Here is a 71,179-nt window from a genome sequence, read left to right on the forward strand (position 1 = left end):
GGTTAATTGGTGATTCTAAATTTTAGTTGTGAATGTGAACGTGAATAGTTGTCTGCCTGTGTTTGCCCTGCGACAGACTGGAAACCTGTCTAGGATGTACCCCAGCTGAGATAGGCTCCAGACCAACTCCCACCCTGAATTGGAAAAGTGGATAAAAATGTGTGGATATCTGCACTGAGTATGTAGAGTCAGCCGTCAGAGGTACCAGCGTTTTCGTTTCTCTTTATAGTCTGGGTTTGAATGACCAGTCATTTTAGTAGGATAACCTGAACACCATCCCAACCCTGTACTTTGGAGAAAGGTAAAAATGAATGGTTTTTTGGGGTTTTTTTTAATGTAAATTGTTTTTGATGTGTGATAGTTAGAAATTTTCTTTGTTCCTTAATTGTCAAAGCTTCCACTCACCCATCTATCCTTTTTTTCTGCTTATCCAATTCAGGGTTACAGAGCAGAGGCAACATAGACTTTGGACAGATCTCCAATGTGCCCTGGAGCTGACACAAAAAGACAGACCACCATTCACACTCACATTAGCACCTACAGTTATCAATTAACCCAACCCAATGCATGCTTTTGTACTGTGGAAGGCTGCTGGAGCACTTGGAAAAACCCACACAGGAACTGGGAGAGCATGTAAACTCTGCACAGAAAGGCCCCAAACTGCATTCAAACCCTGCACCTTCTTGATGTGAAACATTTGAGCATTTGGTGAATGATTAAAAAGAATTTAAAAAAAATGTTTCAATTAGGTTTTGATATGTTTGAGTTTGGGTCCTCACCAGTGATACTTAGATTTAAACAGTATGTGTTGAGAGCAACTGAGTCATTGCATTTGTCTGAAAGATATCACCCACAAAATTTAGCTCTAACTAAAATGGTTCCTGGATTGTTATAAGATAAACTTTGATAACTTTGATAAACGTTTTCTTTGTGGATTTTGGGGTTGTTGAACAAAGGTGCAGGGGCACAGGTGAAAATACTATCAGCACAGCAATGAAAAGCATTCACCAGTTTCCATGTATCATAAGGATTCTGCAGGTGGGTTTGAGTTTTTAGTACTGCTGTAAGTAATTCATGATCCTATTTCTAGAAAGCAGCTTTAGTGATTAGTGCTTTGGAGTGTTTTTTTTTCTTTCCTTTTTAGCCACTGGAAATGGTATTGGGAAAAATGCTTTGTATTGTAGCTTGCAAGTGAAAATGCATTCATTTGACACATTTTTCCATTTCTTGTGTTTCTAATTTTTGAAGCGGCTACACTGAGAATGTGAAAATACCCAACTGTGACACACTCAGGTCACACCCAAGCAGTATTATTATTAATGGAAAACATCAGTGCAAACTGTGATTAAGAAGCTTCTGAGACAAAATCTTACATGATTGCTCGTTACCATCATAATCACACAGTCTCTGTTCAGGGTGGAAGTCAGATTTTTTCAAAGGAGGGTGCAAGATTATACAATACAGTCCTGTCTGCAAAGGACCAGTTTTTATATATATATGTATATATATATATAAAAAGTCATATATATATATATATGTCATATATATATATATGACATATATATATATATATATATATATATATATATATATATATATATATATATATATATATATATATACACACATATATACACCTGCACCTTTGTTCAACATACACACACACATGTATGTACTGTATATGTGTGTGTATATACATAAAACAACCAACCAACTAACCAAACACAAAAACAGACTGAAATAAAAACATCTGATTATTTCCTTTTCCTACTTATGAAATATGACAAATTCTGTAAAAAATATCAGTTGCATTTTTATTTACTACATTTAAATATCAGAATATAAGTGACAGGAAAAGGAACTGTGCTTTAAAGACTAGCATAGTTAATGACACAGACTCAATCTCTCCTAATATAAGAATAATTTACCCCCCACCAAAAAAAACAAAAAACAAAATAAAAAAAACCCCAAAACAAAACATAAAACTGCCAAGAAAATATCACCTGATAATAATGCCCTATCAAGTAATACATATATTACATATATATACGGTATATATATTTTCTCCATGTCAACTTTGTTTGTGTGATTGAGTCTTCTCTTTTTCTGTAAACACATGAACTCACACAAGCTGCAGCAGGACATATACAGTGTACAATGGGTCATAAAAACAGGGGAAAAGACCCAGACATTTCTTCTAAAAGAAGAAAGAAGAAATGTTTAGATAGTAAGAAGAGTCCACATCCTCATTTGGGAACATTAGATCTCAGCTGTTATGCAGTATATACATCATTCTGCTCAGTAAAGTGTTCACACTTTGTTTGCAATGGTGACTTGATTGCATTGTGCTCTTAAAGAAACCCATTCTGCCTGTCGAAGGACATAGTTCTTTTTTTTAAATTGCTGATCCAACTATTACCAAACAGACTGTAGAAATTAAAAATACATCCCAAAAAAGCGCTCAGGTTTCAGGAAGTTTACATGTAAGTTCTGTGCCGTCTGCTGTGAGTTTATATTTCGGCTGCTTTCTGCTTCCCAGAGGTCAAAAATGACTTAACTTTCAGAACTTTCAAAACAAGGTATTCATAGAGCAAACGCAGGAGAAGCCTCATTATAGCCACGAACTGGAGATTACATTCAGATTAACTTCTGCTTTAATTTTGCTGTTGTTCCTATGGCGGCAGCGTTCTTCTGAGTAGCGCTCCCCTCGATGGACGTCCAAATAGGGATGCCATTCCTCAGATGGCGAGCACAGTGACTTCAGACGCTGCAGAATATAAGAAGCGTAAATTTTAGTACTGTGTATTTATTTTAATACTCACAAATCATTTGTGTGACTGACTGAAAAAAAAGATCCAAGCAGTTCAACAACTACTACAATCTTTCAAATGTAGAAAAAGACAAGAATAATCCACAGTCAATCCACTGCACAAGTACACACCTTCCAGGGGTTTCCTTTTGCCTTTATCAGCTTATACCCAGCAGCAACAGGGATCCACATCAGGACAAATGCAATCATGCACCAGCCTAAATTCATGCCCCAGTCTGGGTAGGGGATACCTCCATAGTTAGGGGGTTCAAAGTAAACCAGAGACGAGATCAAGAGGAACTAGACAAAAGTCACAAAAAAAACATAAAGTTCACTACTGGTAGAGACAAACAACTACAAGATATTTGTGTACACCTATGCACGTTAATAAAAGTCGATACTTTTAATTAACACAATGCTTTTGCCTTTTAAATTCTCTTGTACAGCAAACAAGGCAGCACTGTGTACTCACCACTACGATGCAGGGGGTGATAAAGAACCAACATGCTCTCCACCACAGCCAAAATGTGGAAGTCTTCATTCCAATCATCATCTCAATGTCTTTAATAAAACGGTTTCCCCCTGCAAGGTGGAAGAAGAATATAAGTATCCTGGAATTTAAGACCATCAGTCACCTTTCATATGCACAAACTTAGATTGTTGTACTTACCGTAAATGTAGCAGATGGCAATAATCTCCAAAAGCACCAAAAATAGCAGCACCCAGCTGGCAATAAACTGGTCAATTAGGGTTACCCAGTATATACCTGCCTATGATACACACATGCATGAAAAACACACAAAACCATTATACATTATACATTTACACAGAGAGACTGAGCAAGTTAACTATTTTATAACAGCCACAGAAAGTTGTGCTAAGACAGACTTACCCTTGTGACACATGGTAAACCCAGGAGGTAGAGGACAGAACATAACGTTACAGTTAATAAGACATGTTTGGATTTGAAGACTGTGGGGAAAGCGTCAAGCAGGCAGGTCGTTATCACCTCTAATGACAAGAAGAGAGATTTTAGTTTGTGTAGATCAAACAGCAGTGGGCTGAATGTTCTGCAAACATCACACTGAACTGAAGCTTCAGATCGAACCTATTCCTGCAAACTGGGAGTCCAAACCAACAGTCAAAAGCATGAAGAAGAACAAAATGGACCACAGCGGGGAGATGGGGAGCTTAGACAGAGCATCTGGATAGGCTATGAAAGCCAGACCAAACCCTGCATAAAGACAAATAAAAGGGGAAAAATCATCTGGTAGCATCATCTGGAACCAACATGGTTTATCCAGCTTATTCTGCCAATATTCAGCAATGAGATGAGTCTTGCACTCTTTGTAAAGGATCCCATGAATTTCTGAAACCTAGTCGCACTCTTTGTTTAAACAGGCAAAACTGAAAGCACAAAGCTGACAGAATGGCAGTATTTAACACCAAATGATGAGAGTGTGTTGGTGTTGTATGTCTGACCTTCCTTTACCACTTTTGAAACTGGCGTTTTGTAGACGTGAGCCATATGTCCCAAAAATGAAAATATGGCAAAGCCTGCAAGCACACTGGTCCCTGGAAAGAGATCAAATCAGAAAATGTATAAAAGGAAATGCAAAAACAATTTCATTCTTTCTAGAATTTAGTTAGAGAGGGCCCTACCTGCATTAGTAAGGGTGACAACAAACGAGTCCTTGAACACGTTGTTGTGAAAGTTGTTATAGGAAGCGAGAGCAATGAGTCCACCCCAGCCAATAGAGAGAGAGTAGAAGGTCTGAGTTGCTGCATCTTTCCACACCTAAAACACAGAGTTGTACTGTAGCTCATTAAGAGGTTTTTTTTCTCAGATAACAAATGACTTTATTGGATTGCACATGAACAGTGACAGTTTGCACATGAACAGTGAGAGTTTCTACCTGAACTTCAGTCAGTTTGGTCAGATTGGACTGAGAACCAATGTAGAACTCGATCCCATCTTTGGCTCCCTCTAGAGTCACACCTCTGATCAGCAGGATCACAATCACCACGTAAGGGAAGGTAGCAGTGAAATACACAACCTGGAGATACAAAGACTTGTTACTTTGCAGGAAAAGCAAAAGACTGCATTTTGTTACATTTGTTAAGCCTAAATTCTAAAATCTGTCAGGCCTTCTGCATTTCAGTACTGACAGTTTAGCATCGCATACGAAAAGTGCAATCTGTCATTTTGTTGTTCTTGGTTTACTAATTTTTACAATACTTTAACACTTTAATACTTTAATAGTTGCTTCGAGTTAGATGAGATGATGAATATCAGTCCTGTTTCAGTACATTCAGCTAATAATGAAACTAAGGGAATAGTTTGTTAGATTACTATAAAATCGTTCAAAACTAAAAAAGGACACCAGCACTATAGACTGTTGATAAAAGGTTTCAAAACCATCCTGAGTTTTTTTTAAACTGGATAACAGAAACAAGGTGTGGAGCTGCCTGAGGCGTGGCTGCACAATAGAAAATATAAAGCATGTGGTGTCTTTTTATTATTTATTTTTTGTTTTTTTAAATGGGAAAAAACATTTGGAGCAGCATGGCGGTGCAGTAATTAGCACCTTTGAATCCACGTGTGGAGTTCGCTTGTTGTCTTGATGCCTATGTAGTTTCTCTTGGGGTTCTCCTATATATATATACATTTAGGGCACCTTTTGTCCTATGACACCTGAGTTGGTGAAGTCGAAGAAAATAGTGGGATGGGACCATAATTTAAAAAATTACGTTATGAACATAATTTAAATCTAGCAATTGAGTCCTTGAGAATGTGTATGATATATATGAGGTCATCAGCAGGGGGAGTCACACCCTGCTGATATAAGAAAAAACACCACAGTGACTTCACTTATCATATGCTTATTAGACTTTTTAGTTAGTTTGTGAAACTAAACAGCTAATATCACAAACTAAATTATTCTAAATAGATGTGTGGATTTGTATGTTGGACAAACGAACAGGAGTCCATCTACACGGAGGATTTTGACGTACTTTGCCTGATGATTTGATGCCTTTGATGAGCGCAGCAGTAACAATTATGGAGGTCAGCAGCAGACAGAGAGCCAAGTGCCAAACTACTGGCCCCGTTTCATCAAGACCACTGGACCTCTGCAGAGCCACATTACTGCAAAGAAGAAGACGTGCATTTGTACAAACAGTGTGACAAGTGCTTTTATTTATGCCTGTGTGCACGAGTGTTTGAGTCTTACTCCCAGTACAGCTCACTCGAAGTCTGTATCGAAGAGCAGCTGCTGTTTTCCTGAGTCCAGTTGGTAACCAAAACACTGCTTACATTACAGGACACTAAAAAAAGAGAGAGGACTTGTGAGTGTCCAAAATATAAATCTTATATCAGTATTTACCACAACACAAGTACCTGTGATTGGATCTCTAGTGGGTGCTTTAATTTCTCCAGAATATTTACATTTTAGGTTACTGAGATTTAAAACCACATCAAAATACTTTATAATCTTTATGACTGATATCAATTTATGTTAAATCAGTGTATGTGGTGATGCAGATACCACAGAGCAGAAGACTTAATGAGCTGCTCTTTACAAGAATACAAGAATATAATGTACGCACCTTCAGGCGTGGTGCTGCAGTTACTGCCATCGCAGCTGGAACAGCCGGACCACGGCAGAGGACACTGCATGGAGGCGAACATGTAGTACAGGCTGTAGGCGATGATGACGTTGTAATAAATAGACACTATTACAGACACCACAACCATGGCAACACCAATACCTGAAGGGATAGATAGGGCATAAAAGACACTATTAAATTAAAAAAATATTATCGGAAACTTCACCAGACAAAAGCTGTTTTTTGATTGAACTAATCATAATAAGTGTGTCTAAGTTTACTGATCATACATAAAAGCATGCTGTTTTTGTTTTTTGCTGTAGTAATTTAAAAATGTCCTCTCGCTTATTACAGTTTCTTTAATTACACTGCAGCGTTCTTCTTTTTGTTTGAAGAACATAAAACAATTTGGTAATCCTCATTAAAGCTGCCATTAAAAAAAACAAAATTGGGTTTGGGGTCAGTTTTGGTCACACAGTTGACCATTAACCAAAAACCTTATTAAGGAGAGTTTAGGGCTGATTTATGGTGACACAGCTCTGCATTGGCCACAAGCCTCATTAAATGTACTGTTCATAATTCATGTGACCTGCAAGCAGCTCTTAAGAAAAGCCAATAATAATCCAGAGAACCTAGTGATTAAAAAATGCACATTTATATTTATTGGAATGTTGATTAATTCATAACATTTTCTTTTATTTAAAAAAAGAAAAACCTCTTAAAATTACCCTGTATTAATGGCACTGCACTCCATACATTAACTGGACCTTGGCTGCAGAATTGACCCAAGGCACTTTCCAAGAAGAAAAGAGGAATTCCAACCACCACCAACATCACGAAATATGGGATAAGAAAGGCACCTGCTCAAAATGAAGGATTTGGTGGTAAAGAGGAAAACAAATCTTATAAAAACATAGTTGCTTTGAAATAGAATCTTGGATAATGGATTAGAAAATAAATGCTGATTTACCCCCTCCATTCTTGTATGCCAAATACGGAAATCTCCAGATATTTCCCAGACCAACAGCATATCCGATCATAGAGAGAATGTACTCCTTCTTACTGGTCCAGTTACCACGCTCAGTATTCTCATCCCCATCGTCCACACGTGGATCCTGCTCATTTAAAAAGTTCAAAACTTTTGTAAACTTGTAAAACTTGTGACGTATGTAAGCAATTATTGGATGCACCAGGACTTTCAGAAAAAATAAAGATGTTAGAAAGAAGAGTCTGTTGTAGAACAATGGTATGGTACATAATTTAAATATTAATTAATCAACACCAGGACACAAGATATCAGTCATTATAATAGTTATTAGTTATTAGTAATTATATACGGTACTAGAAAGGTGGTTTAATTTATCAGCTGAATTATTTTTTTCTAAATATGTGACAGTTACATCAAAAACAAAATACAGATCTTTAAATACAGGCAAGTGTCTTCTTCCTCAGTCTATTTCTGCAGACTATTATGCTGTAAGTTATCCAGTGAAAGTCTGGTCAGTCAGTTATGCAGTCCTACCTGGTCGACAACAGCAGGATTTCTGAAGATGAAACCCTTGAAACTTTGCCACCCGTATTCCCTCATGTTCGTTCGCCTGCTTGTTAGGACAGAATAAGAAATTTGAAGTTAACTACATCTGTTTTAAAGTCTCCTCTCTAAAGGCGAGCTAGTGATGTGTTCCAATCATCTGCCTCAGCCCTCCCCCTGAGATAGTTGTATGCAATTACCTCAACTCCCACTCTAAACTTAAAAAAGTGGTTATAAAGATGAGTGATGAACGTTTTCCTCTTTTTAAGATTAATGACACAACTGCTGACACTCAGTCTGATAACGTCAGGGTCACTTTACGCAATTATGTGGAGCTGTTATTAGATGGTAGTCATGTTCACTGTATAATATCATGGTGCTAAAATACAGTATGTATGACTTCTTTCTGTAGAGAGGAGTGATAGCATGCTTACACTGATAAATAAAAAAAGAGTGGAGCTCCCACTGTTTACGAGCGTCCAGGTTGTGGGTGACTCAGCGTTGCGACGCTAAGCCTGCATCTCTATCTTCAGCACTCCACCCTAATGCCACTGCTGTAATGTACCGTGGATGGGACTCATTTCGGTCAGTGACACATAATGTCACACATAATGACTGCACGGATGACCCGCGTGTGTCTGTGTCACTTGTCATAACAGATGGCGTGCCCGCATGATGGTGACTGGTGACAAAAGGAGATGAATGAAAAATGGCTCAGATTATTCAACATGCAACACAGTCCAAAACACAGATGTTAAACTGATTTCATTCACATAAGCTAATAGTATAAGCACATATGTAACGCCGACTTTGGTCATAATTTGGTAAGCTGTAACTTTACCAACTAGTGCTCTGTGGACACAAAGTAACCAGATCACAGGGAGACTTTCTTAACAACACAGAACAACTATGAATAACTATGACGTTGGTTGCAAGGTTTATATTGTTGGATTGTCATTTATGCTTAGAAATATATACTCATATATGCTTAGAGTTTTATAATCGATTGCATAATGATAGAGGTTTGATCCTTAGCAGTCTGTAAAGACTCTGTGCGCCTTCCAAAGTGTTCTGGCTTACACACCTCTTGGGGTCATGAGAGAGGCCGTACCTTCTGCTACTGATTTATACTGTGGGAGGACAACTAGTCTGTATCTGGTTAAGTGTGGCAGGATGAATATTATGTCTTGGTTCAACCCACTTTCAGTCAGGCGCATTAAGGGGCGCTAGTATAAATAGTGGCCATCTGAGCATCCCCGAATCGCGTACCTGTTATCTCCTTTCGGTCACCTGACTTCCCCCGGTGCTGCAGGTAGGAGCTGTGTACATGTCGTTGTTGCCTCAGCCTGAATTGGCAGTACTTGTGTTGATTGTGGTGTTCATGTTACAGAGATGACCCGCGGATTACCTTCCTGAATCCTCCATGGTGGCTGGTATGTGTTTACTCAGTGCAGTGCATACATTATTTCACTCGGTGGTAAACCAATGTTGTTTATAGGTCGTAGCTGTAGAAGCCTTCTATGAGCCACTCTGTTCATGATTCGTGACGTTGTTTACTTGGTACTCAGTTTGACTCAGTTTTGTTACAATCTCTGCCTTTTATTGCTCTTTTATAGTAAGCACTCATGCTTTGCAGGAAGTGTGGGCTTTAGTGGGCGACCAGTAGCTTTACAGCAAGGTCGCTACGGCTTTTCTACGCTACCCTTGTCATGATCCTGGGCCATGTTGGCCCAGCATTCTTAGTTTCATGTATTTTTGTATTTTGTTCCTTATTTGACTTCCCCTTGTGACTTTTACCCCCTGTGTGCCCCTCTGTGTATCTGTGAGCCCTCGTTTCCCCTCGTGTTTTATTCCATGTTTTCCCCAGCCCGTTATGTCTGTGCTCTCCCCGTGCTCCCTCTCTCCTCCTGTCTGCGCCTCTGTGTACTTCCTGTTTTACTTTGACAGTCTCCCGTCAGTATGCGTCATGTTGTGTTGCTCCTGCCCTGTCTCGTTACAATTATCTGTGTCAGCTGTGTTCCCCGTGTGCTCCCACCTCCCTCGTTAAACCTCTGTGTATTTATGTCTGCGTCTCCCTCTGTTCAGTGTCGCATTCTCCCTCATTCATGGCCGTGTGTTTCTCTGTGTGCTAGTGTGTTGCTTCCCAGTGTAGTTTCTTATCAGCTTGTTTCGCTGTTTCCCTCCAGCAATAAAGCTGTGTTTTGAGTTCATTCCTGCCTCTGTGAGCTTGCGTTTGGGTCCACTTCCTGCCTGCCACACAGCCGAATCATGACAACCCTACGCTAACAGAAGTGCTGCTGCTTTGCCTTTTACCATCTATTTCCGTTTGCGAGGGTTCTTTTTCCCTGCTGCTGCCAGCCTCTTAAGAGTGGACGTCGGCGTGGACAGCGGATAATTACACGTCAATTGACTGAATTGTTAAAATAAAGTAGTCGGGCCGACGGCAATTTGGAGTAATACAGCGACTCCGTCTGCTCCAGATTTAAGGTTTTATTTAGTTGGTATGTCTGTCTCTCTGTTTTGATTTGTAGTTTGGGTTTTTGTTACACCACTGGTAGGAGGCCCTTTTTCTAGCAGCGGATCACCAGTGGGTTCCTGCAGTTGGGCTAACCCCAGCGTTTGCATATTAGTTTTTCTTGGAATATATTATAATTTTCTTTCTTTTATTCAGATGCGGAGGGCCTGACGTGGAGGAGACTGGGGTGCCTTGGTGGTGGGATCCTTTGAGTGTTACACACCTGCATTTTTAGTTTATTAGTATGAGCGTGTGATAGTGTGCTGCACTTGTGTATTGTTGAGTTTTCTTTTCTTTTTTCTTTTTTTTTTTTTGTGTCCCGTTTGGATCTTTAGCCATCAGAATTGTTGTCTTAAGGCCAAGAAAGATGCCAAGCGGATTTATTTTACCAAGTGGATCATCATGGCCTTGCTATATTGGTCCATTTGATTGACCTTTATTATAATTATGAATTTATTTTATTTTCGGTTGCTACAAACGGGACAGACATGACTGGGGGATAGGACAGGGAGAAAAAATGAAAGAAAGAGAGGGAGAGAAAGAAAACCAAAGGGGAGAAGAGATGGTGAGAAGGGGGGGAAGAGAGAAAAAAACAAACAAAACACCTGGATCACCTGTATGGAGAAAAAAACCCAAGAGAAAGCAAACAAAAAAAGAGCAACATAATAAAAAAAACAGCACCATCACAATAAAGCTAGTGTGGTGAACACAAATGTGCTACCACATTTTGGTAAATTTTATTATTTTTAAGAAAAACATATGTCAGCAATTAAGACAATTATTATTTTACATTCATTACGTGTAGTCCATAACAATTGAGGAGAGTAAAAGTGAGAAATAATAAGCGGAACTGTTGATACTGTAGTCGTTCGCCCGCGGTTGCCTAGAGCGGACCAACTTCCTGTCCTCTCAGATGCAATTCGGGAAAAGACACGAGTGCTCCTGTGATTCTTTCTCTGAGACTCTACCTTTATTTTTACAGGTCAGTATCGTCTTAAAAATACAGTGTATGAGGGTTTTGTGCCTTGTTCTACTTCGGTGTTTACTGAGAGTTATGTTGACACCGCTGATGTAACCTTAAGTGGGGTTTAGTTGAAAATTACTGAAGCACGGCACCGCAGCGGTGGTAAAGCCGAGCCGCGCAGCCCCAGGTCTCGCGAGAGTTACCGCGAGTTATCGCGAGAGTTACCGCGAGAGCTCGCCAGCCCGCGGGATGTATTTAAACTTGGTAAACTCCATTTAACAAGCAAATATGTGTGTGTGGTGCTCCAATTTAACTGTAAAGGCCCTGACATCAGATTATTCGAGATTAAAATATCTTATATACACTTTATGGTTCAAGTGATGTGGAAATGTTAAGAATAAGCTGAGAATGAATGTACATTTATGTTGTTACATTGCAAAGTAATACATCCAGGTGTGTTTTGTCTAATCTAGTAAGATTTATGCACTTACAGTGGGGCAAAAAAGTATTTAGTCAGCCACCGATTGTGCGAGTTCCCCCACTTAAAATGATGACAGAGGTCAGTAATTTGCACCAGAGGTACACTTCAACTGTGAGAGACAGAATGTGAAAAAAAAAAATCCATGAATTCACATGGTAGGATTTGTAAAGAATTTATTCATAAATCAGGGTGGAAAATAAGTATTTGGTCACCTCAAACAAGGAAAATCTCTGGCTCTCACAGACCTGTAACGTCTTCTGTAAGAAGCTTTTCTGTCCCCCACTCGTTACCTGTATGAATGGCACCTGTTTGAACTCATCATCTGTATAAAAGACACCTGTCCACAGCCTCAAACAGTCAGACTCCAAACTCCGCCATGGCCAAGACCAAAGAGCTTTCGAAGGACACCAGGAAAAGTATTGTACCCCTGCACCAGACTGGGAAGAGTGAATCTACAATAGGCAAGCAGCTTGGTGTGAAAAAATCAACTGTGGGAGCAATCATGAGAAAATGGAAGACATACAAGACCACTGATAATCTCCCTCGATCTGGGGCTCCACGCAAGATCTCATCCCGTGGGGTCAAAATGATCATGAGAACGGTGAGCAAAGATCCCAGAACCACACGGGGGGACCTGGTGAATGACCTGCAGAGAGCTGGGACCAAAGTAACAAAGGTCACCATCAGTAACACACTACAACGGCAGGGAATCAAATCCCGCAGTGCCAGACGTGTTCTGCTGCTGAAGCCAGTGCATGTCCAGGCCCGTCTGAGGTTTGCCAGAGAGCACATGGATGATACAGCAGAGGATTGGGAGAATGTCATGTGGTCAGATGAAACCAAAGTAGAACTTTTTGGTATAAACTCAACTCGTCGTGTTTGGAGGACGACGAATACTGAGTTGCATCCCAAGAACACCATACCTACTGTGAAGCATGGGGGTGGAAACATCATGCTATGGAGCTGTTTTTCTGCCAAGGGGACAGGACGACTGATCCGTGTTAAGGACAGAATGAATGGGGCCATGTATCGTGAGATTTTGAGCCAAAACCTCCTTCCATCAGTGAGAACTTTGAAGATGAAACGAGGCTGGGTCTTCCAACATGACAATGATCCAAAACACACCGCCCGGGCAACAAAGGAGTGGCTCCGTAAGAAGCATTTGAAAGTCCTGGAGTGGCCTAGCCAGTCTCCAGACCTCAACCCCATAGAAAATCTGTGGCGGGAGTTGAAAGTCCGTGTTGCTCGGCGACAGCCCCAAAACATCACTGCTCTCGAGAAGATCTGCATGGAGGAATGGGCCAAAATACCAGCTACTGTGTGTGCAAACCTGGTAAAGACCTATAGTAAACGTTTGACCTCTGTTATTGCCAGCAAAGGTTATGTTACAAAGTATTGAGTTGTATTTTTGTTATTGACCAAATACTTATTTTCCACCCTGATTTACGAATAAATTCTTTACAAATCCTACCATGTGGATTCATGGATTTTTTTTTTTTTTCACATTCTGTCTCTCACAGTTGAAGTGTACCTCTGGTGCAAATTACTGACCTCTGTCATCATTTTAGGTGGGGGAACTTGCACAATCGGTGGCTGACTAAATACTTTTTTGCCCCACTGTATATCGGATTTGTGGATAAGCTATTTTGAGTTTGCCCTATATGTGAGAGAGCAATAAGACAGTTAAGGCATTATATGGTATCTGCACTGCTGATGTAAATGAGTGAAGGAATAGTGTGGTTAACAGTGTAAACTGGAGAAATGTAATGACCATAGATGCATATATTTGCCAAATGCCTTTTATTTACCTTTTACAGTTATTGAGCATATCTGACAAGTGAAAGCACTGGATGTAAATTATATTTGTTGATCTGAAATAAGAGATGCAATTCGGGAAAAGACACGAGTGCTCCTGTGATTCTTGGACGAGGAGTTGCAGGTTTAAACAGAAAGCGATCCTTTATTTGGATGATAGCACGAGTTAAACATGGAACCCTAAGCAAACTAAAAAACACTAAGAAACAAATACTATGAAGTTCTATGACTATAACAATGACTAAGACAATGGTGGAGATAACAGACGACCTGACAACAACATTCAGAAAACAGAGGACTTAAATACACACATGAGGTGATCAGGGGAAGTGGAGACACATGAGAACACAGCTGACTCGAATGAAACATAATGACAATACAGGGGAGAGTAACACTAACTACAATGAACAAAGAACACCAGACTCTTACAAAATAAACCAGGAAACACGGAGGCATAGACATGGAGATAAAACATGACATGAACTTAACATAACCACATAGACATGAAACATAGACGCAGGAACCAGGGAGACCGGGTACAAGGGGAGATGACAGAAATAACTAAGAAATAAGGTCTGAACAGCAACGTAGAAATGAACTAGATTGAAAATGAATACAAAAATACATAAAACTCAAACACTGGGTCACACGACCCAGTACCGTGACAAGCCCTTTGTTTAGGTGGACCGCTGCGCTCCTAGCACCAGCTGTGGGAAATCTTCACAAGGTCACTTTTGGGCCACACACACAGACAAGGTATTCTTTGTTCACATATATGTCTGTGTAACACGCCATAATGAATTTATGCATATTCATGTACCTTAATAAAGAGCAGTGTTACGAGGAAGCAGACGAGAGCAACTGGGGTCAAGCGAAGGAACGGCGCTGTCACTGTTCTCTCTCTCTCGTGCACGAGATCAAAGAGCTCTGGTTGGTGTCCAATGCTTTTTGCTGTTGTAGTAGGATTGTCTCGTTCCAGCGAGACAGAACCATCATTGGTCATCAAATATAACATTTTCAGAAGATAAATGAAGTGTTTTGTAATGTTCCTGTGAACGGGCCCTGGTTTTGACGTTACATCATTTGAAACATACAGCAGACATACGAGACCAATAAAATACATTATTACTACCAGTCAGATGTTGTTTGTAGGGTTCTGACCCACATGCATGGAAATGGTTTGGCCTCATGTATTATTGTTCAATAATACTAATGGTTTTGCTAATGCTAAGTGCAAAAATAATAAAGCTTACTACTTAATTGTCATACATCTAATTGGGGATATTAGTTATTTTGTTTCACTAACACTTTCGCCTAACACAGTCAATGGTTCATTTCCTGCCAGGGACACATATTCCCTTTGGGGTTGTGTCAGGAGGGTCAAATCAAACACGTGGAGCTGCCCACTGTGGCGACCCCTTCTGAAAGTAGTTGTCGCTCTCTCCTTCTTGCTGTGCGCCTTCCTAACATCAAACCAGTTTGAACATGTTGGTGTTCATATTGTGCATGTTGAAAAACATGGAGATGAAAGAGAAAAAACAAAACATATGCAAGGACCATGAGCGCAAAGCATGAAGATGAAGATTTTGGCCATTCGTTTTCACCAGAATCTTTATTAACACAAGTATCTGCACTTCTGAGCGAACAACTTGTGTATGTTTGTCTTCTGAGGTTATTATTATAACTATTGTTTTAAGTTGCCTGTACTTCCAGGTTACCTCGTTTCTTGTCCATTTTCACTCAACTATCAACTAAACACTTAGCTCAGTATGGGTACACCTAAAACCTTATTCCACTTGCCAGATTGTCTCTGTGTCTGCAGTTATTCTGCATTACAACCTTTTTGGTGTTGTTTATTCTTTAAGAACATTAAAAATGTAAAACCTTTTTGTTCGCCCCTCATTTTTGCCTTTTTTTCCTGCTCCCTGTCTGCTCTCATCACCTTGCTGGCTTGCTGCCTGTGACCCCTGCTTTGTGTATGCTGGATTATGGAGTTTGACAGAGATGCCAGAATAACAGTGGAACTTTGTGTCATATCCAAAGGTCAAATGTAATTATCAAGCCAACAAGTTCTATACATTCTGTTCATTCTTTAGACTTAGACAAGCTTCTTTCCACAGGTTTTATGAGTCAAAGGAGTTAAACAAGTGGAGATGGTTAATGAATTATTTGTGTTTGCCAGGGCAACAGATTTTACTCAGATAATCCAGTCTTTACTATATAGTTTGCTACAAAAGAAAGAGATTATGAACAAATGCGCATTATCTCTATGTATCTTACTTTTGGGAGCATTCACATGCTTCAGGTTCAGGTAGTCAAGCTGAACATGAGGTGCTAACACTCTTACCTCTTGTTCACTTTGAATGGTGTGACATTGTGCTTTACAAGACCAAATTATGGATCCTTTTCTTGCATGCAGTGAAATGTTCAGCTTTTTAAATAGTAAGGCAGTTGCCAGTCAGTCAAATCATGGTTATTCAAATATTCCAAAGGTGCTGTGAGCCAATTAAATCACTACAGAGAACGATTCTGATGGAGTGAGGTCATTGCTTGTGCAGCCTGTTATTTGGCATCAAAATGCAGCCGTTAAAAGTTGATCATTATGGTGAGTAATCGCCCTATTTTATAAGGACAAAGTTAGGTTACTGGCTTGGCTAATGCTAATTTCTAATCAGAGATCTGTTAACTTGCTTTGTGAGTGACTGCTTGTTGTCAGTGGCCATGCTAGTACCCCAAATGTCTTTTTTGCAAACTGTCAAATTGTGGAAGAACTGTAAATCCTCCTATAGTGATTTATAGCTGTGCATGGGTACAGTAGCAGTAGCAACATCTCTGCTTCAAATTCAACATTTGTCTTCTGTTTCTGCTTCTCTCTCTTCTCATGTTTTCTACAGGGAGTGCAGAATTATTAGGCAAATGAGTATTTTGTCCACTTCATCCTCTTCATGCATGTTGTCTTACTCCAAGCTGTATAGGCTCGAAAGCCTACTACCAACTAAGCATATTAGGTGATGTGCATCGCTGTAATGAGAAGGGGTGTGGTCTAATGACATCAACACCCTATATCAGGTGTGCATAATTATTAGGCAACGTCCTTTCCTTTGGAAAAATGGGTCAAAAGAAGGACTTGACAGGCTCAGAAAAGTCAAAAATAGTGAGATATCTTGCAGAGGGATGCAGCAGTCTCAAAATTGCAAAGCTTCTGAAGCGTGATCATCGAACAATCAAGCGTTTCATTCAAAATAGTCAACAGGGTTGCAAGAAGCGTGTGGTTTTGAATGTCAGAAATGTATATTTGTGAATGTGGAGATGTTATATTGGTTTCACTGGTAAAAATAAATAATTGAAATGGGTATATATTTGTTTTTTGTTAAGTAGCCTAATAATTATGCACAGTAATAGTCACCTGCACACACAGATATCCCCCTAAAATAGCTAAAACTAAAAACAAACTAAAAACTACTTCCAAAAACATTCAGCTTTGATATTAATGAGTTTTTTGGGTTCATTGAGAACATGGTTGTTGTTCAATAATAAAATTATTCCTCAAAAATACAACTTGCCTAATAATTCTGCACTCCCTGTAATTCTGCACTCCCTGTATGACGTAAAGGCATAAAGTTCCCAACAATTCCTATGAAATGTCCTCGAAATTACTCAGTACTCAGGAAGAAACAGGAAGTGAGCCACATGTTGTCATTACTACTCTCCACCATAACTATACACAAATCCTTCTTTTATTGAAAGCAGAGCTTGTGAGTTTAAAGCTGTGAGCAAACAGTATTATTGCCCAGTGGCAGTTACTCAGACAGTGTGAGACCTTTAGTTGTTCTCTTTTCTCATTGTACCTGTTTGCAATGGTCTGTACCTGAGTTCTCTGCTATTTTGGTCACTGACCCTTAGCCACAAGTTAACCACAGAAGTCATTTGATATACATTTTACTGTGATGATGATCCTGTGGTGTTTGTCCACAGACTACAGTGGAAAAACATCCTAAATTTAGACATTATGTGTCCTCTGACCATCCCACATCTGGTGAGCTGACGCTTAGAGGGTTAGGCCCTGATGCAACAGCACGTCATCGTTAACATTATCAGCATTACAAGTCCATCCCAGAAAAATATTCATTTGTAACATAGCAGACATAATAAATGTAAAAAGAAAAACATACACTTAAATTGCAATGGAAGGCTATTAAGATAGAGCTAAAAGGAACTAAAGAGAAACGTGAGAAGAAAGAAGAGTCTTAGTTTCCCTCTCGAGTAAAGCCAACCAGCCTGATAAATATCTCTATAGCCATGAGAAAATCGCCTTAGCTGTTTAGAGGAGCAATTAGTCTCAAGAATTCGGGTTAATGAGGTACAATTAAAAAAATATAAATATTTTAAGGAATCCAATGACTCTTCTTTGTGCCAGTATCCCCTTAAGAGCTTTCCTCAGTGTTATATTGGGCAGCTTCAGAGTTTTGACTCCTTGTGGTTTCTCAAGGAAACTGGTTTCTGTGGGCACCTTGGGTTAAAAGTGTAAATAAGCTATAAATGAAACACCTCTTTATCCTGTCTATTACTATGTAGAAACCTTGCATCAGGCCCTAAAAACCCTCACTGGTGACTGATACTCGCTTCATGCTCATGTCTGTTATTAAACCTTTGAAATAAGTATGAATTTAACATTGAGAGATAAGATCAACATAAACTTTAATTCAAAGACTTCAAAGACACTTTTCAGCCACGTTTGAAATTGCAGGAGGAAATGCGAGAGAGACCTTGAAGTGGCTCGACCCCAGCGTCCCGGATCTAACTTAAGTGCTAGGTAAATTATTTTAATCCCCCAAAGTTCCTGCTCCGTGTAGTAATTTTCAAAGAGCACAAACTTTGCAGGTGGAGCTTGCAGGAATAAAGCTTCTTTGATTGGTTGAGTGTCTATTTACTGTGTTCCTCTCTATTCAATTACTGAGGAAGTTTGTTATAGCAATATGTGACAACTCAGCAGCCTGTTATCTCAAATAAAATGTATCCTGTAAATGAAACACTATTTAAAAACAACACTTAAAGCACCGTGAAACAGTGAAGTGAATATAACTGATCAAGTCTGGGAAACCTTGAGTTTTTATTATTTAAGTTGTTATAAGGAACCATTTGAGGAATAGCTACAAAAACTTTCTCCTCGGATCCCAGATCAAAGAGAGACAGTTCATACTTTTGACTGATCACCTCAGTATTGCATTTCATCACTGGCTGATCAATATAGGACAAAAATGACACAGATCTTTATTAACTTTATTTATTCTGCAATGGGTTCATGAACAAAAACCCTTTGTCAGGATAATAATTAATCCATGCAATGTTTACATAGATCCTAATTCACAGACCACGAGCCCCACGCATGTCTGATTTACTACAGTACGATATCCATATTATTTTTTTCTCATGGAACAGAGACATTTTCTGTTTCTCTAAGAAAATTTCACTGTGCAAAAAGACGATCTTAAACAGAATCAAGCTGTCACAGCATTTTTCTCTCAGAAAGATAAACTAATATAACCAAGTGCAATAACATATTCTCATGCAGTAGACACCATAATAATGTTTTAGTATTCTACATATGATCTATATTTGAAATTATATATTTCACAGTATACAAACCGTTATTTAGCACCTTATTATACAAAGCAATAAAACACATGGAGGAAGTCCCGAAAAGTTGATTCTATTCATCTGGACGTAGCGTCCCCAACCTTATAAACAGGTTGGTGACGCTACGTCCAGATGAGACTGAAGAAGTCACTTGAATGAGTGACAAAATGTTTCTCCCACTAAAAATGCTACGTCCACATGAACAAAATCAACTTTTTGAGATTTCCCTACATGGATGATTGCGCATGCATTAAGACACGTGGAGGAAGAATCATTACAGCACAGTATGCTGTAAATAGGATGAAGGTCAGAGAACCATTCCTGAATTTCATTCAGGTTCTGTTGTTTTTTTGTGATTAAAGGCTCATTTATGGTGTTTTATCCTTGTAAATCTGAAATTTCAATACACGAGAAAAAACAGGCTTTCATTCTTTCTTTCTTTCTTTCTTAACTGGAGGAATTTCTAGTAAAGCTCACAGTGATGCTCTCTGCAATCACTAATAACTAACTCACTACCTGCTGTAGATATCAACTTATATCTGCTGTAACCTGTTTTTTTTTAAAAAATAGTCCTGCTGTAGGTGCATGTGGTGAACTGAGCCACAGACTGCGTTGTGCACATGCTTAGATCTCAATGTCGAGAACCTGGCGCAGACAATGGCTCACGTCGGTGGGGATGTCCACAAGACTGAGCTCGTTTCCATCCAGTCGCACCATTAAGAGTCTGGAGAAATTTGTCACGTCCACAACACTGCAGAAGCTACCCACAGTAAACTCTACAGGCAAGAGAAAGAGTGGAGACAGCGATGAGTTCACTTTCATGCAAAACTGTAAAATGGCAGTATAACTGTATAAATCACCCCAGGAAAAGACATGTCCAACATCTCATTTCTCAAAATCCAGCAAACAACTTTTTGTTCTCGTTTAATCTAAGTGGCAGTACATATACGATCATGAACTTTCTTATTACGAAATCAACAAAACTGGCTTAAAGGTAGAAAACTGCATGGTAATGTAGAGCATGACGATTAAAAAAATGATTTCTTCAAAGAAACTCTCACCTTTGATCTGATTGGCTTGCAGGTAAAGGTATTGCAGCGTGGTGCTAACTGAAGGAATTCTCTCCAGTTTGTTGAAGCTCAGGTCCAGCTCCACCAGCCCAGACACGTTAAACGTGTTAGCGGGGATGCCTTTATTTGTTAGCAGGTTATGCGACATCCTAAAATACTGTAGCTGAGAGAAGAGGCTCAGGAATCCCTCAGGTATAGAGTCGATGGCATTGTACTCCAGGTAGAGCTGATGCAGGTATGCAGGGAGCGGAGCTGGGACCTGGGACAGTGACACAACATCTCTGAACGAGATTACCTTGGTTGCTTAATAATGCATTTAGAAAAAAAACAGATAAACAATTACCTTTGTCAACTTGTTGCTACTGAGGTCAAGCAGTGTGAGGGAGTTCAGCCCCTTCAGTGATGAGCCCACCTCTGAGAGAGCATTATCATGAAGGTACAGGATAGTGAGGTTATCCATTCCCTCTAGGTCTGCAGGTGACACCTAGGTAAAAGTGGCAATAGCCGTAAAGCATATCGTAATGTCTCAACTGATGTTGGACTAAAACAGGAGGGCTGTGAATGTGAATTTTTGAAGATTTACCTTCTCAATCATGTTGTTATCCATTCTCAGGTCTCTCAGGCAGAGGGGAAGGTTTGAAGGAATGCTGGTCAAATTATTGTATTGTAGATATAAACGCTCAAGTTCCCCCAGCTTCACAAATGCCTGCAAAGTGATCAAGATGAGCAGGTATAAAACCCAAAAAGAAAAATCATCCTAAATTATGTGGTGGTTTTACAATAAAAATGATGAAAGGGGCCTTTTCAGAGCACAGATGCATTATTGTCGGTTGTGATATTGAAATGATATTACACTACATCTTTTTATGTGTTTGCAAACGACCGGCTAAGTTTCAACTAGCATTCAAACTGATGGTTACAGTGCGTGAATGTGCGTGATGTGTTTTTCAGTGTGTTTCACTGGAGAAAGAGACTTTATGCTGAGGGTTGTAGACCACAAGGTTTGTGGCTCTGATGTAGCTAGCTGCTGTCTGGTTTAGTGTGAGCATGTGCTCTGCTGATCACACTGCTTTACCCATACATGTTTCAAATTATAACAAGTTTATTATATGATGACAGAAAACTAACCACAATATTTATTCATGTTTTTTCCCCCTTTTGGTTTCTTCTTTTCTTTAAAAAAACAGGTAACACAGGAAATTAACTTGAGGATTAAGAACAGACAGCAATAAAAGAAAACCGACTCGGGCTGTTAGACACCTGTCAGCCATTGTACCGCTATTTATAGTGATGTGTGTCTGGATGTGCCTATGACTACGTGTTTACCTTCTTGCCAATTGATTCAGATGTCAGCTGGTTGAAATGCAACATAAGCCACACCAGATTGGTTGCATTGCTTAGAGCCGAGTCAGGCAAAGATGTGATGGCATTGTGTTGAAGATACAAGTATTTGATATGGGAGGGAATCGGTGGCACGGTGGTAAGGCCTCGCCCATTACAGTACATAGCAACGGGGAAGGAAGAGGGGCAGTCACACTCGTCAGGACACGCCGACACACTGTATGCTCTGTCTGCATACTGGGAGCCATAAAAGTATCCTTGGCTCTGCCAGTAATTTGTCCAGGAGTTCCATCCATGGCAGAGAACGAGGGGAATCAGGGCAGACAAAAGGAAAATCACCTGACGCATGATGGAAGGAAGTCACTCAAATCTTAACTGTAATGTAACACAGGGAGAACAGAGGGACATGCAGTGGTATTAAAAAGGCCAAAAAATAGAAAAAGTTATTCACAATCACCAAAATGTTCGAGATTTATAATCTTACAGATGTTTTAGAACGTTTTGAAATGCTCAAACATGTGAAATTTGACATTTAAAAGAACAAAAAACTGCCAACTTTAACTAAATCTGTTATTCTTCTGTCCTACTTAGGTTTAAGGTGCAGTGCAGGCATGGACTTCATTTGGAAATATTGCTGCCTGCAGGCAGTCACATTCTTACTGGTCTTAGTCCACAGGGAAACTCAGAAAAGCCTTTCCTGGCTTTCTTAAACCTTCCATGAATGCCAGTTTTGTAATATTCACTCTGTTACCTTAAAAATTAAGGTAAAACATTCAGTGATTATTTTTCCAAAATTATTCTACCCTTACTTCTCATTTAGCCTTGTATAAATCTCAATTTAAAAGAAAACAAAAAGATTTCACACACTTGCATGCACACACAAACACACACACCTACCCGATCAAAGGCACTGGCCCTCTTGTCCCCCGCTCTCTCTCTGAGTGAGTGTGCTCAGGACTGCAGGGTGCTCTGACACACACTGTATGAAAAGTATTTTCTCCCCTCCCTGCTCTCCGTTCCGTCATGCTAGCCCCCTCCACACCCGTCTGTCTGTTCTTGTGCTTTTGATTACTTCCACCCCCTTGTCCAGTTGCCCGCACCCCATTGCATTTGGTCGGGAATGGCCCACAGCCCACTCTGAAGCCTTTTTTCTCCCCCTCCAGTGTGAATGATGTGAGACGCAGTGGCTTTGAGGGATTGTTCCCATCTGCGAGCAGCACATTCAATCCCTCCGTTTCCTCATTTCGAGTGACCCCCTCTCTTTCTTCACAATAAAGGGTAGAAAAATAAAAGTCATACATAAGTGGCAATGATAAAATGATCCAACTTTGGTTCATATGGTGCAAATGCAAATACCTGTGAAAGACTAAAATGAGTAAGAACTTGATATTACATATACTTTAGCTGTAGCACTGCAAAGAAAGTGGAAGTTTTGTTATCGTAGTTTATTGCAGCTACAAACATAAAATCGCAGGTGTGCTGTTAGCAGGTGAGACACTCACCAGCCAACTGTGTAATTTGGAATAATGAAAAGCTGGATAATTGGTTGTGTTTTTTTCTTCTTGCTGCTTTTTTTAGGAGGTCATCATTACAGCTGGAATAACTCAAAGCAAGCATACCTTCATCAGCACACACCTGCGGGGTTTTTTATTGTGATCTGTGTGGGGAAACGATGCAGAGAAAGAAGTACAGCACAGGTCAGTTTTGTTGTAACAGTACACGGTAAAAACCTTGTTACGCCTTGCATGTGATTGTTTTGTTCTTTCGTAGTTGCTTCAGTGTGCTGACAAGTGTTTTTCCTGTGTTGTGTTGTAACGTGTAAGGCGTTGGTTTAAACATTATTAAACATAATAAGATAACCTTAAGACAGAACCTAGATGCCCTTCGACCTACATAAGTTTTGTTTCATTTTTTTTTTACATGGGTGGACCCAACTCTTTCTCGTCTACAACAAGCTTACATCTTGTAAAGGGTTAAATGAAACCATGTGTGACAGTCTCTTTATGTTGTCTGTCTGGTTTCAATGTGGGCCTCTTCCTGCTTCTCTATGTTCTCCAACTCAGCGTCCATAAGAACCAGTGTTTCTACTCATTTTCTGCCCTCTCGACATCTTTTCAATCATTGGTTATTCTGAACTTCTATCTCTTCTTTCTATCCCGCTTTTTCTCTCCTCCTTTGATGTAAGCTTGGAAGATCTATAATTTTTCACTAAAATATTATATTTACACATGGTGATGAAATCTCTGAGCTTTAACTATATGAAGGGAAAGATTTTTTGGAAACACATGAAAATATAAACAGTTAGGTCCAATATTTGTTGGGAGAAAGACAAAATATCTGTAGTTTTGCCTCTGCTCACCACCACACTGGATCGCACAGTCAACGTGCTTTCAGTTTTACTTTGGAGGGTTTTTCAGATGATTTGCATGAAGTTTTTTCTTGCAGCTTGCTTCAGGTCATTATCCATTTGCACTGTGGAGCTCTGTCCAATCAGTTTTGCAGAATTTGACGCAATCTGAGTTGAGAGTATAGCATTGTATACTTCAAAATTATTCTGCTGCTTATATTAGCAGTCACATGAGCAATAAAAACTAGTGACCCAGTTCCACTGGTAGCTATATCGACGTTATAACGCTGCCTCCGCCATGTTTGACATATAATGTGGTATGATTTGGGTGATGAGCTATTATTTCCTTCTTCAGATTTTTCTCCTTCCATCATTCTGATAATGATCTTAATCATAGTCTCATCTGTCCATAGATTTGTTTGCAGAGCTATCCGGTTGTTCAGTCTGACGTCACTAGCCGTGTCTGGACCTAAACTCCGCTGCAGGTCCATATATCAAACGATCACTATGGCATTACTGAGAGTTGAAACTGTCTAAAGTCTTTCATCTTGAATAAAATGATCAGCGTTCTGCTCTACCAGGTGTAACAATTGAGTTTAACATCCGGGCATCCATGAAAACGAAATTTATGACATTTAACGGAGTTAGAAGTTAGCAGGGAGTTAGCTCGCTAGCTTCTATCTAAATACAATATAGCATGTCCTGACTGCGGGGTTTTGGAAACAAATTAAAAAGTACAGCTCTGTTATCACTTCCAGCATAAATGAAGACAGAAAACTAAAAAGCAGTGACGTTTGTAGGGTCACTGAAGTTGGGCTAGCTGGTATATAATGATGTGCTACGTGACCGCTAGCGACACAGCTATGTTAGCATAATATAAACGAGCTAACTTTTTTTCCCCACTCGATAAAAGTTAACGTGAGTGTTCTCGGTGGTCAGGAACAAATGTAATCGCATGGCAGGATGCTGTAAAAGGACCAAACTTCAGCCAGGAGAACAACTGAGATAATCCATCCATAATACAAGGTTAGTCATTCATATACTGCTGCATGGGCTGGGCTGTAGTTACATCCTAAGGTTTTAAAAACTGAGCTTAAATAAATGATTAGCAGTAATAAAAGCCGAGGGAGGTCAACAGTGATCACTGACTGTTTTAGGAGGTTTTTGAGATCAAATAGAAGAAAATACATAACATTAAACATGTTAACAACACAAAAGCCATATTAAACGCAGACTACTTTAGGCCCGGAAGTAGGATTCGTCGTGTCATCACTGAACAACCGGATTGGTTGTCCTAAAAGTCGCTAGAAGTCGCTAAATGACGTCATCGCCTAATTTGCATAATTGGTCATGCTAATGTACCTGTAACCTATGTTGTTGGAGAGAGAAATAACCTCGTGGAAGAGACATAAAGTGAGTAAAAAACGTCCTAAATGCATTTAGAGTTTATTTAGAACTACAAATTAAATTTCTTTTAGCAATTATTGTTTTTTTTAATGTCACAATTCCAACCCTGCTCCTTTACCTGGGCTTGGACCGGCAAAAGTGACCCGAAATAGGCACTCTGGTGGAGTTACTTTGTGTGTGTGTTTATAAGTAGTTCTAAACCTTGTGATCCACAAAACAGCATAAGAGTAGAAGAAGAACTGACTGCGTTACAGCACCCGCTGCTTGTTGAGAGTAAAAGCGATACGCGCTTTCACATCTTTTTTTAGCGACTTTTTTTTAGAGAAAAAGTCGCTAAGGGGTCTGAAAACTCGCTAAATATAGCGACAAAGTCGCTAAGTTGGCAACACTGTGGTGCATGGGCTGGGCTGTAGTTACATCCTAAGGTTTTAAAAACTGAGCTTAAATAAATGATTAGCGGTAATAAAAGCCGAGGGAGGTCAACAGTGATCACTGACTGTTTTAGGAGCTTTTTAACATTAAATAGAAGAAAATACATAACATTAAACATGTTAACAACACAAAAGCCATATTAAACGCAGACTACTTTAGGCCCGGAAGTAGGATTCGTCACGTCATCACTTAACAATCAGATGCCGACTCATTTAGATGTTTTCTAGCAACATATAATCTGGCCTCCGTGTTCATGAGTGGAACCAGTGATTTGTTGTAACGACAGACGTAAATTGACTAAGCAGGCTGTCATGAGAGCGAGCAACCTCCATAAATGCAACAAGTCAAGGAATAAGCTTTGTTTTGTATCACATCTAACATAGCAACTATTGAACAATCTGTACATGTTGTCACATTCAGTCTGACTCTTTTTAAGTCAACATATTTCCCAAAATGATAATTTTGCAATCCATTTATGTAGCTTTTAGAGACTCATCCAGAGTCTGTTGGCTGTTCTTCCTGTAGCCATTGCATCCGACATCTGACAGTAAAAAGCTTTATGAATCAAAAAAAGGGAAGAAAAGGGTGACCAGATGTCCACATTGCATTACATCTAATCCAAAAGTTTCTTCCCTCTTTCTTTTTTGTCTGCAGGCATCCACAGACAGATGTAGCATTGGCAAAATGTTTAAGCAGTCATATTTGTTCCTGTAAAATGTTTTAGTATTTATTTGATTTTAAATATTTCTCTTAAAACATCTGAGGAGTTGTGTTCAACACCTGTGAAGTGAACCAAGAGACCGATAATTAACAGTCAAACCCTAACATGAGGTTATAAGGTTAATAACTCTTGAAATACTGAAATCTGCTTTTATGAGATTGTTAGGCAGATAAAGTTGTGTGACTTTTGTGTGCATGCATGAGACAAAGATAACCTTTCTGTGCCACGGTGTGACACATTCTCAAGGTTACCAGCAGCTACCCTTGAAAGTGAGGGAAATGACTCAAGGTCTTCAAAGTAAAAGGGTAATCTGGACTTTGAGGAGCAACATGTCCAACCCCCACCCATGTCCCCCCGTCCCCAAACTGGGTCATGAGCGGCACTGAGCTAGAACTTAACCCTTCTAGCGCAGACTGTGAATGCCTGCTAATTTCTTCTTGTGCAAAAAACCAAAGAAATACCAAGAAACCAAAACACTGACAAAGAGATATCAGACAAGCCAAACGCCAGGCAGAAGTAACTGCAAAAATACACACGGACAACACACTAACTTCTTTTATCTCCAGCATGAAGTCAAACAGGAAAAACGCAGTTTGTTTGCAGCACGTTGCTTAAAATGAGCCAAAGTGCTCCGTTACATATGTATGACAGTCAGATGTTCTCCCTGCTGGCTGAGGTAGAGATTCATGCGGCCCTCATAAATTTGCACTAATTTAAAAAAATCCTGTGTTTAATTGATAAGTAAGACGTGATGTTAGGGTTCCTGAAAAAGAAAGTATGGAAGAAGATAATAAAACAGTAGAGACGATAAAAGATTCACTACAGAATTCACTGCTACTTGTGATGCATTTTTTTCTTAAACTGCATAGTTTGCACATCTCTGTGTTTCTCATTTCCTGGACGCTAACCTTAACTTTTACATGCTTCACCTCATCCCTAATGATACACACACTCACACGAGCAGCATTAATAGCTCTTCTCAAGCATCCCTGATCTCCTCACTCCCTGCACTCCACTCCAAATATAGCTGCTTCTAACTTGTCCTCCACACAGTTCCAAATGCTGCATAAAATAATAACTGAAGGAAATTTACACTTAATAAAAATACTCTCAATTTCAAGGTGTTATGGTCTACTTGGACAAAGGGACTCCTTAAGGTAACTTGAACCATGGCACCCTAGGGCACAGGGGCAGCAAAACCATGCAATAGAAAGCAGATGTATACACACACATACACACATATAGATACATGCATGCACACACACTTCCACATAAACCATAAATCACAAACAGATGTTTAAATTTACACCATGTCGGGATCCTCAGCCTTTTCTCATATGGATAAAACGCACAGCTCTTTAAGGAAGTATGTTATAATTACGGGCTTGAGCAAAAATAGAAGAAAAAAAAAAGAAAAAGAACCAACAAAAAACATTTAACTTCTTAACATCTTGGCATAATTTTTTTTCAACCAGTGTTAAATCTTTTTGAGTTACACTGAGAACAGAGGCGTTGAATCTGCACTGAACGGTGTCCTGGTGACTCAGCATAGCTGCCTGCATCTTGGACTCCAGCTGCAACATCTGGAGTCCAACACTGTGCTTTGGCCCATAAACCTGCGGGGAAATTGTAACACTAAAAGAAAGAATATGTCTCCAAAAGAAAGTTACATGTCTTATAAGAACAACCAGGAGTTTTTGCCACATCATAATTCATCTGAAGTCTTTGAGTTGGTTATTTTTTTCACATTGCTAATAAATCACATCTTTCAAATAGGCCTATATTTGATTTAGTGGAATTAATGCGGTATGTGTGCTTTTGATATGTGAGGAAAGAGAGCCCTCTAGTGTAAGTGATAGGAAATTTAAGGATGTGTTCAGGAAGCTGTTGAAGACAATCCAAGAGAAAGGTGAGAAAGAGGAAAGCAGAATCACAACTTCCAGCTCAAACTATGCTCTGGTCAGCTGATAACACTTTTAAAATAAACATGTAAAGCAGACAGTGTTAAACAATTGCACAACCTAGGTTAAAAAACATTACGAGTTTAGAATGAAGAAAATGAAAACGTTCAAAAAACATCAGTCACAGTGTTGTATTGTACATTCAGTCCCCTTGAGACTTACGCAGACATGGTAACGTACATTTACTCACAAACAGGACAGTAGCTGGCAGGGACAAAAGACAATGACTCATTAATGAGGAAATTGAACAAGAGACTCCCAGTGAGTCACACTTCTACGATGACATTATACCTTTTGTCAGTGGTTTCATAAATAATCGTGTAATGATCCTACTGTAAACAACAGACAACTGTTGATCTGACTGTCTCATTGCATCACATCATAAAAAACTGTGATACAGTCTGAATAATAGTGATAGTAACAATAATAATAATCTAGGATTATGATGAATAATGTGTGACATTATTTGTATCTAGTTTAAGAGCACTTCATTAAGCAAGGTGAAATTTCAAAACACTTACTATTTAATCTTATTAAAGCCATTGTCAGTACTTAAAAATACTCACATGAATCCTTAAAATATAATGAGTGTAAATGGAAATGTGAGCATTTCTACTCTTCTAAAAGAAAGGAGATTTAAAAAATATGCTGAACTTGTGTTTTTTTTGGGGGGGGGGGGGGGGGGGATGTTTGCACTGTGATTACACAGTGTTATTGTCACAGTTTGGAAGGCAGGAAGTGGACCCCAGTGTAGGACTTAGAAGATAAGACTTCGAACTCAGCTTTACTTTACAGCAAAACTCTAGGAGAAAAACACAGGGAGCACGGTGCAAGGAAACACATACCATGTGGAGAAGACACAACAACAAACAGACAGGACTCAGACAATAAATACACACCAGGTAATTAGGAAGATGGGAAACACCAGGGAACACCGCTGGAACTCATTGGGGAAGCAAGACAAGGGAAGCAAAATTACACACATGGCACAAGAGACGGGAGACTAACAAAATAAAACAGGAAATAAATAAACACAGATTCACAGATTCAAAGACTTGACAAGAAGGCACGGGGGACGCTGGACAAGCATGAAAACTGAAACAAGAGATAGAATACAAACGCAAACACAAAGACACAGAGGAAATGAAAAAATGAAACAGCAAGGGAGACATAGCTGAACGGGGAGACAAAACTGCTTCGACACAGGAAAACAGAAGGACCAGATAGGGCAATATGGGAAGACAAAAGACAAATGCTGATGTCATTGGGACACCAAGGAACACAGAAGGGAACTAACTAGAACCAACCTGCATGTCAAAAGTAACAAAAATGACAAGAACAGAAATCCGAGGAATATACTGAGTCCATAAAGAGCTGCAAACAAGATTTTTAAACTTTAAAACACAGTGAATAAAATTAAAGCCACCACTCAATAGTAAATAAATATCAACATTAACAGGGACAAATAGTGAAACACTAATGACTAGCTAAATATAAAAACAAATTAAAGGCAATAAAGAATAAAGGTGAATATAGGTAGGTGAACATCTGTAATCCACAAAATGTGATCGAAACATTAACAGCAGAAAACTTAGAACCCAGGGTTTTATAATAACGCATTCAAAATCACCTCCTTGTGCACCATTTTCAGCAGGGTTTCTCCTCTGAGGTGTGTCAAAATGTAATCCTTCATCTTGAGTGGAAGTCGTAAGGAGGCAAAACTGATCGTGCTTGTGTGGCTGTGGTCTTTTCAGAGCAGCTGCGTGGCAAACACTTCCGATCATAGATAGTTTCTGCTGAGTGCAGAGTGAACGTGGACGGTCGTATTCCTACCTAGCGTCGTTTCCACTGGTCTTGTCGCTAATTGTAATTTATACTTAATAAAAGCTTACAATGGTGTGACCGGAATGAACACTTAAAATCTGTTACACTTGTCCACACAGTCAAAATAAAGTTTGGATGAGATGTTTTTGGTTAAAGAACATGTTCTTGTAATTCTCCATGGTTAAAGTGAAATGATCCATCCCCTCTAATACATTTTGAAGCCCACATGAAGGATTGTGATTCTCCCTGGTTTATCCTAGAGGGAGCTCTTTGCATGATGTGATCAGGAGATCATTTTGCCTGCTTCTTCCCCACTGCCTCTTCTTTCTCAGCACAGCAGTAATATATTGCTGGAAAGGAATGTGGGATCGTTTTCTTCTCTTTTGGTCAGCTGTTTTCAAGAAGCTCTTTCCTTCAAACACACACACACACACACATTTACACACACACGCGCATAGGCACACACAGAATGGTCTCTTTGGCTCCCCAGGTACTTTGTAGCTTAATTGCCTCTAGACCGATCACATACTGTACCCCCACCACCACACACACACACACACACACACACGCACACACACACAAACACTCTCTTTCGAGGAACAATAACATATACAATTTGCATGCTGATCAATTCAAATCCAGTTTCCTCTCATTTCCCCCCTCTTTGTGCTTCTTTAGCGTACCTTCTCAGATCTTTTTGTGCGTCTCTGCAGGCAAACACGTTTCCACTAAATGTACCGTTGTTACTGCGGGCTAATACAAGAGGAATGGAAGAAGTGAGTGTGGGAAGTTTATGAAGGAGGTCTGGTAGCGTTTGAAGCAGAGGAATGTGTCAGACGGGGCATATGCCGCCGGTAGCCTGAAAACATATACACATGCACACATCCCGACACACACTCATTCAAAGATCCCAAGGGTTTCATCACTGAGGATTTAGGACAACCCGTCTCCGTTTGTATCTCCTAAACAAACAGGTAAGTTTGTGGTTAGTTTCTAGTTTACCCCATTTCCTCTTTCTGCATTGAAGGCAAAACTGGAAATGATGAAAATCAGACTGTGTGTTTGTTTAGTTACAGTAAATCTCTTGGCAATGCTGCACTGTAAGACTCTAAGGGTGGAATGCAAATGCAACATTGCAACCATGCAGATCAAGTCAAACTTCCTGATGTTGCAAACATTTCTTACAAATTGCTATCTTATACGGTAACTTGATGTGTAATTGCGCATGCATGTGTAGGTGTGTCTGCATATGTGTGTGTGTGTGTGTTTGTCCTCTTGTGCACTTTATATGAAGGTAGGAAAATTTGTTCTTCTGTCTCAGATTTAATCAGTTTAAATTCGAAGAAATGTGCAAGCAAAAGCAACAATCTGCACACGTGGTGACTGAAAACCGTGTCACATACTTTTTCATTCATTTTATTCTATTTTAGTTTATTTCATCCTGCAAGAAAAATATTCACACAGACGATTTCAAACAGAAATTTATGTTTAACTTTTGAAGCTTCAGTTGGATAAAAGTAATTCATTTTCACATTGAACATTACTAAACAGTAATCAGAGATTGAAGTGAAGCACATGCTTCACTTGAGTACAAGTACAGATGCATGCATTAAAAAATAATTTTACTCCAGCAGAAGCACTGATTGAGCTTCTTTACTCAAGTAAAATTGAAAAAGTACTGGCTTTGAAATATAATCAAAGTACATGAAAATAGTTGAGGTTGACGATATTTCTGCCAGCTAATTTTTGCGAAGGAAACTGAAGCTTCTGCTGTATAAGGATAATAATAAAATGATATTATTAAATAGGAATTTAAACTTTATTTCAACCTAACTTTTAATTCTAATGAATGTGCTTAAACACTAGCTCTGTTTGCTCTTGCCTTCATTGTAGATGGGTGACTTTGCCTTCATGTGTAAACAGAAAAATGAGTAAAGTCAAGAGTTAAAGTGGGATTCAGTGGGTGTGGGAACCCTAAGCTAAGTTGCAGTGGTGGAACCTGAGAAAACAATCATTTAGAAACAAATCACAATAATTCATGTTGTGATCTCCAGTAGAATTTCTTTGTGTGCAGACTGTGATTAGCTTAGTGTTGCTGCTACTTTTGTGGATTTACACAACCGAGTTCATCAAGATATCAGCAGATGTTTCACAAACTATTGAGGCTGATTTCCAACCCTAGATGCTACAAAACTGATGTAAAGGTGAAAATTAGTGAGTTAATTTCATCAGTTCAATTTACTGTTTACTACCCTTGTTATACCTTAACACTGACCATGAACACCATGGCTGCTCTGCAACACAATGCATCACTAACCAGCGTAGCCTGCACTAAACTGCCCAGTGTGTTCATGCAACTTTTAAATAACACAAAATATAGATCAAATTTGCTGATGTTTGTTGAGTTGATAGAAAAATTACGTTTCAAAATAACTGCCATGTTACTCCATTTATGCTCCTTGATCTTAAGTGAGGCTCATGATACTGAGGTACTGTGATCACAGCATATAAATATCAACACCAGATATGCTGTCTAGATCATTCCGACCCACATTATCCCCCGAATACAGTGCTGTAAAAGATGCATAAATTATGTTGTTTTTTTGTTTTTGTTTTTGTTTTTTTCCCCCATTTCTTCATATGCAATAAGCACCCGTGAAGGATACCAACAGTAGAGATATTTCTGTTACAAACGAAATAAAAGTAAAAAGGTGTCAGAAAAACAAATATTCCAGTAAAACACAGATACCTAAATTCTTAAGTACGTGAACAAGTATTGGTATTTCATTCATTCCATGTCCAAGTCTTTTTAAAGAAACACTCAGGAGGTTTACACTCACACACTTCTATTAATTTGGTGAATTTAAGAGAGACAGATAGAACAAGATTAAACATGAACTGTCACACCAGTGGCTCCTTGAGGCTCTTCATAAAAACAGTGCAGTTTAGGAAGTAACGTTCACATCACATCCCGATTTGACCTTGCAATAGTTGGAGAACTTCCAAAAATCTCAAGAGCTACATGTCAGACTTAGTATGTGAAATGCTAAAGTTCATGACTGCAAAATTAAAAAACAAAAAAAACACTGAACAAGGTTTCTTTGGAAGGGATTTATGCAACAATGTCATTTTGGCAGACAGCACCAACGTGTAGATGTTTAGCCATAAAGTCCACCACTGCATTCAGCAAAAACCAGACACAAAATATCAGCACAAACACCTCATGAAGGGTTTATGATGTGGACTTGTTTTGCAACCACAGGGATTGGGCACCTAGCAAACATGAGACCATCTGTCCGACAGCTAAGGCCTGGCCCAAATTGGGTCATTTAACAGGATGATGATCCAAAGCACACCAGCAAATCTACAACAGAACACCCAAAATAGAAAAGAACCAAAGTGTTGCAATGGTGCAGTAAAAGTCCAGACCTCAGCTTGAAATGCTGCGGCAGGACCTCACAAGAGCTCCGCATAAATTAATGCATGCAAATCTTAGTGAACTGAAGCAACACTGTAAACAACACTGTGAGAGACTCATGAGGTCATACAGAAAATGCTACTGATTCATGGAGTGTGCTCAGTTTTTCAGATTACTGCATAGAGTCCTTTGAAAACTTTCTTTTTCACATGATTGTGAAAAAAAAGATGCTTTGGAGCTTATATAGTTGAAGCTCCTCCTCCTATAATCTATGATGGAGCTCTTATGCCTGGCAGACCATTCAAAATTAACACTTACAGGTTTGGCTTATGGACATATTGTTCCTTTCTAAGCAGTCGTACAGATCATGACTTGTAAAACTACTTGTCAAATCTATGATGGTGTTCAGGTTTTTCTTAATGTTTCATTTACAGCATCACACATCCCCCCAGCCATGTCCATGGCTCTTTTGTGCTCTGGCCTCCTGTTTCTGTTGAGTGGTTTTCAGTCTGCTTCAGGCACATTTGTAGCTGATATGGACTATGGAGGCGTTCCTCTGTGGATTAACCGCCTGCTAGGTGAGCCCAGTGTGCTGAGTCTGCAGGGGCGAATGGATCCAGCCTGGTTCCGGGCTAATAATCCGCAGCTCTGCCCTGAAGAGTGTGACTGCCCCATCCAGTGGCCCACAGCACTCTATTGTGACCAGAGAGCTTTAGCACACATCCCTGACAGCCTGCCCGACAGAACTCAATACCTGTTTCTACAGGTAGGACAAACACTGTTTGCATGTGTTATCTTAAAGTGGTCTAGTGGAAACCAACTGAGGTTTCTCCTCAGTTTCCACTACAATATATTCTATATGCTTTTCATCAGTATTAAATGACAAAATTCCTCAGGTAGTGAATTGCATTCTTATCAGGGCAACAACATCTCAACCCTGTCCTCTTCCGTGCTGGCCAACGTTACTGGGCTTCGATGGCTCATTCTGGACAACAACCAACTGGAGAGCGACAACCTGACGCAGGACTCTTTGCAGAGCCAGACCCAGCTGTGGTACTTCTTTGCTAACCACAACCACCTGAGTTCAGTGCCCAGCGCTTTACCAGCTGGACTCAAACAGCTGCGACTGGCCTACAACCAAATCAGCAGCATCAACCCAGAAGCTTTCCAGAACTTGCATAGCCTAACACTGCTGCTGCTGCAGGGAAACAGACTGAATACCATCACAGAGGGAGACCTCAGAGGTAGCGTAATGTGTCATTTCCTTTTGTTTGTTCATGCACACTTTACTTTAAACACGTATGGCTGGAAAATAAGAGAGAGCTCAGCCTGATACTGCTGACAAAAAAACAAACAGAAAAACAACTCGGTAATTAAAAGAAATTGTATTGTACCTAAACACTGCCAGGAAAGATAAGAATATTTTTACGTGTTCATCTCACTAGGAAATGTTTTGTCCTAAAATCTATTTTAGCATCGGTGTTATGTTTTGCATGTTTGTGTGTGTGTGTGCATCACTTCTGTCATGTAGGTCTGGTCAGTCTGAACCTGTTGGACCTCAGCGGGAATTCATTTTCAACCATTCCCAGGCACTTACCTTCCTCCGTTGAGCAGCTCTATCTGTCAAACAACTCTCTCACTGGACTGGATGTGGACAGTTTTGAGGGATTTCTCAACCTTAAGTATCTACGCCTAAGTCACTGTGGCCTGCAGAACCGTGAGGTCCACTCGCAGGTCTTTAACCACTCCAGCTTGGTGGAGCTGGACCTTTCATATAACAAACTCACTGCTATTCCCACAGTCCCCACCACCCTCCAGTACCTCTACCTGGAGGCCAATAAAATACAAGGTGAGGACTATACGTTCAGCAAAGCATGCACAGACATTGTAGAGGTGTTACTGACTTCACGTCTCCTAATATTTCATACATGTTACCATTCAACAACACAAAGCCCTGCTGTAATAGAGAAGAAATGTGGAAAGCTTTCACAGCCCATCCCGTTTAAAAATGGGCGGCTCTCCTTGCTGTATGCAGACATGGGAGGGGCTGGGTTTGGATGGTGAGGCAAGTATGAAGGCAGAGGGACAGAAGGAGAGACAAGGAAAGAAAAGGAGAGAAAGGAGGGTGGAGGTAAGAATAGACGAGGGGATATTAATTGGTTAGACGTGTGGAAAGTGGAGCTAGTGAAAAACAAGTGAAGGGAGTGCTATGGCAACATCTGTGATGGATTCGAAGGTAAGAGTGCCAGATGAGCCAGAAGCACATGCTGTTCCCCTCTTCAGTCTCCGCTTTCCTCTCTCTCCGTCTGCTCCCAGTCAGTTTGATTTTTTTGACTTTTCAGCCAAAACCTGACTCACATGACCATTTAGCGGCAGAGAACTGGCACGCAGTTTTGGTTTAGCCGTTCAAGTTTGCTCTCATTTCTGAATGTGTGATGCAGCAGACAGTGGGGCTGTGTACCAGCGAGACAGACAGACAGCAAAATACTTCCACAATAACATACACCTCATCGTCTAGCAAGCAGCCTGACTGCTACTGCAGTCTTTGGCTGCCAAAGCGCACGCTCTGGCCTGAAAGACTTTTTACTACTGAAATGGCTCAGAGAAATATGAAGAGGGTGTTGTGGTTTCCTCTGTCTACATCTTTACTGCAGCACCTGTAAGATGGTAAATGCAGACTCTATGGGAAGAGGACGGATTTCTGCAGATTGCACAGTTCAACTTTGATCTCTGAACGTGACAAACACGTGGCACATGATGTGAAACTAGAGCTCTCCAGACTGGCTTGGTACCTATAATGTCTTGGCAAGACAGCATTAATCACATGGTTGTGACTCTGGTGAATAGAGATTATGAAAATAAAAATACCTTTCTGTCTGTTCACCACAGAGTTCAATGTGACCAGTTTCTGCAGAGAGGTGGGACCTCAGTCTTACTCCAAGATGAAGTTTCTACGATTGGATGGAAACAAAATATCCTACCATCAGCTGCCTCCTGACTGGGTGTTCTGCCTGCGAGTGCTTCAACGCATTTACGTCTGACTCTACTTTTTGAACACAAAACCAACACAGGGGTGCTCTATGTAACTGTCAACCCATCAAACCTCCAACCACGACTCAGCATTTCAATATCCATAATGTGAACTCTAACAGCCCAGCTTTAAAACTTAAAACCAGAGAAGAGTCTGATTATGTGTTCAAATATGTAGATACGCAGCCAGGTGGTGGTGGTTAGAGGAAAACTGAGCTTCAAAAGATAGCAAAGCTTGAACTTAACCCTAAACCAGTGTTATTTATTGGTAATGACAGAGGTTCTGATCAAACCCTTTCTTATACTGCCACTGCAGCCTCGTGGCTTTCTCTCTTTTCCAAGTTCTGAATCATCAGGTTTTAAACATCTGTTTGTTATTAGTGAATAGGAACAGTGACAACCCATCTCATTTTTGAGTTTCCTGAACGATGTGCTCTGGTTAAACTGAGCTGCCCTTGGGCAAAGGAAGCACGTATGAATGGCAAAATTCAGTAGCTTTCCCAGGAGCGGATCTGACTCAGCTAGCTGCACCCTGTTTAACAGCCACACCACACCATGTGGAGCTGGGTGGAAAATGAACATGAAGCATGCTTTGACTTTGTAAACCTCTTTATTGTTAGATTCTTTAAATCTTAAGTCAACAACTGATTTCCATGATAAATAAAATAAAAAAATATATACATATACATATACATCACATGCGTACCTGTCTTTTTTTCAAATATACAAGCAAAAAATAAAAACTCAGTATGTATAAAATTTGTGATTTAATTTTTATGCAGCTACATCATGTCAGCAATGTAATAACTACAAACTGTCTATTTAAACTTTTCAATCTCCCCACAGTGATGTCAGACCTAATAAAGCCTAATGAGGAAAACACAGAATACAAATGCAGTGAAGACCACAGTCCTTGGGCTGTTTCTCGATACCTCGAAAGTACTTATTGCAATTAGACTGCCACTTGTGCACAACATTTCTGCACTCTGTTGTCATTTCCCTGTTTATTATGCGTCTAATCAGCTGATCAGAGCTGGTGGTGGTGAATAACCTTGACTGGCATAGATTTCAGTGAGGCGAAAGAAAAGATGTAAAGATGCCGATAGGTGTAAAACTAGTGTCTCGAGGCAGCTGGTGTTCTATTTGCACTGACAAAGTGGGTGCAATAATACTTTTCATTTTCTAGTTCTGTCACAGACTGCAGTGAATACTGAGAACTGTGTGGGAGTTACATTTGTAAAGATAAACACAAGGCCATCGACTCAAATCAGCACTGAATGTATGTATAATTGCGATTTTGGTATTTCCCCAGTGAATTATATACTGCTGACTATTATCAAATATTAATACAACTATTACTAATAATCTAAGATAAAGGAAAAGTATTTTCTGATAAGAGTCAGGTAGAACTCTCATAATCGTAATTTCCCTCATTTTCCAATCATTGTGACACAGATCATTTCTGAGATAGGTGCGTCATCAGTTTAAGAAAATTCAATTTAATTCAGTAAAATAAGCGGGAAAGATTCGCTTAGCATAAGCAAAGATTTGAAAACCTGAACTAGATTTGACCAAAAAACAAAAACAGCACACGACATGATTTCTTTAAGCGAATAAAATGAACATTTAATCATTATTAAAGTTTATAATACTTAAATACAGATACTCAGAACTTTAAAAACAGTACTTGGGTTTTTCTTTTTCTCACTAAATCCACTACCATATTTTCCCAGTGATGCAATTTCTTCCAAACGCTGCATGTTTTTGATGGTCTGAACATACTTGTCCAATGTCTGGACCCACTTTTACCAGAGTCAGGAGTCACTCACACAGACTTCCTTTGAGGGATGAGCATCAACCATAAAAGAGTGTACAAATTTGTTCCAGTGACAACCAGCCGGCAGTCTGCTGGCTACGTATGAAGTCATGGTGGAAGGAGACAAAGTGAAGCAAAAAGCTTGCTGGTTCTGTGTTGCTGTTGAGGGACTGTAAACACAATACAAAACCACATCATGCTGTCTTAAAGTAACAGTTTAACATTTTCAGAAACGTGCTTGATCACCTCCTTATTTTGAGTAACAGTCTTTTCAGAGCTGTGCTAATAGTCTCCACTTGTTTCCCTTGTTTTTGCTTCGTAGTTCATCAACATATTTAAAGGGACATCAGTCCTCTCATCGTTCTGTTATAAAAAATCAAAGCTTTATTTCCCCAAATTTCCACATATATACTGTTAACATAGGAGGAGGTCAAATAATCTTATCTTCTGTGAAACTTTAAAGATGTCAGCAGTTCTACAATCAGCAGAAAATATATTGATCTTTTTACCTCTTTTTGTTGTCACAAAAGTTGGGTTTAAACATGTAGGACTTGCTATGGCCATACCTGACCCATCCATCTAGCCCAATCTCCTCCCTGTGTAAACATGGTGGCTCTGTGATAAGATAACCTTAGATTCACCTTTGGAAATAAAGCATTATAATTATATGAATAATACAGTTCACTGTATTTACAGGTCTTAACTTGAAAGGCAGTCAGAGAGAGCACACCATCACTGAACCCAATAATCGACTGTTTTCTGACATATTCCTTCATACCGCAAAAATGGTGGGTGATATAAAGAGTTTTTAAGATGTGGTTCTGAGTCTGTGTATCAAAGCTGATTTTGATAGAGATCTTGGTGACGTATCACCTAACTTCATATCTGGCAGCTATGATTAGCTATGACGAATTTGCTAATGTGCTAATAATAAAGAGTGGAAAATCAGTGTATTGTTAAATATCTTTTTTATGCAATCACTGTGCGTGATTAGAGTGCCTAATGCACTGACAACAGGAATTAAAGGCTTCCTCTTTTGCCCACGCTCCACCTCTCCCTTAACTTCTTGCTTGTAACCTGACAAAATGGTATTGTACATACTGCAACCTCCTTGGCAGATGTAATAACATGGTTGCACTAATGACCTATGGAGAGCGACTACGGTAATAATCTTTACTTTTTTTAGCTTATTTTTTCTGTAAATCACTCGCCCTCCCACACTTAAACCAGACCTCTAATGTATTCCTCATTTTCCGAACCATGAAGCATGATGATCATAAATAAGCCACGTATTTATTGGAAGAAACTGCAATTTAAGGGGAACCACATTTAAAATATGGTGCATATTTTGTTAGAGTGAGCCATTAATAGTGTCTCTAAACCAACACCTGCACCTTCTTAGATGCAGGTGTTGGTTTGTGAGATTGCCAGATACAGAAGAGCTCACTGTGGAGCCAGATGACACGAGTTAACGCCCTAAAGGCTGCTTGAAACACCACTGAGAGAAGAATCAGCGACTGAAGGTGCTGTTGTTGGTGCACTGACTGCAAGTCACTGACGTGGCAAATGTCCTTCACTGCAAAATAATGTGTAATTTTTGCCTTTTCTACTTCCAGACTCACAGATTTGCTCAAAAGATGACCTAAACAAAGTGGAAAGATTGCATAATGGATCTGGAAAAATACAAAAGCAGCTCTGTGTATTCATTTTTTTCGGTTTCATGTTTGAATAAGTATTAAATTTTGTAAAGAGACTGAAAGCTCATGTTTGTTTAGACTTTATTCATAGTCAGGAGTATTATCTTTACAGCAGAACAAAACTCTGGCTGGTGAAATCGTTAAGGCTCTCACCATTCCTCTCCTCTGAACTAAACTGTGCCTTGGAAACCACCAGTCAAAACAATCTGCTATGAAGTTCCCTGTGGTGTCATAACAGCAACATAAAGAACTGCAGAGCTCAGGACGCTTCACATATCACATCCCCCTGCCCGCAAAACTGTCCCGTCAGGTGTTGGAAAAACTCGCCTCTTTGAATCGCCGATTTAATTCACTGCCGTCAATGATCTGTTTTACCATCGCAAATATTTCTGGATGGTTCCCAGCTGCTTCCTGATCTGTTCTCCTTCTTGATTTTGAGCTGCTAAGAAAAATATGTTAATGTAGGAACAGACTCCGAAGCCTTGGAGCAAGATTTCTCAAAGTGCTACAGAGTTTTATGACATTGTTTGTGTTGATTTTATAGTCACAGATTTTTCTGTATTAGTTCATTGTCACTGGCTCTAACCCATATTACACCACGTTCTCAGTGCCAAACAACAGAGAGACAGATGACAACTGAACACCGGAAATAGTTGAGAAATTAGCACCAAAAACGCACACTTCTCCCTCCCGTATTTGGCCGAGGAGAGTGAATATTGAACTTGAGTCATCGGACTCCACAGTCAAAAACTCAAATAAATGACAGCGTTGCATCAAGTGTGCAGGAAGTGTAATAACGGGGCTTTTTGCTAATGTGTGAACAATGTGGAAACTAATGTTATCTCTTATTGTTAATTGTTGTTGCGGTGAAACTGTGGGTAGAAATGGCAATGCATTAGCGCAGGATGTTGTCTTGCTTCTTCAGATAATATTTAAACACTTGCTGTGTTGTAGCTGACAGCTCAGACCACAGTTCATTGCACGCGATTGCTATTATGGTTAACTGAAACTAAACTAAAAATAAGATTAGATAGATAGATATGAAATACCATTTTAGCTAAATTTTGAAAATGCAAAACGCTTAAACTACTTAAACAAATCAATAAAAATGTCTCACTGATGAAGGTTTCATGGACGTCTCTTGCAAACAGAGTCATCTGCTTTTGAAAAAGTTCAGTGTTTTTATTGTAATACCTGTACTGAGTTTCAAAAATATTGCCTCTGGCATATGCCCTCCATACAATAATAAATAAAAAGACTAAAACTAATGCTGATAGTAATAAAAAAAATTAACTAAAACTAAACATTTTACAACAATAAAAATGAAAGTAAAAGAAGAAAATCCATTCTGGAATCTGAAACTAAACTGAATTAAAAAAAAAAAAAGAAATAAAAATATAAACTAATTAGAAAGTACCTCTGTTGAAGTTATACTTTTTTTTGTCAAACTGATGAAAATGAGGTAAAAGCTCCTCCTGTGGCTGTGTCCACATCTACAAGAGAATGAGGAAAGAAGAGAAGCTATGGGTTATTTAAATGCCAGTTTAACATAGCTGACTAAGTTATAGTGCCATGCCACGGTGCATTCAGAAAGCAGCACATCAGTAAGGTTAAATACTCACTGGGCCATTAGTTCTGGCTTATGAATGACTTTCCAGTTCATCTGAAAGATCTTGGGGTAAGTTACAAATCCTGTCACATGTTCTTCTACTTGTTTCACAGCTCTTCCCTGTTTGTCTTGTCTTAACAGTGAGGGGATGCTTTGGAGAAGTGAATTAACCCCATATTTAATCAGAAAAAGCCAGAGATTGGTGGCAATGAATTAACCGGATTGTTGCCAAAATATCAGCATCTCTGTCTTTATTTATCTTCAAGGTAAAAGACTGGCTGACTTGTGTGTCCATAGCTGCGCTGCAGGTTGTGTGTGAAGTACTTGCAGGATAGTGAATTGGGTAATTGTGTCTCTGCCCACAATTCCCCCATAAAGCCACTTTTCCTTAAATCTGTATTAAACAGTTAAGGAAAAATTATGAATGTGCTCATGTGTTAGCCCCCTATAGTGACTAATAGAGTAATTATATATAAAGCTGATGGGAACCGCCCAGCTGTGTGAAGAGTCTGTTGCTAGGCACAGATGGTAGCTTGGAATCCAGTGCAGACTTGCATGGGTCTGGTGGTTTTGGCGAGATGACTGAGGAAGCCGTTAGTTACATTTACAGGCCTGTTTACAAGCAGGACTAAGACCTCCAGCCCTCTCATTACACACAGACACACACACATAAAACTGCACACAGATGCTGATTGTGCTGTCTTGTCCTTCCTTAAAGGGTCCCTCCTATTGCATGTAGCGCAGTAAGAATTTCTTCTGTTACTTATGGCAGCAATTACTTTTTACTGAGACACTTTCACAAATAGGAATGGCCATAAGCTTACAGTAATGAGCCTCAGCAAAATGGAGGGAAATGCATAATGTTCATAAAGTTTCTGTTAGTGAGCCTGGAAGCTTCAGCCAAAGAAATGAGTAATAGCACATTGCTCGAACAAATGCCAAATTTGCATTTTAGTCTCAGCGTATTTTATTTATTTATTTTGTTTTTAAGATGCTTCAGAAAAATGTGTGCTCTAATGGATTTATTGCATTTATACTGATCAGAGTCCTCAAAGTTGTCATATTACTGAAAGGTATTGTTTATAACTCGGGGTCCTGAGGTTTTCTCACAATCCCTACGCCTGTCTGAGACCCATGTTTGGGCAACTAGTAATGCAGTACAACTCAGATTAAACTTAGCAATTGTGGTTTTCCTGTTTATTTACCTAAATGATACTTTCATTATCATCTTGACTAAACATTACGGGAGACAGTAGGTGGAATGGGGGTTGAGGTTGCTTTGTCTGAGTGGGTAAAGGTGTTAAATGTGAGGTTTAGGGTCCAGGTTGAATATGATATACGTGTGTTATGTGTGAGCAGAGTTTGAACTCTTATGGGAAGTGTATCAGACATTCCTCATTTAACCTACGCAGCCTCACATGTGAAACACGTGCAACGTACCCAACACAGTAAGGCCATGTGCAAACATGCAGATAGCTCTAGCACCGGTATCACGCTTACACTTCATAAACACTTTTTTAATCTAAATGAATCCATCTGTGATTCAAAATTGGTGTCAAATGCAGACGTTAAGCATGTTCATGCCAGCCCACAAGTTCAAGCAGAGCAAGCGTCCAAGCAATGACAGCTGTGTCAAGCTTTAGATTTCTTAGCATGTTGAGACAGTGTGCATAATGTTAGTCAGTGTGAAGGCTACCGATGCACAATGTCAGGATCGGCTTTCACAGTGTTGTTGCTTTAACGCACGCCAGCTAGAAAGACATAAGCGACACTAACAGCAGCTTGATTAGCTGTCATTTCAGCCTGCTTAGAAATGCTCATTAGTCAGAATATGAGAAACCTGCTTCCATCTATCTCTGTCTCATAAGACAGGCAATTCTTAGTAAGCCTCCACAGTTTACAATCTAAACTGCACGTGTAGGAATGAAAAGCTCTTACTAGAAAGTAGAGTTTTAGTGCTTTAGAGGAAATAAAGTGCTATTAAAATACGCAGTATATGATAGACACTGACATTTAATTATTCGCTAGGTACTTTGTTTCTGTCAAAAAGTGCTGCGATCAATTATGGAGCACTGAAAAAAATTCACATAAAACCAAAACTAAGTGAAAAAGCAGAGATAAGACTGAATAACATGCTTGAACCGCAGCTATGGAACAGTGCTGCTTGTTTTTATGAAAGCTGTCACTGGTTTAGCTGAGGAATTTAAACACCCTCAGCTGTGAATTACACCTGATCAGACCCATGCGTCACAGGGCTAGTACTGTATAGCCACCCTGGCATCACCCACTGGTTTTGTGGAGAATCATTTTGAAACCTCCAATTCAGCAGATCAACCACTACCATCTATACTGTTTGTGTGTGTGTGTGTGTGTGTGTGTGTGTGTGTGTGTGTGTGTGTGTGTGTGTGTGTGTGCTTAAACTGTACACGGTAAATGGAATTGTTCTTATATAGAGCTTTTCTGCTCCACATGAGCACTCAAAGCCTCAGGTCCTGCATACCTCCTTCACACATTTATACATGCACTTTTTTCTATGCTCGATTACACGAGGACACTGCATGTTCACGCTGTAGCCACTTGTCAAGGCAGACGATAAACATTTTGTAGATATTAACAGAGTTAATAGATTAATCAAGACTTCTATATAACCCCGCTTCTCCTTCTACCACAGCCCAAGGGCAAATTTCTGGTATCGAAGTCTCCAAAGATACATCGTATTTTAGAGTAATGCTCAAATATTCAAAGAAGCGACACAAACAAAATATTTTAGTCACATTTAAAGGAAAATATCGCTAACACATGACTTACTGATTCAGAATGGGAGTGAACACTGTGAGTTGAAGTCTGACTATGTTTGATTGAGTGCAACGTGATCTTTGATTTGGAAATCTTAACTGCGCAGGAGGATCCTTTATTTAACGTCATACTTGTGAACCGCTTTTTCTATTAATGTATTATGTACTATGATTCATAGGATAACATAAACCAGATCTGACCTCAATTTTGGGAAATTACTGTGTGACAGCAGCCAAAACATGTCATTTCATGATTTCATATACATTTTGAGATCATGAAATGCTTCATCGGGTGCTTTTGGAACCCAGACTGATGGTGCTCAGAGTGTTTTATTTCACTTTTATCGTGACCATGCAGAATTTGTCCTAACTAGCAATAAAAGACTGAGTTTATCAATAATATAACACGATTTCTTTGTGTGCATTTAGGATCCAGCTGATGAACAGCTGCTGGGACTTTATCCTATAGGGTAGACTGCCACTGCATGCTTTACTGTTAAAGCCCTAAAGGAAGACACTTAGCACAGAGAGTTCAGCGTTTATGACCAAAATCCTTCTTTCATATTTCTATAAACATTACTTTGTTTCAATAACACTGTTTATTTATGAGTAATTAGAAAATAATTTGTGCAATCAGAAAATGATCTAAGAGACGCCAGATTTGTCTTAGCATGAATCCTTTAAAGTCGAACACAGAGACTTCTACAAAACCCCTGTTTTATTATAAACTCTTGCCATTTGCCAAAAAAAAGGCATAAAGCGACTGAGAGCTTTGAAAATAAGAGAGAGGGTGTGGCCTTCAGAGCTTAATATACAAACACGCTCTCCTAAGGGATTTCATATTATCTTGCTGTTGCAGCAAAAAGAAAGTTGTCTGTAAATGTTTGGGAGAATATTAGTATTCCTCTCACTGGACTTCCTCTGGGAACATTTCTGGCTAAAACTAATATGCAACTCCATTAAACCAAATAGTTCAATCATCCAAATCACTCTCTAGATGACAGAACAGACCGTTCTTGGAAAGTTCTCACATTATTACACACACCAAGTCATTTTGGGGCTGAGCCAGCTTCACTCTATCCATTTGCTAAGAAAACAGCTGCAGCATGTGATACCTCTGGTAAGGAGTACTGCTTAAAGATTTCCTACTGTAAAGACAAGGGTCTGGCATTATACACGCCCCTCTTCTCGAACCAGCAGGTTGAATTCAGCTGTGAAAAACTGAGAGCCCTAACATCCATTCACCTCTGTGCAGGCTCTGGCTGTACTTGAACACTGCAAGGCCAAGCAGTTACATTCCACAGGCCATGTGACTCAGTTTCCACATGCAAAACAAAACCACACAGTTTGATCCTCAAAGGCTGCTTAAGCTCTGATACACACAAGAAGAAATGATGCAGATGTATGGTGTCTAAACATGTCAGTATTTAGATGGTGAGCATGCATCAGCACAGTTGTGAAATTGTGGCAAATACAAGAATCACCATTTCAGACACAAAAGGTGATAATGAATGACGTGCTTCACAACTGTACTGTAGGTGCCATGAAGCCACATGAGAGGTTTACTTAAGTCAAAGATAGCTTATTAAACATAAATCAAAATGCAAACATCAAAGTGGGGCGATGTCACTTGTCTCTCTCTCTCTCCCTCTGCCCACTTTTCTTTCCCATCACCCCCAACCGGATAGAGCAGATGACTGCCCCTCACCAAGTCTGACTCTCCCTGAGGTTTCTTCCTGTTAAAGGGGAGTTTTTCCTTACCACTGTCACCAAATTCTTGCTCATGAGTGGGTGGTGTTGCTGGTGGTGGGAGTGTTGTGCGATTGTTGGGGTTTTCTTTCTTTCTTTCTCTTTATTGTAGGATTTTTACCGTAAAACACAAATCACCTTATGACAACTGTTGTTGTGCATTGGTGCTATATAAATAAAACTGAATCAACTGAAGTGGTTTTCCTACTCATTCTGTTCAAGTCAAATCTTTATTGCAGTCACAGTTTAAATGGTGATCAGTTCACAGAATGCAGTCTCCTATTTCTGACCCCTCTTTTCTGCAGTATTCTCTATCGATTTGGTGCTGTTTTTTTCATCAGTGCCTACAAAAAATAAAAATAAAAATGGATTGGATCACGTGGCTCTCTTGTTACTGTCCAACCAGTCAGGTGAAAGTTAAAAAGCTAAAGAATTATTGACTCTGCCTTATACTTAAAACATAGATGTCTTAACACGCTGCTATTTCTCTTTGTTGTGTTTCTCTCATCTGTTGCACTATTGCAGGGTATGAGTACATTAGTCCTACAACATTAGGACTAGTTAACACCCAGATTTTTCCCTTTTTCACAGATGCCCACCTGTGTGTAGAGAACACTGCAGCCACAGACCAGTTTTGTCACATTTAGTGTGGGTCTAGGGCCAAACAGCAGCAAGAGAAATTTGTGGCGGGCTACCTCATTCAGAAAAACCCTTTAATTTAATTTAGAATTTGTTCAATTTAAACTCTGCAACAAACTGGCGATCTGTCCCGAGTGTACCCCACCTTTCACACTAAGAATGCTAGGATAGGCTCCAACCCAACCCCCCCGCCAGCAACCATGAATTGGTTAAGAGAGAGAAAATGGATGGGTGGATGTTCAGTGTAAACTTCTTGGTTATTGTGTTATTTCCATGATATATGAAACATTAAACAAATGTTGGACTGGTGCTGCTAATGAGCAGCTGTTTCCAATAATGTCATCCTCGAACGCTGCAAAAAAAGAGAGAGAAAAACTCTTACACAGAAATTAAGTCGCTGACGCTGATTAGAGCTGAGTCACTAAACAACTCTCACATGTAAATGGTGGCAGAGCAGATTGGGGGGGGGGGGGGGGGGGGGTGACGTATTTGTTACACACACCCGTTTTGCGACCTGTTTGTTAAAGTATACTCTCCTTCCTTAGCTGGAAACAGTCTGGTCCAGATGTTTGACCCGACTGTATCATAATCACTGACTGAGTGGGAGACAGGAGCGCGGCGGGAAAAGGAAGCATGTGTGTACATGTGTCTTAAAGACATATCCCCACATATGTTCACCTCATTATCATTCAGCTGCAGCTCACTCTGCAGGAATGCAGGGTAGCAAACACATGTCCACCTCCAAACCCCTGGTGACATATTAGCTAAACACACACACATGCACACACACACACACACAGACCCTACTTCATGCCACCAGCCCCACTTCCTGAGAGCCCCATCACATCACCCTCCACTCCACATTTGGACTTCGAAAATCAGACTGCTTTCGTGTACTTACACTAGAGGGAAGGGGGGGAAGAAAAAAGAAAGAGCGTGCCTGGATATTTAACTGACACAGAAGAGATGCCATGGAGTCAGCGGAGAGATGCTTCTAATGAAAAGCACATGACTGGATCTGAGTGCAGTCATCTAAACAATGGCGGGGTGGGTGGGAGACAAAGAGGAGATGCAGTTACAGCTGGGCTTTCCCTCACAGAGGTCCAGTGTTTGTTTCTCAAAGACTACAGATACAGAAACTAAGGCTTGTTGCAAACACGCAAATATGGCATGCAAACACATCATGGTGCCCTGGTGTTTATGTATTTAGTTGTTTAATTTTTCAGACCTACACACTCATCATATAGTTGACAAAAACAAAATAATAACAAACTGTACAACGGTTCAGACACATAAAAGAGCCGGTGGTCTACCAGAAGGAATTAAGATTAAACCTCTGTGGCTCTGAGCCAAGCTAAGGGGGTGAAAAAAAGAACCACTGTGACCTTCAGAGGGAAAGAAGCCAGGGAACAAACCCAACAGGCAGGCTTGTCCACCAAAGGAGAGCGAGAGGGGGAGAGAGAGGGAAGGGAGGGCTAGGGACCAGAGGAACAGAGGAAGAGCAAGAGGGAGTGAGGGAGCGAGGGATAGGAGAAGAGTGAGAGAGGCAGAGAGAAGAAAAGACACAAAACTTGTGACTTGACAAAAGAGGGCAGGTACCAGAGGCAGGTAAGACCCTTTATTTGTTGTTTCCACTGAAGGGACCTGATGAGTAAAGGTAAGAATGCAGACAGAGTTCTGTGCATGTGTGTGTGTGAGTGTGAAACAGAGAAGCCAGGAGAGGCAGTGAGGGAAGTGTTTGTGGACAGAAGGGGAATCCTGGCACGGGCACAGCTGGGCCATGCTGCCGAGTTTCTATAGAAACAGTTTGCCATACAAAGTGGTACTCTGTCCTCCAGGGAGCTGCCACACGCTGTGACTCTGCTGCTTTTCTGTGCTGCTGCACGCTCACCTTGATTTCATCTTTTTCCATTAGTGAGTGGAGAGAGCTGCAACTGCAGTGCAAGTGAAAATATGCAGACTAGAAGAGCTTTAGCTGCTGTTTTTTTTACAAAAGAAATGCCATATTGCTCACTTTTGGCAATCAGATGGATCCCCGGGGGTTTTAAAGGCGGTGCACAAATACATTTTTGGCTTCTTCTGTGGTGAATTCAGATGGATGCAGTTCCTACATGGGTGTAAACTAACAGTTTAAGAAGCTGAAATGGAACGTTCTGGAAATGGTTTAAAAACAAGCATGCACTGAAAAAAATGTGCAATCACATGATGTGCTGACATAAGAAGGTTTGTGAAGTGTGTGAAGAGTTTGAAAAGAAAAACAGCAGCTACTTTGGAGCTGGCTGATGGCGATGTGTACAAAGACGCGGGGATGAAAGTTTCCAGATTTCTGATGTTCGTTCTTCTGCTCTCAGCTATGTTGACATTATATCTACTGTCGTTTGGCTTCTTAATAAATTTCTCATGTTTTATTAGAGCATCAAAGAGCACACTTAGTTGGAGTTTTCATATTTCTAAATGTATGGAAAACATCTGTACATGTATATATATAATATACACTAGATGTTAGAGAAAATCTTGGCATAACCTTTGTGATTATTGTGCTTAGTCACAGTTACAGGACTCAGATGAGTGAAGTCGACTGGGGATGATGTAACTTTTCATCATGACTTTTTTTAAAAAGTGGTTTTATGAAACACTCGTTTTTTTCTTTCTTTCTTTTTTTGGTAAAGGAACGACGGGCTCTTCTGCCAAAAAAAAAAGGTTGGAAAGAGCTCATCATCTGTGATGAAAAGGGCGTTATGAAACTGAAAATTTTTGAGATATAACCTAAAACTCACACTAATTCCTAAGACTTTCTACTTTTCCTTTAACCAAATAATTCTAAACTTTAAATATATATATAAAGCAAACTGTTTAATAGCTGCACATGAAAAATATCAGCAGTAACGTAAGATTGTGTTATTTTTTAGTAATGTTTAACTTTTATCTCACCAGTACTTGGATATATGTTTTTAACCTTGCAAACAGCTGTTGAGAACGTAATACCACCACTTAGTAGGTCCACATGGTTTTCATCAAGTCCAGTAAGACAAAAGTCTCTGATGTTTAAAATATGCAGATCCAGTTCAAAGTCACAGTAGATTTTGTTTGTTTTAAAGCTTTGCAACAGAGTGTTTGTGTCATGTACTAGCAGTGATCTCTGTCCTACCATCCTAAGTATAGTTCTCATGCTGATAACGATCAGATTAACTCATTGAGGTCATAAATAACAAACTGGTGAATCAGCCATTGTGGATATTGAGTCTTTAATTGTTTGCCAAACTTCTGGTCATAACAGCAGAACGACAGGAAGGAAATCTGGCTCTGGATTTAAACGAGGGGTTGCAAGGCTCTGAGAGGGAAAATGAAGGGCAGTGCCAGGGAATGCTGTCAGAGAAATGTTCAGATTTGTTATTTCAAGCATTTTAGATATGAGGCTCATTCCTGCGCCATGATTTATATCAAACTGATCAAAGGCAAAGAGAAAGAGCACTGAAAACAAATGGTGCCTCTGTGATGAGAGTTTGTTTTTCTAAATCTTTGTGATACTTTGTGATACTGCACACGGCCATTAACAACCAGAAGAGTCTGTTCAGTGACAGGTTGCTTCTCCCCAAGACAAGAACTAACAGACTTAAAAACTCCTTTGTCCCACACGCCATCAGACTGTCTAACTCCTCTCTGGGGGGGAGAGGGAGGAGAAACAGGAGGACAAAGGAGGGGGGAACAACTAAGCTGTAGTGCCTCTTCACCTCACTGTGCAATACCTTTGTGCAATACTTTTGTAAATAGTAAATGGTGCAAATAGACCTCAATACTTGAAATGTGCAATTCACTTGTATTTTTATTTTTATTCCTATTTATTCTATTTATCCCCTTCGTATATTTTATTTATATTTGTGTGTGTGTGTGTGTGTGTGTGTGTGTGTGTGTGTGTGTGTGTGTGTGTGTGTGTGTGTGTGTGTGTGTGTGTGTATAACATTCTGTAACTGTAACTTCTGTCGGTGCTGTGCTTTTGGAAACCCAATTTCCCAGAGGAACCCACCCGAGGGATTAATAAAGTTCTATCTTATCTTATCTTATCTTACTTATTTGCAGGCCTTTGCTCATGATATAGAGGATAACGATTTAGCCATAGTTACCATGGCCTGAAAAAGATCGTTTCACTTTGAAATGTGAATTAGATTCACTGAAGGGTAAATACCTGGAATGATAAGCCAAACAACAGCGTGTATGTGTGTGTTTCAGTCTCAGTGTGACGTAATTTCATTGTCCACATACAGAAAAAGTATCCCTCTCCCTCCTGATTTATTAATGTTTTTGCATATTTGTCACATTTTCATGTTTCAGATCATCAAACAGATTTTAATACCAAAATACAGTTTTTAAATGATGGCTTCTCTCAATAAGAGAAAAAGTTATCCACACCTACCTGGCCCTCTGCGAAAAAGTAATTGCCCCCCAAATTTTAATAACTGGCTGTGCCTCCCTTGGCAGCAAGAACTGCAATCAAACATAACTGATGGCAGGGATGGGAACTGAGAAGAATTAACTGATTCCATTATTAGTATTACTTATCGATTCTCACTGGGATCTCACTGGCTTTGTTTTGAGAGTCACCACCATCTCTAACCATCATGTCAATATTACATTCATGCAAATGAATTGCTTTGTGCTTTGTCAAATGTTTGTGCATGTTGTGGAGTTATTTCTCCCCCTTGTTGTGTTCAGTGGTGGGTCATTACTCAAAAAAGTAAATATTACAAATATTACACAGAACACTTTCATTAAAGGTGATGCAGTACATTACTTAGTTACTTACTCGTTACTTTTTCTTTTTTTTTTCATAAAATGAGCTGAAAAGCTTTGCCTCATAATTAACATTTAACAAGATACACCTTCAGGCTACAGTCCTACACACCAATGCAAATCTTGATCCTAATGAGGACAGACATATGAACACAAACACAATGCTGACAACACAACACAAGCAAAAAGAGACTTTAAAGTGATTGCCACAGTGATTCTACTGTAGAAACATGAACAGGTAAAAACTGCTCATCATTTTTTTTTTACCTGTTGAAGTTAAGGGTCTGACTCCTGGGCTTGGGCACATACTCATAACATCTCTCTGTGTTTTTGGCTAGCTTAGTATTAGCATGCTGTCTGTACAGGTGCTTGCAAAAACCTGAAGCTGTGTTAGCAGCATAATGCAGCTGTTTCTGTCTACTGTAACATCGTGCTCTCGTCCTATTATGCAATGAATTGAAAGTAAAGTCCATATCCACGCTGCAGACTGTGCCACTGTTTTCCTCCTCCTGCATGTGAACTTAGATCAGCTGATAATCAGCTGATTGTTGTTTGAGTGCTACAACTGATAACAGTGATCCACAGGCAAGCAAACCAACAATTCCAAGAAACTGAACTACTGGGAACTAGTTCTCTGCAAGAACTGGTTCTCGATTCCCTTCCCTAACTGACAATGATGCTCTTACGTTGCTGTGGAGTAATTTTAGCACACTCTTCTTTTCAGAATTGTTCCAGACACATTCAAGGGTCTAAATCTTCATTTTTTTTGTACTTTTCTGAGCCATTCAGAGGTGGATCTTGTGGTGTGTTTTGGACTATTGTGCTGCTTAATAACCCGAGTGAGGTTAAGCTTCAGGGCACAAACGGATAGCTGGACCTTCTTCGGGACTTTCTGGTAGAGAGCAGGAATCATGGTTCCATCAATTACGGCAAGTCGTCCAGCAGCAAAGCAGTCCCAGACTATCACACCACCATATTTGACTGGTGGTATGATGTACTTTTGGCTATGTTAGTTTTACACCAGATGCAACGAGTCCTGTTAGTCCACAGAATATTTTCCCAGGCCAGGTAGGTTTGGCTATTTTTTGTTTTCCCTTAATAGATGCAATCATCATTTAAAAACTGCATTTTGCATTTACTCTGGTTATTTGAGTCTAATGTTGAAATGTGTTTTATAATCTGAAACATGCAAGTGTGACAAATGGGGCGTGGGGGTAAATACTTTTTCATAGCACTGTAGCTAAACCGATTTGCTCACAGTTGTTATATATTCTTAAACCCCGTCAGTTACAGAACATGTAAAAATCACCTCCCCTGTCCTCTCATTGTGAAATGCAAGCTCATAGGTGTGCCTAAGATGACTCCTTGTATGATCAATGTGATGAACTATACAAAATGGAAATTCCTTTTTCAAAGCAACTTTGGAAAATTCCTCATGCACACACAAAACAAATCCTCCTGGTGTGAAATTTTAAACACACACTGATTATAAAATGCTGTAAATACATATTGAGTTCATGAGAGCTTCATTCCAGTGCGCCTCCCTTTTGTTGACATATTTTAACCTTGCAGGCTTGCTTTCTCTACACACCTCCCCCCTCCCGACCCATGCTTACAATAGTGCCTTTATCCTTTCATAAGCGCTCATTTCCTGTATTAGTATCTGCCCTACATTCTCTTGAATTTAATCAAATTAAGGATGTATGGCTCCTCCTCAGATGATCATACCTCTTCAAACACAGATTACGTTACCGAGCTACACATGTCCATCTTACATTAGTTTAAACTGCAATAGAAGTGTGGAAGCAATACTTAAGGTAGGCTGGGGACAATCTTGGTATATAAAATTAAACCTCAATGTTTTTATAGAGTCAGGTGAGCATTGCTTCATGTAGGCCTTGGTAATGCTGTTTCACTCAGTTCAACCCTGAAAACTACCTCTTAAAATGGGTCGAACAGTAACCAGCTTTAAAGTGGAATCTTTCCAAAGGGAAATACAAACTAACGGATATTTTTAGTAAAATCAGAGATAAGATGAATGCCCTGGATTGCACGTAGCCTTGTAGGAAAAAAGGAGGGTTTGTACACAGCTGAGTCATTACACCCACATGGAGAAAGAAGCACCAAAAGGACATATTCTAACTGAACTTCTTTAAGTTGCTTGAAGACGTTTCACCTCTCATCCAAGAAGCTTCTTCAGTTCTAAGGTCAAATGGTGGGGAGTCCCAGATTTAAACCTAGTGGGAGTTTCCCCCCAAAGAGGGACAAAAGAGCCCCTGATAATCCTCTACCTAATCACATGAGCCAAGGTGTGAAAATGGGTGTGGGTCACAATCAGCCAGGGTTTCGGGTGAGCTCATTGTGAAACCTGGCCCCACCCTATCATGCGATTTCCTGAGGTCAGATGGCCCAGGATGGGCGTTAAGACGTCTGGGGAGGGAACTCAAAACTGGATTATAGATGGCAGACAGTTGGTGTCGCAAACCACCGCCTCTGTTCAAAGATGGTCGCTCACAGTGGACATCCATGGCTTCTTTCACTCCTCTTTCAAACCATCTGTCCTCTCTGTCCAAGATGTTAACATTGGCATCCTCGAAAGACTGTGTATGCTTGGAGAAAGCATGACATCCCAGCTCACAATGAGCTCACCTGAAACCCTGGCTGATTGTGACCCACACCCGTTTTCACACCTTGGCTCATGTGATTAGGTAGAGGATCATCAGGGGGCCCTTTTGTCCCGCTTTGGGGGGATACTCCCACTGGGTTTAAATCTGGGACTCTCCGCCATTTGACCTTAGAACTGAAGAAGCTTCTCGGATGAGAGGTGAAATGTCTTCAAGCAACTTAAAGAAGTCCAGACACTTTTCTTTCCAAGCTCCTTAGACTACAATGACCTGGATGACTGAGAACCTTCACAGACACAAAAGGACATATTGTAGTGAATTAAACTATTTAGTTTTTCTTTTTGTTTTTTTGAAGCATCTTTCTTCCTTAACTTAATGCCTTTCACTTTGATTACTGCAGAGTCAGTAGAAATCACTACTTACACTTTATGCTTTTCTTAGGACAATGAAGGCTGGTGCAAGACTCCTGTCTGCACTGACTCTGCTCCTCCTACTGGGGGCAGTGTTCACACAGAGGCCTCGGCCAAAGAAGCCCACCAGGCGCCCAGCTACCCCCAGAAAGCCTCCTGCTCGTCTCCCAACTGTACCACCCCAGCCTGAGCCCAAGGAACCAACAGATTTTCCCCCACCCATCCTGGGCCCACCTTCCATCTTTCCTGACTGCCCCCGGGAGTGTTTTTGCGCCCCAAGCTACCCGAATGCGCTCAACTGCGAGAACCGGAACATTCGTGTAATCCCAGCAATCCCATCCAGGACTCACTACCTGTATCTCCAGAACAATTACATCTCTGAGATAACCTCGGAGCCCTTCCTCAACGCCTCTGAGGTCCGCTGGATCAATCTAGCAAACAACCGTATTCATCAGATAGATAAGCAGGTCAGGGAGTTCACCTCTATAAATGCTCAGGATTTAAAGAAATAGAATCACTTTACTACGGTTGCTTTGCATCTATCTCTCACGCAGGTGTTTGAAAAGCTTCCAGCACTTCTGTATCTCTACGCCCAACGAAACCAGCTTAATGAAGTCCCTTCAGGCCTCCCAGAAACTCTGGAACAGCTCCGCCTTAGTAGGAATCGTATTTCCAAGATCCCACCTGGGGCCTTCAACAACATGGGGAGCCTGACTATGCTCGATCTGTATCACAACCAGGTGAACCTCACTGTTACAACACTGTGCTATCTAGACATGTATGGAGAACTAAATCTCTAGCGTTTGTGGAGCAAATATGTGATGTCTTTTCTGTCAGCTGAGTGACAGTGGCCTGGGTAAGAACAGCTTTAAGGGCCTTACGAACCTGGTGCAGCTCAACCTGGCTCATAACACGCTGAAGAAGATGCCTACTAGTATACCAACCAGCCTCGTGCAGCTTTTCTTGGATAGGAACCGTATCGATGACATCCCAAAGCAAGTATACGGTGCACGCATTGTCCCAAAGTTGATTATTCCCACTAAGAATCTTTATTATTGTCTTTTTTCAGAAACTACTTTGACAACCATGCTCACCTGGCTTTTGTGAGGCTGAACTACAACCAGCTGAGTGATAAAGGAGTTCCCAAGAATGTGTTCAATGTCTCCAGCCTGCTAGACTTGCAACTGTCCCACAACCAGCTCGCTTCGATTCCTTTGTTCAACGGTCACCTGGAGCACCTGCATCTCGACCACAACAGCATTGAGAGTAAGTAACCAGCAGCCACGTCTGTCCCAGTGAGTGGTCATCACTGTGCTAAAGCAAGGCCTCCACATCAGGGAGCATAACCACAGTTTGTCTCAACTTGGGCTGAATGTCAGGGCTCTTCATGTAACTTCCAGCAACTTGCAGCTGTGTCAGGTCACCTTAGCTTCTCAGTTCAATGTGGTCTTAGTGTTGTCCATGTCTCCCTGTTTCTGTTTGGATCTGGTGGTGTAGCAACTAAACAAATAATATGTCGTAGATTCAACCCCCCCTTTTTAACCTATGCATTAACCGCTGTAAATTATCTTGGTTAATTATACCCAATTGTCTTGTGTCCTATGCCGACTTTAATGAAGACAGATCAGTGTAGTCTGTTGACACTACAGCTGTAATTTGATCAGCGTGCAACACAAACCGAAAGTATTTTTTCAGGGTATTCTGTTATACCTGTTTCTGCGTCATGACTACAAAACTACTTTGGCTTCAGGCCATTTTTTTTTCAACTTCCACTGAAGTTAATTATCATGACGAGATGTGTCCTCCTGTTCAATTGTATTTGGAATTATTTTAAAAAATATGTTTCTTAGTTATTTTGATGCAATAATTTAAGGGCTTACACAATGCATATTTTTTATATTCCTAAAAACATTTCTCATGCTATTTTCTAAGTTAAAACATCATAAAAAATAAAGATTTCTTCTGAAAATGTATGCTAAGCATTGCATGTTTAAATAAAAAAATTCACATTATGCATAATATTTAAGATAATTATCTTCTCAGACTATTATCAGGCTATACCCTGCTCTTCCTGTATGTAAATTGCTATAATGAAATAAATTATACAATAAAAAAACAAAACTGTCAAATCTAAAATAGCATATTTTCTTATTTACTTGAAGACTAGATCTTCATGACTGTGTATTTTCCTGACAGACATCAATGGCACCCAGATCTGCCCATACAGCGTGCAAGCTGACCCGAGTGATATGAGCCAGGTTCCCAAGCTAAGGTATTTCACATTATGTCATAATGCGTGTCTCAGCACTAACCTAAATAATGAACTTGTCTGAGCTGTGTGACCTGTGTGTTAACAGGAAGTAAACAAGAACAAAAGAATTTTGTCTGGAAATGCCAAGTTCAAAGAGTTAAAATCCCAATGACATATTAGATACCTGCTCTGTTGTTTTCAGGTATCTCCGTTTGGATGGAAATCACCTGAACCCTCCCATCCCTCTGGATGTCATCATGTGCTTCAGGCTCCTTCACTCTATTGTCATTTAGGAAAACCATGCCTAAAGGCATGGGGGCTTGCACATGCAGTACTGTGCAAAAGTCTTGAGCTACGCAGCATTTCTTTATATTTTGCTAGGAAAGTGTGAAAAATGTGCTTTCTTCTCATTTCTTTAAGTGGTCTCCAGAAATTGTTGTCCGGGCTTCTTAAAAGACATTCAAAGCTCTTCCTTGAATGTTGGCTGCCTTTTGTTCTCTTCCCTATCAAGAGGATCCCACACTGCTTCAGCAATTTTGAGGTCTGGGATCTGGAGAGGCCAATCCAAGACTGACAGTGTTTAATTGGGTGTTTTTCTGTCCTGGTATCTTTTACTGCTCTGGCAGTGTGTTTGGGATCGTTGTCATACTGAAAGTTGAAGCTTCTTCTAATCAGATACTTTGCAGAAGGTACCACGTGGTGGATCAAAATCTGACCGTACATTTCTGTAGTATTGATGTCAATTGATTTGACAAGATCCCCAACACCACTCGCTGAAATGTAGCCACAAGCCATGACAGGGCCTCGGCCATGTTTGGCTGCAGTCACAAACTGTGTTACATCTTTCTTATTGACTATAATTTGAACTAAAAAATTCAAATTTTTGTTTCAAAGAAGACCCGTTGGGACTGATATTTGGTCCAGTTCTTGTGTAATTTGACATACCTTAACATTTTCTCCATTTTACTTCTTAACAGCCACTCTTCCATTTCTTATGAGGCTTCAGTGAACAGTAAACGAACTGAAGGGTCAGATGCATCTCTCAGGTCATGTTTCAGATCTTTGCTGGATTATTTGACCTATTTCTTCTGAATATAACTTTCAGAAAAACTTTTAAAAGATTTTAAGATCTTGGAGAATTGTTGCTCACTGCTATAAAGAATTAAAAGAAAGTCTGGCTCCAAAACAACAAGAAATGAGGGGTGGCTCAAGACTTTTGCACAGTACTACTGACACACACACACACACACACACACACACACACACACACATCCATGAAAACATAGACTCACTTTGTACTAGGTGCATTTCATTGCAAAGTATGGTGTTTATCAGCAGTAGACGCTGTGGAACTGTAATACTGAGAGAGGGACTGCAAATAACTGCAAAACTTGGATGGTTCAAACTTTTTTAATTGTGATGACAAATTTAACTATTGCCATTTTTTGGACAGTCCCAACATTAAACTACAAATCAGCATAAACTGTGGCTATGCTGACATTTAGAGTTAGGTTTCTGCAGTAGTTGCAGTTTATCAGTGTTTTTTGTTTACAAAACTTCATGTAAAGAAAAAAGTGAAAAATATAGCTTGAGCAAAGCCTGAAAACACAGGGACATTTACAGACATGCTACAGACATAAACGGTAGTTAAGTTCACAAGAATAGGTCAACAGAGTGGGGCAGCCGTCAGAGGCAATGAATAAATATGCAGTGTAAGTTAAAAGAGATAACCAGCTTTAAATAACTAGCTCCATGTAGTTAAAACAGTTTCAAATGTGCCTGTGATTTTCAAGATACTCTTTGTAAAAATGTCATTTTATTCTTGTTATCCCTAATCTTTTGTATAATATTCTTCTGTATAAAGAAGCTTTGTACAAACAATGGAAAATAAAAGTTCTCCTTGATCATCTGAAAATGCTTGATGTTTGAAATAAAAAATGTAGTTTTCTTCCTCATTTCTCTTTTCTAATATGCCTCACTGCTCTCTCTGCTTAGTCGACACCAACCCGACCTGTTTCACAATAATATGAGCCTTTGGATAAAAGCAACATGTTAGTAACTGACCAGGCATAAAAGGAACATTCCAAAGAAGCTAGAGGTAAGGGCGTTGCCTGTCTGTGAAAGTGTGCAAGAACCGTAAAAGACGGATGTAGCACCATAACGTCAAGGTCGGCATTTTGGCTGACGCCATGTTGGTTGTTTGGAGACTGAAGTTAACATATTTGAAATATAGGTGAAGCTTGGTTTGGCAAATTAGTGCTAAGTAAAAAACTAATAATTGACTCACCAAAACTGAAGCACAAAATTCTGTGTTGGTCTGCACCACAGAGGAATACAAGTTACTCATTTAAGACCATTAAAGGCTCCAGAAGCACCAACATGGGAGAGGTCTATACCAGTGACTTGAATTAGCAGAGGTGAGGTCTAGTAGATGCTAAAGGGCCACAGCTACTTGTGCTGGGACACCTGTCAATGAACCCACCCAAAGTCTTGACTCAATAATCCAGGTGGATATTTATATACATTTCTTTTTCCACCAGGTCTTAAAAATGCCTTTTTTTAATGCTTTAAAGTTTGGCTTTTTATCATCACGACTTCCTCTCGCAGCTAACTTCAAGTGGCAGGAACCAAAGGTTTGTGCACTTCCTCGCTGGCTTCATTTTAAACTCATATATACATGGCTATTTGAGAATAACAATTTCTAAATGTAAAATTTCAGATAATCTGAAGATTTGTTTCTCAGGGTGACAAAATAAAAAGAGACAAGAACCTAGTTGTGTAAATCACTGAATGGCCTCACCGTTACTGAACACAGTTTGACGCTTGAGTCACAAATACAAGTTAAAGCTGCAACATTCAAAGAAAAAGATCCAGAAATGGTGCCACGTCCTGTGAGCCTGAGCTCATCGAAAAGACAGCATTTATGATGTAGTACATTAGTACACAAGCTCACGTTAATGCTGAACAGTATACACAGGTACTGAAGTAACATATGCTAGCATCCAGAAAACATTTTTTCATGAGAGGCCCTTGTTTATTTAGCAAGGCAGCAGTTAACCACATGCTAAACGAGTTAGGACAACATGACTTTTGAAAAAAAGAAGTTTGCGTGCTGAACTAGCCTGAAGGGCCTGGCTCTGGAAACATTTGGTAAAATGAAAAATATGACAACCAAACTTTTCAGAAAGAAATGAAACATCATCACAATAGCATTAGCAAACTGCTTTGGTTCATGCTTCATTAAAAAAAAAAAATCATTCCATTTAGTTTCACTTCACTGTTTTGTTGCCTGATTTTCTGAGGCCCCGGGAGTACCTTTGTGTCCTAACAGTGGGGGCCTTCCCCGCAGTTTGAGAACCACTTTCCATGTTGACCCTGTGGTCTGGGTGGTGTTTTTGTGGGTGCTCTGATTTCCACCCCCAGTCCAAAGACATGCGTGTTTGTTTAAATCGCAAATGAATTAAAGGGTTTTTCATTTTGTGTTTATTGACTGTGACAGTTTAACATGTAAGAAAGCAGAAGTGACTAAAGGCTGCAAAATTGCACAACACTGCGCGAACAGAAGTAACTATGTGCATGTAAGAATGACCGGATTAAGCCAAACTTTCATTAGATACATCATAAGATACCTTAGCAAGAAAATATTTAATATCCACTTGTTTCTAAAATGCTTGATGATTTTACCTTTTAAGATGTCTAAAAACGATTTCAATGAAACATGCTGACATTTCAGCTTTTTTCAATGAATAACTGTTCAAAAAAGGTTGAGAGAAACTGACAGTGGCTACGATGGCAATTTTGTCAATTTTTTGTGTTTCCGGTTTCAGTGTAAAAAAAAGTCACTTTGTTCCCGAGGCTCTGTATTAAAGAGGTAGTACTGCAGGACTGCAACTCTGGTGGAATTGAGAATACAATAGAGAAGCATGCGAGGCTTTTTAACTGGCTCTAATTGACTTCATTTACAGGTTATTCCTAGTTTCATTGGGTTTTCTTGCTTCCTACCGCTGCAAATGAAGTTTTAGAAGACTTCAAAAGCACCCTGGTAAAACAGGCTGGCGAGCAGGTCTGGTAGGTATTTCCAATCAGGACCTGTTGACTGAAGTGATGTCAGAATGCCCTTCGAGTAAAAAGACAAAAGTCAATGAGAGGCTTTATTTCCAGTATACACCCAGAGTGTTATGCAACATTTGGAAGTAGCTATACCAATCAATCTGAAATCTAAAAGAGACAAGAAATAAAATGATATTGCCACAAAACACTTCCTTTTACAAATTAATCACATTAAAACAACACAGACTTTAAAAGCTCGTAAGGCAAATGATTCAGGGAGTGACGTCTTAATGCGGAAGCTGCAGCAGCTTCAGTTTAAATGATGAAACTCTAATCTAGCAACAATGATTACTCATTCATTATTTACATTACGCATCACTGAGAGTGAAAGTTTTTCTTCACAAAGACAGCACTACTCATCAAAGAGGAGGAAATCAGCAATAATTCTTTTTTCCATTCTTCCAATCAGAGACTGAAACATGACCGGGAGTTCCTTTAATTGCACCAGACTTCCTCCTCCTGTAAACTCATTCACATGCATGCACCTGTGGAGTCCCATGCATGTTTAACCTGGTGAAAAGAAAAATCCCCTTACTCCACACTATAAGAGGACACAGGATGGAGGCCCAGAGACACAGCTTCACCAGAACTCTCCCTCTGAGTGACACACGCACAGGTGAGTCTGAATACAGGTGATACTTCTCCAGGCAATGATGATGGCAGCTGATGGACTTGACATAGTGTTTCCTTTATTCTGGATATTGGTAGTTTATAAACAGTTTTTTTTTAAATGATCCAATATCCATTTATGAATCTATAAATGCTCATAAAGTATTTTTTAATTTGTGGATTTGAAGTTTTTTATCTGTTTTGATGATCTGAGGAAACAGTGATGAACCTTTTTCCTAAATTAATCAACAATCAACAATTTTACACAATACACAATTCTTACAAACCGAAACGCTTCTGTTAGCTTTCTCACCAGATCGCCATCATCAGGATGAAGATGCTTATCGGCTGCTCTGCTTCCTTCCTCCTCCTCCTGCTGCTCAGCTGTCTGACTGAACCTGCTGAGAGCCGAACTCTGCATCTGGACAGCTGCTCTGTCAGTGTTCACACACACGAGCTGCGCAAATACTACGCACACATACGATCAAATGCGGTGAGTTCAGTCATGCAATCAAAACCTCTGGCAAGAGCTTGCACAAGTGTAACGTCAGATTAAAGTGGCAGAAAGTCGTTGTAACTGATCCTTTGTTTTTCTTTTTCTTTTGTGATAGATTTCAGAAGACAACGAGATCGGAATGAAACTTCTGGATAGATCACTGATGAAAAATGTTCAGGTGAGCTCTTGCGTTGTGTTGCCACTCAGTCATGATGATTTGCTTTTTAGATTTACTTTTGCTTCCCTTTTTTTGACAAGTGTCTTCCACATATTAAGTCTCTATCACCAGAATATGGATTCTGAAGATAGGTTGTGAAAGGTGCTAGAATCTGACTTTCGCCATGTCCCCCTCAGGACGGTCAGACATGCTGTTTCCTGCGTCTTGTGTTGCGTTTCTATGTTGAGAGAGTGTTCAGCAACTATGCCTCATCTGAGCCACAACAACAACGCTGCTCCAGCGCTCTGGCCAACGCTTTCGTGAGCATCAGAAGAGACATCCATAAATGTGTAAGTTTGCTCTCCAGTCTCAAAATGTGCTTCTTCTTCTTCTTCTTTTAATGAAAAGCTGTCATAGATTGTAATGATAATTGTGCTTTTCTGTGTATAGCATTGCCAATGTGGAGAAGAAACCCAGAGAACAATTGATTCAGTGCATGCTGAGTTTATCAAGGTAAGACACACAATAAAATCTAAAATGACTTCCTGTCTTAGACGCTCAATAATAAGCTCCAACATCAGTTGTTGTAATTTTCCTAATATGACCTAGTTAGTTAGGGAAAAGTTGTGAGCTGTGAAACTTTGTTGTATGTCAATAATATCTTTATTAATGTTACTTTTTGTCTTGGATTTCAACAAGAAACAAACACAAATGGGTTACTATACAGAAACACAGCACACAGAGAAAATACCTAAATCTATAACTCACTTCAAATAAAACAGCCAAAAACTGCAATGATTTCTAAATCTTGTAAACTAAATTTTATTCACAATAGATTCTCTGAGTCTTTTGATGATATTATATTCTTGGTGTCCTGCAGATGACGAGATAATCAAAGCAGTTTTACTTTATTCTGAAATGATTCAACAATTAGCCGATGTTTTTGCAGATAGTTTCATCTTTGTCCATCTTTAGCTGTGAGAAACTCTGCCACTCTAAGAGGCCCGTTTTATACCCAGTCACGCTACTGACATGCTGCCAATAAATTTAATTAGTTGCAAAATGTTCCTCTATTGACTTTCTCAGCCTTTTGTTGCCCCTGTCTCGACTTTTTCGACGTGTGTTGTTACCTTCAGATTCAAAATCAGTTCATTTTTTTCTCAGCTTAAACCTTTGATATTATTTCTGTGTTCTATTGTGAATAAAATCTGAGTTTATATGATAAGAGTATCACCTGCTTGAAAGACACACGTGTTGTTTTCAGATCTATTTTCTTATCTAACTCTTCCACTTTTCCCTTGTTCCTCTTTCTGCTGAGCAGCTACAAGCAAACAGGGCAGCACAGAAGGCAGTGGGTGAACTGGACACTGTGCTGGAGTGGCTGGAAGCACTGGGACCCAAAACTCAAAGAAATTGAGCTGCTCTTTACAAATGTGCTAATTTAAGTTTTGTGGCATGTTGCATTTCTATGTTTTCACTTGAAAGAACTTGATACTTAGTTTTTTATTACCGTTTTTTATCCACTAATGTGGACTGAAATTGTATGCTATATTTATAACTAAACAAAAACGTGTATACTTCTGAGGAAGCTGTTACTGTAAGATTGTTTACTAGACTTAAATGTTTGTTTTTATTTTTGTAAATACTTTAATTTAAAAATCAATTAAAGAAAAATACAACTGTATTGTGCTCTCTGAGAGTTTCCTGTCAACAGCTGATGTCTGCTCTTCATTACCATCTAGTGGCCATCAGTGAAAATTCAGTGTTGCTGTTTGTCCGATACTAGATTAGGTGCCTGCTCGTGTGTCTGCTTCTGTGCTTTCTGAAATTGTCTCAAATCAGTATTCATGGTGTAGCCCACATTTTATCACAGTCTAGTATTCTGCTTCGCACAAACGCTGACAGTATCTGGGAACATGTGGACAAATTTCTTTAGTCTGTTGTCAGGACTGACATCAGTCCAAAGGCATTGTTTATGATTTTTATGATATTTGGGATTTAGTGTTAAAGGGGATCTTTTAAAGTCCAGACACGATAATGTTATGGCTGGAAGTCATGGTGATGCTTCCTCGGATATATAATCTATGTTTGAAAGAAGAGAAGAGAAGAAGAGAAAAGAGAAGAGAGAATGTGTTTCACTTACTGTTATCAGATCAAATCCATTTAATCTGATGTGTCTTTTTTATGTGCAGCAGATGTACAGCTAGTAGATAACTTGATCTGGCAGGCTGCTCTGCCTTATGAGCTTCTTAATGCGCGGTTTGTTTTATGCCTGTAATACTGTATGACTGGGCCTATTTGCCCCAATAAATCACCTGAGAACAAATACGCCTGTCACTTCTGCAAAAAGAATTAATTGAGGGACATTATCTCACACACATGCTTTCACGAATAAGAGCGGATGTGTAGCAAGCCCTTTGGCTCTGTCTGAACAGACATCTGATTACTAGCTGCTTGAATATTTGCCAATACTGTGACTGTTGTGACAAATATTACAAAGGAAATTGCTTCCTCTGATCATTAATCACTGCAGCAGCAGAAGCAACAGACCTGTAACAGACTATACATGTAATCATGTCTTACACAGGAACAATAACACCTCAGAAGGTATGTTAAAAAGAAGCACAGGGGGGAAAATGAACACCTACTTACTGAAATTCTCATGTTCTGTGAATCCATAAATGGTGCTGCTTGCATTTTTTTTCACTTTGCTGATAAAGGTTCATTTGGAGTAAAAGTGAAACCTAAGTTAGGAAGTTCTAGCTAAAATGTTGTACTATCTTTCTTCGAAACTTGTGGCCAAGTTTTCCTCTTCTGGTGTCACAATCTGCTGAAAAATGAAAATGAGATAAGTACATGATGTGTAGGATCATATTGTACAGATCTTTTACTTAGACATGAATCTATGTGCTCAGTTTCAGAAAATGTTAGCCAACTGATATATAAGTGATTGGACTGTTGATACTTACAACAATGTATGAGAACATTTATTTATATCCACTGTAAAGAAACTATTCTTAAGGAGGGGAAACAGGCTGAAGTACCAAATAACACAAGAACTGGACTGAAGATTAGTGCCAACAGTGCTTCTCACCAACTGATTAATCTAATTGTAAAATTTGATTTCAGCCAGCTGTACTGGGAATCTTATCAAAATTGATGGAATTATGAAAGCGGGAGGGATTTGGGAACATGAATTTGCTTTCTGCCCCTACTCCTCAACAGAAATCTGTAATAACCCTTTTCCACACCTAATGGTACAGATAAATTACTTACACAGTGTATGGATATTTACAGAGTTCGCAGCAACCACAGAGAGGAGTTTGCGGATGGCCAAAGAAACTCTCACCCTCTGTTCCTAGAAAGCTTTCTCGAAACAGTTTTCAGAATGTCGTTTCTCATTTGATTCATCAGCTCCCTTCTACGTCTTTCTCACTCTGTTCCTTTTTTTCTTGCTGGTTCAGACCAGGTCAAAAAAAAGTTTGACGGATATTGCAGACGGATGTATCACGATTTATGCCAGCAGTTCCGATCACTCATCCCAAGCATGGTGAAGGTATTATTTGACTTAACCAAACTGATTGTGATGGGTTGCAAAGAGTCAGGATCAAATGTTCCAATCTAAAACATGTCATACTCAAACATATCTCCTAACAGGCTGCTAGTGCTTTTGCAATCACCATTCTTCACCATTTAGGGAAATGCTGGTTTCTGTTCAATTCTGTTTCCTTGGAAGTATTACAAAAGCTCATGAAGACCCTCAGTGGTGGGCGGCGTGGGCCACTATTTCACTAGCAAGCACCCTCGTTAGGGTGTGGAGGTGACTTAACACTGCGGATAACAATCAAGGCAGATACGAAAATTTGACAAACCGAGAACGAGGAAATTGATGACTTAGAAACCGCACCTTGCCGAGACAACGAAAACATAACAGAACATACACAGAACAGAGGACTGCAAATGGCTGCTGACATTCATCACACTTCAGTTTAGTACAGAGCTACAACGTTGGACTTATTCAGCTGGATATTATATCAGCATCATCTGGTTTCAGGCACTGTGCTAAAAATCGCTGATGGCAGATTCTCAGCACCTGACAGCACTCGTGTGTGACAGGATTAGAAACTGAGTTTTGAAGGGGTGAAGGGTTCAGACCAAAACTTACAACGAAACATCTGAAATATGCAGAACAGGCAGATGCAAGATAAGATTCGCTCTTTTTTTTTCAGTAAAGCAAAGTGTGAAGGGGAAAGATTTGGCACTGTTTAAGTTGTCAGTTACATTTAACAGGGTGGTGTGAAACATTGACAAACTTTTTTTTTTAACTCCTGGCACAGATGCATTTTGGTAGTATTATGAAATCGCATACATCTTTTAAGTCAAAGTCAGGAATTCATTTTTATGGTTACTGTGCTGTGTTAAACTTTGTGTGGTTTGCATTTTGTAACATGCTGTTTCAAAAATAAGGAACAAATTGTTAAAAACTCTAATAGACTAATATGGTCTGAAAAGAGAAGCAAGAATGGAAGTGCTTTAAATTTGCTTAAACATGAAAAATCCTCTGGTTGCAAGAAAAGTTGAACTCTGTAGAAGTCCTCAAGAAAATGACCCTACTCTTCACTTAAGTTAAATATTTTGAGCTTGTAACAGTTTGTTTTCAGTTTACATTTCATCTAAAATCGTCTTGTTCTGCATTCAGATGAACTAAAACACCGTGATTATCCTTTGCAAGTCCTCTAGGGTCCATGCAAAAATCCCTGTGACCATATAGACTTGTGTGTGACTTGTTAGACTTCAAAGAGGCGTAACAAATATGACCAAAATAACACCTCAATACATGTTTTTTGTCCCGTCTTCCTCCCCTCACTCCCAACCAGTCACAGCAGATACCTTCACAGCCAAATGGTGTAAAATGCCAAGACAGTGCAGTAAAAGCCCAACCAAACTGCATCCATCTCTTGCATATAGAACCGTACGTCTCATGACAAATTCAGTTCAGTTCAATTCATTTAGCATTTCTAACACCAGTAATATACTTTAAACAAATCAACCTGAGGACTCATCAAGGTGGGGGAAGAAACTGACGGGGCTCCTGAGGAGGGATTTTCTTTTCACTCCTTCCTTTATATACAGACACAACGAAACACAACACACATTTTAATTTGTTTTGGGGGGTTTTCTAGAGTCTTTTGTTCCCACATGCTCTCCTGCTGTCTCCCCCTTCCTCTTCACCCTCTACACCACAGACTTCAGCCACTGCACAGAGACCTGCCATCTTCAGAAGTTTTCTGATGACTCTGCGGTGGTTGGATGCATCAGCAGGGATGATGAGACAGAGTACCGGGCTGTGGTCGACTCCTTTGTCACGTGGTGTGAGCAGAATCATCTGCAGCTCAACGTGGCAAAGACCAAGGAACTGATCGTGGACTTCAGGAAGACCAGGAAACACTTGACCCCTGTTTCAATCCAGGGGGTCAATGTTGACATTGTGGAGGACTATAAATACCTTGGAGTACACATTGACAATAAACTGGACTGGGCTAAAAACACCACAGCACTTTACAGGAAGGGCCAGAGTCGTCTCTATTTTTGAGGCGACTGAGGTCCTTCAACATCTGCCAGAAAATGCTCAGGATTTTCTACGAGTCTGTTGTGGCCAGTGCGATCCTCTATGCTGTTGCATGCTGGGGGAGCAGGCTGAGGGTAGCAGATGTCAACAGACTCGATAAACTGATCCGTAAGGCCAGTAATGTTTTGGGGATGGAGCTGGACTCTCTCAAGGTGGTGTCGGAGAGGCGGATGTTGTCCAAAATAAAGACAATGTTGGACAACACCTCCCACCCACTCCATGACATGCTGGTCAGTCACAGGAGCACGTTCAGTGAGAGACTGAGAGTACCAAAGCACCACTGAACGACAGGAAATCTTTCCTGCCTGTGGCCATCTCCCTGTACAACGCATCCACTTAACACACTGTTTACTGCTACAACTGCACGTTTCTTTTTTAGCTATTTATTAATAAGTGACTTTATGTATATGTATATATATATATATATATATATATATGTGTGTGTATATATATATGTGTGTATATGTATGTATATATATATGTGTGTATATGTATATATGTATATATATATAGGGCAGCACGGTGGCATGGTAGTTAGCACTGTTGCTGCACAGCAAGAAGGTCCTGAGTTCAATTCCACCATCAGGCCGGGGTCTTTCTGTGTGGAGTTTCCATGTTCTCCCCGTGTTTGCGTGGGTTCTCTCCGGGTACTCCGGCTTCCTCCCACCGTCCAAAGACATGCAGCTTGTGGGGATAGGTTAATTGATTAATCCAAATTGTCACTAGGTGTGAATGTACAAGTGAGTGTGAATGGTTGTCTGTCCCTGTGTGTTAGCCCTGCGACAGACTGGCAACCTGTCCAGGGTGTACCCCGCCTTTCGCCCTATGACAGCTGGGATAGGCTCCAGCTCCCCCCGCGACCCTGAAAAGGATAAGCGGAAGCGAATGGATGGATGGATGGATGTATATATATATATATATATATATATATAATCGTAACTTGTGGCTTGAGTCTGATGACACTCTGGTTTTTGCTATGACACAGAGACAAGAGTTTTCTAGTTTTTCTATAGAGAAGTGGTTAGGTACTCTTGGAGGGAGGGGGGACTTTCAGAAACTTTTAAACTTATATGTTATTGAAAAAGATTGTGACTGAGTCACTGTGGATCACTGTGTGTGTATATATATATATATATATATATATATATATATATATATATATATATATTAGGGGTGCAACGATACACAAAATTCACGGTTCGGTTCGATACTTTGGTGTCACGGTTCGATATTTTTTCGATACAAAAAAAATGTTCATGCCTTTTTAATTTGTCATTTATTAAAATTATAAATATATATTTTAACTCAAAAGTACAGTTTTTAAATTTAACCCTAACCCTTGTGCGTGTTTTTTATTTTGACAGCGAATGCGCACCTGCGGACCACTTATGTGCAGCCCTGGTTATTTAGCTCGTCATATTGCAGCCACAGAAATTCTTTTGTCCATGAAACCATAAAGCTGCACTTTCTTTTTGCCTTATAGTCTGATTTGTCATAACTTCTCCGTTTTGTGGTAAGCTTTTCTTTGGCTGTCACTTCTTCACCCTGACCTGTCTTATTTGGCTCAGCAGAACTAAAATATATATCCTGCTGCTTTTACACACGCACTCACAGCTCAGCGATTCTCTGCGCGATCAACCTCTCACAAGTTTAAGCTTGCTGCGGGAGATTTCACTTGTCATGTTTGCATAGTAAGCTACCAATTAATAAGACGATGTCAGAGGAATTGGTGCACAAATTATCATCACTCACAGATCAGTGCTGTCATTGCAAAGTGAAAGCAAAAAAACAAGCGCAAATTCAAACGCGATTTCAATATGTCACATATTGACAGTGGCTCACCGATGCCAATGACATAATTACCCAGCTACATTTCTGAAAGAATGCAAAAGCATTGACATATATTTTTCCTTCCTACAATAGCCCGACGGGCAGGGAAGAGATAGATTTTGGTAGCCCGACTGAAAAGATCGCTAGCCCCGGGACGTCGGGCTAGCGATATTGTGAGCCCTGTATCTGATTGAGGAATCACTCATCTTTGGAAAAGAGAGTTTATTACAGAGAAATGTCTCTTTCCAAAATAAAAGCTATACTATCCGCTTCTTCTGGGCTATATTCTCAGCAGCATATTAAACATATAAGGAGAATCATGTGCTAACAGCTGTCTAAATGACTCGGCTAAAGTTAGTAGCATGCTTGCTTTTTTTGTCTGCTTCCACTTGTCTTTGCACTAGGATGATGTCGGCGTAAATGTGCAGTCATATTCGTTGTGTTCCCACTAGTGCTTTCAGGTTAATCTCGTTGAAATGACCTTAACGCCACAACACGGCAAATCTCCGTTAACGAGCTACCGCCGATCGCCCTGTGCATGGGGCTAGACGGCCAACACGTTAACGAGCTAACTGCGCTAACACACTAGTTCCCACCCATGTAATTGAGCATTGCATGGCACATCCAACATACTGTTTTACTTTAGTGCATGACTCGCTTACCTTCAGGGTCATACGTCCCATGAAAACCAAAATAATTCCAAACGCCAGATCTGAATGAGGGTGGGGGAGGTCCATGTTGCAAGGAGAGCTTAACTTCTGTCTTGCTAGCTTGCCCTGCGCTCTTCCTTCTGACGATGCTGTCTGTGTTGAGCGCTCAGTGAATCTGCATTCGACTACTCCGCCTAGGCTGCGGAGTAGTCGAACGCAGATTCACTGAGCGCTCAACACAGACAGCATCGTCAGAAGGAAAGTTGATAAAATAAATTAAAAATTTTGTATTGTTCGATACATATGCGTACCGAACCGAAAGCACTGTATCGAACGGTTCAATATCGATACGAATATCGTTGCACCCCTAATATATATATATATATATATACATATATATGTATATAT

The 71,179-nt window shown here is 39.9% G+C and overlaps 5 protein-coding genes across 10 annotated transcripts; 3 read left to right on the forward strand and 2 right to left on the reverse strand.

Moving 5' to 3' along the window:
- Positions 1-2,611: 2,611 nt before the first annotated feature.
- slc6a14 (solute carrier family 6 member 14) lies at positions 2,612-8,013 on the reverse strand (the record flags this gene model as incomplete). The annotated part of the gene is made up of 15 exons (XM_082532047.1): positions 7,941-8,013; positions 7,389-7,533; positions 7,147-7,278; positions 6,419-6,580; positions 6,043-6,136; positions 5,825-5,957; positions 4,726-4,866; positions 4,472-4,607; positions 4,292-4,384; positions 3,918-4,043; positions 3,702-3,820; positions 3,480-3,579; positions 3,282-3,391; positions 2,942-3,109; positions 2,612-2,767 (listed from the first exon to the last, which is right to left on the reverse strand). Exons 1-15 carry the CDS (start codon positions 8,004-8,006, stop codon positions 2,612-2,614), a joined length of 1,881 nt encoding a protein of 626 aa, XP_082388173.1. The 5' UTR covers positions 8,007-8,013.
- A 1,083-nt stretch (positions 8,014-9,096) lies between these two features.
- On the forward strand, positions 9,097-37,598 carry LOC309706490 (lumican). Of its 4 annotated transcripts, XM_082533071.1 has the most exons (8): positions 9,097-9,261; positions 9,340-9,382; positions 23,351-23,469; positions 25,059-25,145; positions 34,317-34,648; positions 34,802-35,126; positions 35,414-35,731; positions 36,772-37,598. In XM_082533071.1, exons 5-8 carry the CDS (start codon positions 34,337-34,339, stop codon positions 36,921-36,923), a joined length of 1,107 nt encoding a protein of 368 aa, XP_082389197.1. In that variant the 5' UTR covers positions 9,097-9,261; positions 9,340-9,382; positions 23,351-23,469; positions 25,059-25,145; positions 34,317-34,336; the 3' UTR covers positions 36,924-37,598. The 4 variants fall into 4 exon arrangements, with proteins under 4 accessions (XP_082389197.1, XP_082389195.1, XP_082389196.1 ...); XM_082533069.1 differs by lacking the exon at positions 25,059-25,145; XM_082533070.1 differs by lacking the exons at positions 9,097-9,261; positions 9,340-9,382; positions 25,059-25,145 and adding an exon at positions 11,173-11,446.
- fmoda (fibromodulin a) lies at positions 18,995-23,323 on the reverse strand. The gene is made up of 7 exons (XM_082533073.1): positions 23,275-23,323; positions 22,670-23,036; positions 21,758-22,147; positions 21,015-21,137; positions 20,775-20,915; positions 20,423-20,690; positions 18,995-20,137 (listed from the first exon to the last, which is right to left on the reverse strand). The coding sequence occupies exons 3-7, from the start codon at positions 22,118-22,120 to the stop codon at positions 19,986-19,988; spliced, it is 1,047 nt and encodes a 348-aa protein (XP_082389199.1). The 5' UTR covers positions 22,121-22,147; positions 22,670-23,036; positions 23,275-23,323; the 3' UTR covers positions 18,995-19,985.
- Positions 37,599-48,683: 11,085 nt separating the features above from the next.
- On the forward strand, positions 48,684-59,205 carry prelp (proline/arginine-rich end leucine-rich repeat protein). 2 transcript variants are annotated; one of them, XM_082533400.1, is made up of 7 exons: positions 48,684-48,825; positions 55,071-55,506; positions 55,594-55,779; positions 55,877-56,034; positions 56,109-56,305; positions 57,236-57,311; positions 57,493-59,205. In XM_082533400.1, the coding sequence occupies exons 2-7, from the start codon at positions 55,075-55,077 to the stop codon at positions 57,581-57,583; spliced, it is 1,140 nt and encodes a 379-aa protein (XP_082389526.1). In that variant the 5' UTR covers positions 48,684-48,825; positions 55,071-55,074; the 3' UTR covers positions 57,584-59,205. The 2 variants fall into 2 exon arrangements, with proteins under 2 accessions (XP_082389526.1, XP_082389525.1); XM_082533399.1 differs by lacking the exon at positions 48,684-48,825 and adding an exon at positions 52,286-53,073.
- Positions 59,206-61,650: 2,445 nt separating this feature from the next.
- il19l (interleukin 19 like) lies at positions 61,651-64,110 on the forward strand. 2 transcript variants are annotated; one of them, XM_082533075.1, is made up of 6 exons: positions 61,651-62,016; positions 62,314-62,502; positions 62,621-62,683; positions 62,860-63,012; positions 63,113-63,175; positions 63,984-64,110. In XM_082533075.1, exons 2-6 carry the CDS (start codon positions 62,341-62,343, stop codon positions 64,077-64,079), a joined length of 537 nt encoding a protein of 178 aa, XP_082389201.1. In that variant the 5' UTR covers positions 61,651-62,016; positions 62,314-62,340; the 3' UTR covers positions 64,080-64,110. The 2 variants fall into 2 exon arrangements, with proteins under 2 accessions (XP_082389201.1, XP_082389200.1); XM_082533074.1 differs by lacking the exon at positions 61,651-62,016 and having other exon boundaries at positions 62,023-62,502.
- The last annotated feature ends 7,069 nt before the right edge of the window (positions 64,111-71,179 follow it).

The sequence above is a fragment of the Aulonocara stuartgranti genome (assembly GCF_965226115.1).
Source record: "Aulonocara stuartgranti genome assembly, chromosome: 5".
In the NCBI taxonomy this organism is placed as follows: Eukaryota; Metazoa; Chordata; class Actinopteri; order Cichliformes; family Cichlidae; genus Aulonocara; species Aulonocara stuartgranti.

Coding starts and splice junctions, on each gene's coding strand:
- fmoda (XM_082533073.1), bottom strand. CDS start 22,120: ATGCGTCAGGTGATTTTCCTTTTGTCTGCCCTGATTCCCCTCGTTCTC. Junction 21,138..21,757: donor CTGAATCAATTGGCAAGAAG/GTAAACACGTAG, acceptor ATCACTTTGCAG/GCATTTGTGAAGCTGGGGGA. Junction 20,691..20,774: donor GTAGCAACAAGTTGACAAAG/GTAATTGTTTAT, acceptor TCACTGTCCCAG/GTCCCAGCTCCGCTCCCTGC.
- LOC309706490 (XM_082533069.1), top strand. CDS start 23,445: ATGCAGAGAAAGAAGTACAGCACAG. Junction 23,470..34,316: donor GAGAAAGAAGTACAGCACAG/GTCAGTTTTGTT, acceptor TTTCATTTACAG/CATCACACATCCCCCCAGCC. Junction 34,649..34,801: donor CTCAATACCTGTTTCTACAG/GTAGGACAAACA, acceptor CATTCTTATCAG/GGCAACAACATCTCAACCCT.
- prelp (XM_082533399.1), top strand. CDS start 53,012: ATGTTAGTTTTACACCAGATGCAACGAGTCCTGTTAGTCCACAGAATA. Junction 53,074..55,070: donor AGAATATTTTCCCAGGCCAG/GTAGGTTTGGCT, acceptor TGCTTTTCTTAG/GACAATGAAGGCTGGTGCAA. Junction 56,035..56,108: donor CGTATCGATGACATCCCAAA/GCAAGTATACGG, acceptor GTCTTTTTTCAG/AAACTACTTTGACAACCATG.
- il19l (XM_082533075.1), top strand. CDS start 62,341: ATGAAGATGCTTATCGGCTGCTCTGCTTCCTTCCTCCTCCTCCTGCTG. Junction 62,684..62,859: donor CACTGATGAAAAATGTTCAG/GTGAGCTCTTGC, acceptor TGTCCCCCTCAG/GACGGTCAGACATGCTGTTT. Junction 63,013..63,112: donor GAAGAGACATCCATAAATGT/GTAAGTTTGCTC, acceptor TTCTGTGTATAG/CATTGCCAATGTGGAGAAGA.